This window comes from Phoca vitulina, unplaced genomic scaffold, assembly GCF_004348235.1.
Source record: "Phoca vitulina isolate PV1807 unplaced genomic scaffold, GSC_HSeal_1.0 scaffold75, whole genome shotgun sequence".
In the NCBI taxonomy this organism is placed as follows: domain Eukaryota; kingdom Metazoa; phylum Chordata; class Mammalia; order Carnivora; family Phocidae; genus Phoca; species Phoca vitulina.
Window position 1 is genome coordinate 6,126,277 of NW_022589778.1, and position 72,089 is coordinate 6,198,365.

A 72,089-nucleotide genomic window follows, 5' to 3' on the forward strand; every position below is an offset into this window, starting at 1 on the left:
CATTCAACTTAAATACTCTCAGTGGGGAAAAAACTTCCCAGGAATATATAGTACTACATTTTACAGCTCACAAAATTTAAAAAGCAGGCAGCGGTAACAGTAATGGTAGACTCCTACAACAAAAGAATTGATACACAATGTTCTCAGTCTTCACAAGAGCAAAATGGAGATTTAGACTGTGTGTCATGAGACATACGTGGATCCAAAACCTCGACTGTAAACACAGGGGGCAAGTCTGAAGGCACTTTTAAAAGTAGGATCTCTTCTCTCTGACAGCTAAGCCACTCACTGAGAGTTGGTTAGGTACTTAAGAAATCACATTCAGGTCTTTTAAACATATAAATACCCAGGAATATTATGATGAATCAGGCTGGCTACTTAATCTTTGACAGGAAAGAAAAAAAAGAGAATAAAAGGAAACATTTATCAAATATCACCATGTTCCATATGCTTTCATTTACTCATCTTGTTGGTCTTCACAAACACTCCTGCTGTGGGAGTGTTGTCAATCCCAGCTTGACAGGTGGAGAGATCGAGTCTCGATGAGGACAAGTAACTTGCCTAAGGTTGCACGGAGAGTCTGTGCAGAGCTGAGACTCAAACTCCAGTTTTCCTGACCCCCACATCCATGCCATTTCTACCACATGACTCCACCCCATTAGAATTTCTTTAATTACCTGTTTTTCACATTTCGCTTTGCTCTGTTTTCTTACTTTTATTTACCTCCTCTAAATCTTCTCACCCAAACATCACTTCCATTCAATTTATCAACAAAAGTGTAACAAGCGATTCACACTTAAATATATACCAAAATTTCCATTAATAGTACTTTATGCTATTTAAAAAAAATCCCACGTTACAAGATGTTTTCACACAGACTACCACATTTCTCCTTCAGAATAGCAGAAAAGGGAGTAAAAAGGGAATGGAACCAGTAAGCTGATCACTCTACAAAAGTGGGTTTCTATCTTCTTAATAACCCTGCAAGTAGTAAGCAGCATACGTATTTTATAGATGAGGGATTGAGGCTCAGAGTGAAGCAATCAGTAGCCTCAGTGTTCGAATTCTCATTTGTCTTCCTTCGGTACCCTTTTCTCTTCAGCCACATAACCTTGCCTTTAAGCCATGTTTAACTCAAAAGAGACATACAAATGGAGAAAAAAAGAAAACCTATAGCATTTGAAAACATTTTAGATTTTTAAAACTAACCTTAAAAGATGTGTCCTCCCAGGGCGCCTGGGGGGCTCAGTCGGTTAAGCATCTGCCTTCGGCTCAGGTCATGATCTCAGGGTCCTGGGATCCAGCCCCGCATCGGGCTCCCTGCTCAGTGGGGAGCCTGCTTCTCCCTCTCCTCTGCCCTTCCCCACCACTCGTGCTCTCTCTCTCTCTCTCTCTCTCTCTCCTCTTCTCTGTCTCAAATAAATAAAATCTTAAAAAAAAAATAAGATGCCTCCTCTCTCAAAACTTCTCTGATCCTCCCTCTTCGCCCTTCCTGTGTTGACTATTGTGGGCAATACACTTGCTACTCACTGCAGGGTCCACAAAAACAAATAGCATATTGTTCCTGCCCTTGAGGAGCTTACCATCTAGGAAGGAGGGAAGAGATTACCATTGAATTGATTCTAATATCTCAGAGCATACATCCAAATAAATTGAGTGAATTAAAATATTAAATACAAGCTGAAAATATAAACTAGAAAAAATATGACTGACTAATCCTGGAATGAGGAGGGATTTTTATGAGCTTTAAACAATGGAAGAACACACAAAGAAAAAAAGCACAAAAGCCCTGATAGGTTTTTTTTTCATAATATAGATCATATATATTCTTTTGTAAATTCCCTCTCCATAATCTTTGCAATTTTTTTTCTTTTGGAGTGTTCTCTTCTCTGCTGATTTGTAAGAGACCTTGATATTTTCAATGCACTCACATTTTGTATGCCATATATCCTGGAAATATTTTTTCCAAGATAGCCTTTTGCTTTTGAATTTTGGGAATGGATTTTTTTTATTGGATTTTTTTTAGTGCTTATGTTATGTTTAATCTTTTACATTATTCTTTCTTTTTTGCTCTATTTTGCTTTTATTTTATTTAGAAAGATCTTTCTAATCTTGACCTGAAACAATTATTTCCCATATTTTTCAATTATTTTTAGAATTTGTTTTTACATTTAACATTCTAATCAATCTGAAAGTCATTTTGGTATGCTGGAAGGTAACAATCCAACTTAAATATTTTAAAGCAGCTATTCACAACTATTGCATGAAATCTCATTTTCCATTGATTTGACTTGCTATCAGTACTATATGTTTAATTCTTATATATAGTAAAGTTTCTTAGCTTTGTATTTTGTTCCACTGGCAACTTCCTCCCCCTTTCTTTTTTTCCTTTCTCCTCCTCCTCTTTTCCTCTTTCTCCTCCTCCTCTTCTCTTTCTCTTCCTTCTTCCTTTTAAGTGTCTCATACAATTGAAAGTTTTCGAGATATAAATTGATAAAATTAGTCCCAATCTTTAGAATGATTCAGTAAGCACTGGTGACAAGAGAGACAGAAAACTAACAGCACCCTGATTTAGGGTAGAGGCAATGAAATAAAAGGAAGACAAATGTGACGTAGTGTAGAAAGAAATCTGCTTAATGGAGCAATTATCTAGGGGTAGGGTATAAGAGAAAAGAGACAGTCAAAATGCCTCCCACAGACCCCTAATGCAGTTGACGAAGATGGGTGGTAGTATTAATATGAAACAGAGAACCTCAGAAAAAGAAAATGGGTGGGAGGAATGGAGAAAGAATTAGATAAGAATAAGAGAATAAGGGACTGATGATTGGCCCCACCTTAGAATCCTAAATGAATACATTCTTTTTTCTTTAAAGATTTATTTATTTGAGGGAGAAAGAAAGAGAGAGAGAGCATGAGTGAGGGAAGGGACAGAGGGAGAGAATATCCAAGCAGGCTCCCACTGAGCACAGAGCCTGACTCGGGGCTCAATCTCATGACCCTGAGATTGTGACCCTGAGATCACGATCTGAGCAGAAACCAAGAGTCAGACACTTAACTGACTAAGCCACCCAGGAGCCCCCTAAATGAATAAATTCTAACCTGGGCTTATGACTCGGAGACTGATGCCATGTCAACAGGTAAAGTAGCATTTGTGGTACAAGAGAAAAACTTGCTATGTACATGACCTAACTGAACAACCATTAAGTTAGTAAGAAAATAAATATTCCACACACTCAGAAAATCTGTGTCATTTCGCTTCCCTGCCAGAAAAGGGAAAAGATACAAAGAAACAAAGTGCAGTTTACAGAGCATGATATTTCAAATTTTAGTCTTAGTTTTTCCTTCCTCCTATGAAAATACAAAATACTAAGAAACAAACAAAAATGTCGCATCCTGTTTTGAACACCACTGATCTTTTGGAAACCAGTTGCTTCTCTTATTTAATGATTAATTACAATCTCTGCACAAATTATTTCTCTTGAAAAGTTGTTGGACCTGCTAACTCTGTATGGAGAAGGGGCATCTGGAGCGCTCTTTAGATTTAATTCACCCCCACCAGTGTTTCTACTATCCAGGTCTCTTATACACCACAAAATCCAACACTCTTCAGTGATGTCTTTCCTTCATTTAGCTGCAAAGCAAGAGGAAGGATCAAGTGGGATCAGGGGCAATAGAGAGAGATAAAAGTTTGACTAACTGAGGCTTTGGATGAAACTGTTATCTCCATTTGGTGAACCAGATGTTAACATTCCATGCTCATTCAAAGAGAGTTCTTTGATTGGTCTGACAAAGGTTTGGAGGAATGTAATTCATTAGTATTAGGGCTTTGTCATGGTTCAGTAACCACTAAACTCTCCTCGTTGTGTAATCCTGGGTACACCTATGAAATGGTCCCTGATGTATTACAGTAACATTGTTTTGCATTGAGAAGGAAATTCTTCATTTACACCAGCCCCTGGTTGAAAGTATGAGCTTTTAATTTTTTTTTCCTTTCTTCATCTCCATCCTTTGACAGATTTCTCCACTCTTGTATGACATCCTTTCTTCTCTTCTTCCTTATCTATAATCCTCACTCATCCTCATCATATTTTTTTAACTTTCTGTTGGTTTTTCTTTTCTTACGTACTTACTACCTGACTCCTCCTCCAACTTTACCCAAGACATTATGACAGAACGAAAAAATAATAAAGAAAAAATATAGCCTAGGCCCTGGTCCCAGCTCTGTTCCTAATTAACCATGTGACCTTGAACAAAGGCTTTCACTTTTCTGGGGGTATTAATTGAAGTGATGCAACTTGGCCCCTTCCATCTCTAAACCTCTATTATTCTGATTCAAACAATATTAAGACATTATCAAGTCAACAAATGTGCTGTAATTTTTCTTCAGTTGCCGTGAATTAACAAATGAATGAGAGCCGCCAAGTTCAATGTAATCGTTAGCAGCATGTGGCTATATAAATTTAAATTCAAGGTCATGACCATGAAATAACTTTAAAAATTCACTTCCTCAGATGCACTAACCACATTCCAAGTGCTCAAAAGCTACATGGGGCTAGTGATTACCATATTGGACAGTGCAGATGTTATAGAACATTTACACCATCGTAAAAAGTTCTAGCGGACAGCACGGAGTTAAAACAACCTGGTATGTATGAAACGCTGCTGCAAAATACATAGACATAGAAATTATAATAATTGCATTCAAAAAGCTTGCAAATAAATGGGAGGGAAAAAATACAGACTTGCAGTGTTTATAAAAGAAAAAAAAATGTTCATGGCTGCATTAACGAGGATGTCAAAATGTAGTATATGGCCTGGTTTCCTATCAGTCCTTCCTCATTTTCAGGTCCACATTTGTAAAATGAAGAGACTATACTAGAACATCTGTACATTCCCTTTGGGTTTTAAATGACTAAGAGTCTATGATTCTGTTAGATTTATAAGTTTATATGATCATCTTTAGTCTAAGAAGTTGATAAGGAAATGGTAGGATTTAAACTTGGCCTTGAAGGATATATGAGGTTGGAATAAACAGAGAAATGAAGGGGAGGTGTATGTGGAGGATGGTGAATTAAAGACGTGATATACCAAATACATCAGCTCAACCAAGAAGGTCCCCTTAGATTGATGATTTTAAGGAAGATGTAGTGACCGTAAGTCAGGAATAGGGCTTCCTGCTTAGCTTGGGAACTTTAAACTAAAATCCTGTTCAATTCTAAGTACCTTAAATTGTGATGGCATAAATTGGAGTAGATGGATGCAGTGAGAGTTGAGGGCATATGAAAAGAAAGGAGGCAGAAATTATTTGTTAGTTTATGGTATTCAAACCAATAAAAAGTTAGCTTGTATCCTCCTTTCCCAATTGGAGTGGGGTGCAGGGAACCATGGAAAAATGCAATTGGAACAATCTCAAGGACAAGAAATGTAAGAGGATCATTAAGGTCTCTCTGTCCTGTTGAGGAATATTGTATAAAGATAACAATACAGTGATTTGGCTATCTGGAATTCTTGCCACTTCCTCAAATAAACCTAAACTCCTTAGACTAGATTGGTTCAGAATCTCCTCGTGAAGCAAAGTTCTGGTCTCAAGGATGAAAACATGATTAAGTCATTCCAGAGAACAAAATAACGTACTTTCCCAAGAACAAGGAATGTGTCCCTGCCTAGTTAGAAGGATGTTCTTTCAACATGTCTACCTTCCTGGTGGGAATGAGTTTCAGAAGTCTGTAATCTCATCAAAGGAAGCCAAGTGGCAGAGACTCTCTCCATGGGGGGAGCTAATCAGCAAACCTTCCTTTCTTTTCTTCCAGGCCCTATTCATTGTTTTCCTGAGGACTAGTTTCCAAGCTATTGAAGTTTTACTTGATCCCTCTCAACCTTCAATCAGATTTGAGGAAGTGATGATTTCCCCCTTGATTCTTTCTTTAAGCTCAACCTTTTGAACTAAAGAGTTCAGTCAGGTCTTTGCACAATACTTGGACAGCTTAGCATTTGACACTTTGTGGTCTTTGACACTGGCCTGAAATGAGTTTGGATGCAGGGGCTCCCAAAATGGTTACCTTCATTAAGCAAATTTCCCTCAGGTCTTGGCAAATGGTTCTGGATATAAGGTAAGTTGGTGCCTTCAGGATGTATCAGGAATCTTGAAGACCGAGACTATACCCCAGTGAAATGACTCAAAGCTGAAACTCTCCAATTTCAAAAGAAAGGGGGCACTGTGGCAAAATGTAGCAGCTTTGTTAGAAAGGCAACTGAATCCATAGACTTTATTTTTTAATTTAATTTTATATGTTATGTTAATCACCATACATTACAATATTAGTTTTTGATGTAGTGTTCCATGATTCATTGTTTGCGTATAACACCCAGTGCTCCATGCAGTATGTGCCCTCTTTAATACCCATCACCAGGCTAACCCATCTCCCCACCCCTCCCCTCTAGAACCCTCAGTTTGTTTTTCAGAGTCCATCGTCTCTCATGGTTCATCTCCCCTTCTGATTTCCCCCCCTTCATTTTTCCCTTCCTACTATCTTCTTTTTTTTTTTAACATATAATGTATTATTTGCTTCAGAGGTACAGATCTGTGATTCATCAGTCTTACACAATTCACAGCGCTCACCATAGCACATACCCTCCCCAATGTCTATCACCCAGCCACCCCATCCCTCCCACCCCCCACCATAGGCTTTTATGACACAAATTCACAGGGAACTCCTTTTTTCCCCCTCTTATACAACAAAATGTGGCAATCCTGACTTCTTTTTTCTTATCTTTCCTTTGCCTACCTAACCAGAGTGATAAAGGAATGATTTTCTTCATAGAGAATGGGAGAGTGATGGCTTCTCAACTAAACACAGATGCATACTTAGTAGATAAGTCATAGTCTTACAAACCTACTCCAATGACTACTAGGCTTTCTCTCCCCTTTCACATGTTTGTTGGAGAACCAGACTGAATGTCATCTTAGGAGTCTAGAGATGAGTTGTTGGAAGCATGCAGGGAGGAAAAGAGGAATACTAGAGCATACTCTTTTGAGTTAACACACTCAGCTTTTTAATATTACTTTGATAAACTAGTACTTGCATGATAGCCATTTTGGTGATAAGTTCCAGTCAACAGTTGACCAGCCACTACCTTCTCTACACGGTGAGAAGACGATTGCCCACGAGGCTGGTGGTACACGCTCTGTTCCCTGCTGTACGCAGAATGTGGAATTGTATTGTTCCTGACATGTATTTCCCTGCTACCTGCTGTAATATTAGTTATATTACGACACAGTTAGCCAAGACAGACCAGACATTGTGTGGCTTCAAAGGTCTTCTTATTTTGCTTTTCCAACTCCCACTTAGGGGAGGCAGTAGCTGAAACCTGAGAAGAGAGAAATGCTTCTAAGTTGGTAAGAAGCCTAAGGGACCGCCTACTTAATTATCATCTTTATAACCAGCACTGAGAGACTGTAACACTAGCCCCATCACACAATGTCAGCAGTAGTCAGATGAAAGAAGTTCCTTTCCCTTCTTGTAGATTCCCTAGCGCTAGAAAGGTATCCTGTTTTGTGTACATTTTCTAAGAGATGTATTTAAGACATATTTAAATACTTTTATTTGCAAGCACCAGAAAACAGCTGCTCAGCTTCAAATTATAGATCTTGGAGGGTGCCAGGGAAAGAAAGAGAGAGCCGCGTAATGATTCTCAAAAACAGTTGAATTTATCTCTTGGCAACTTTTCACAACACCTTCAGCAAACAGGGCACCCATGCGTGAAAGAGAAATAATCAGGCACATGCCCTTAAGTGACAGGCTGTAGCTTATATGAAGAAAGGCTGCCTTTTTATTCTCCCTACTCCTTGTCACCCACCAATTCCCCACCCCCAATGCCATCCGAGAAATCCATCAGTATACAAATTCAAACAAATCTCACTCCCTCCGGAAACTCTGTTTGCACACCTCAGGATGAAGTTTGCCTCCTGGTGAATCTTCTGAAGATTCACTTTAGATGCATTAGGGGCTTGTGGTGCAATAACACCCTGTCATTTTCTTTCTTATTCAAACAAAAGATGTGGTCTTCTAAGAGTCTTTGCTAACACTGTCTGGGAGTAGCCAATACTACCTTTGGGATTTGAAAATCTCTTGAAGCTTGTCCATGTCAGGCAGACATTGTATATGAGGTCTCTTGTAAAGAATCAGTAGTTAGGCTAGCACTCTCTGAGCTTCAGATGGTGGCCTCACTTCCTAGATAACATCCAGTTTCAGGCTGGACAAGTAGCTCACCAATCCTATAGTTTCTGAATTTAATATGCTATCCCAAAATATGACTATAGGAGTTCATGACATGACACCCCAAAATAGGCTGCTTTGATAATTGATTATTTTGAGCTGTAGGCACTTAAAAGACAGCAAATGCAGGAAAGAACTTTTCCTGAATATCCTTATCTGCCTAAAGATAGATACTCCAAAAGGAAATCAGCTATCATTAAACCCTTACTCAGGAGTTCCATCAACCAAGAAAGATAGACCTTTGTCACAGGAGGGGAGACTAGAAGTTGATGCCACACCCAGACAAACTTTGCCATAAACCTCCTATCTCTTCTTCTGACGGCTTATTCACCTTTCCTAAAAAACATTTACTCTCCCCCAAAAGGCCTATATCACCCCTTCTCTCCCAATGTACTACCCCATAAAGGCATGTTTATCTCATTATTCCTAATAAAACAGTGCTATCTGACATTTATTAAGGCCCTAATGAGTATGTCATTTTCTTAATATGTACTAGCCCTATACCTCAAAACTATACTTATATAATGTGTGAATGGGCTCGGAGAGCTCACATGACTTGCCTGTAATAAGTCACGGAATACAACCTTAGGTCCAGCAGAGGCAACAATGTTTAAGAGGCTGTATATACTTATATCTCACAAACTTAGTGGCTACAAAAAGTGATTCCATTATTTAAAATAATAAAGTTAGGAATGGAAGTATTTTTGAGTGGAAAAAATTATGAGTATCATTTAGCTATGCTTATTTTAAGATGATGGTTAGACAATTTAATAGAAATGTCTATCAGAGACCCTGACGAGAGGTCAATAGGACATCTTTGGGACACATCTTGGATGAAGCTGAAATTTTAAGATGTTACTCATTTTTTTAAAGATTTTATTTATTTATTTGACAGAGACAGAGATAGCGAGAGCAGGAACACAAGCAGGGGGAGTGGGAGAGGCTTTCCGCCAAGTAGGGAGCCCGATGTGGGGCTTGATCCCAGAACACTGGGATCGTGACCTGAGCCGAGGCAGACGTTTAACGACTGAGCCACCCAGGCGCCCTGTGGATGTTACTCATTTTTAATGGGCAATATCTACTGGATAATAAAGAAGGCTGAAACAGAGACTTGGAGAAGGTCTAACGTTAGGGAAATGTTAAGGAAGGAAAATATCATTTCTTGAGTGCCTACCATCTGCCATACAAACATGCCCATTCTAGCTCAGTCGTTATCAAAAAGGGATGATTCTGTCCCCCACCCTCACCCCCCAGGAGATATTTGTCAATGTCTGAACACATTTTTGTCACAACTACGCTGGTGATCCTGGAATCTGTGAAGAGGCCTGGGATGCTACTAACTGTCCTACAATGCACAGGACAGCCCTCAACAACAAAAATTATCTGGCCCAAAATGTCAGTAGTGCTAAGGTTGAGAACTCTTGCCTCGAGCTGTAGGGGAAAAAAAGAGAGCAAGAGAGAAAGAGAAACATCCATCTGGCATTTTGGGGACAAGTTGTCATAAGAAGGAAGAACCTTTTGGGGAGAATCATTTCAGGTTAAGCAAGCAACATTTTCTACTAAAGCGTTATGTTTTCTGTTACAGAGTATACCAAGTGCCTTCCCTAAGAAGTTATAAAGAAAAATGAAAAGTGCCAAATAAAAATAATTTGCGTAGGAAGAATTAGGTTTGTTGGGTCTGGTGGGATGGCAGGTAACAGAGAAAGAGAGTGAAAGCAAGAAAAAAATGGCTTTGAGGTTAAAAGATTCAGGCTGATGGTGTTCTTTTCTCGAATTCAACCCACACTTAGTGAACTTTGCAGCAGACAAGACATATTTCCACTGATAAGTTAATTATGTCCCCACCCCCAAATTCATATGTCAGAATTCTAACCCCCCACTAGCTCAGAATCTGCCCTTGTTCAGAGAATAGAGCTTTTACAGTCAAGTTAAAATGAGGTCATTAGAATGGGCCCTAATCCAATAGGACTGGTGTCCTCATAAAAAGGGGAAACTTGCACACAGAGATACGCACGGGGGAAGACAGTATAAAGAGACACAGGAAGAAGACAGCCATCTACAAGTCAATGAGAAAGGCTTGGAACAGATCCCTCCCTCCCAGCCCTCGGAAGGAACCAATCCTGTCAACGCCTTGATTTCAGACTTCTAGCCTTCAGAACTGTGAGACAATAAATCTCTCCTGTTTTAAACCCCCAGTTCATGGTGCTTGGTTAGAGCAGTGATATCAAACTAGCAAACTCATACAGATTTGTAGAACACAGCAGCTTTTGACTCTGATGGTAAACCTCTTCGACGGGACACCTGAAGGTAACTGGTTTCTTTCACACTAGACCTGGATAAAGACGCTAAGCATGCATGTTAAGCAGAGATAGGCAAAGACACTTCTATGTCCTATGAAGAGTGTGAGAAATCGTATGACATAAGTAAGTTACTGTTTTCCATGGTTTCCTATGGTCAGGAATTTAGCAGTTTAGTAAAAGCAGAGTCTGAGCATCCAAATTTAAATCCACAAGTGAGTTTAAAAATACTAGTGAACTTCCCTGAGTTTCAACAACTCCTGTATCATAGAAATAGTAGCTGTGAAGTCCGTGGCTTAGTTCTTGGCACACAACGCCTACTGTAAAACGTAGGTATAATTATTATATTAAACATCTAGCACGGTGGGGGAGTATGTGGTATGAGCCTAACAAATGACATTTATCCTAACTAACTTTAGTTTTTGAAATGTATCGAGTACGTTTGCCAGACCTGTGTTAGCACCTCACAAGTCTACATTGTCTCATGTAGTCAGTATAATTCTACGAGATGGAGCCCCTAATTATTAGTCATATTATTAGTTACATTATCTCAAAATACATATGGAAAAACTGAGGCTTAGAAAGCTAAGTAATTTCGTCAAGGCCATATAGCTAATAAGTAGCTGAACCAGACCAGGAACCCAGACTTACCTGACCCCTTATCCCATATTTTAACCACAATTACCATGTATGCTCCTCTTCCTGATCAAGGAAATTGCTTCCTTATCAAGGAAAGGAAAGGGGACAATCATTCTGTAACTGTACTTGGAACTGTAACAAGTACAGGTTATCAGGAACTATGGTGTTTATCTAAGCAAATATGATGTGTGACATGGCCTTGCCAAGCCCTACCTCTTACTTGCTGAGATCTAAAACAGGTGATCTGGTATTTAAGCTTTGGGAAAAAAACTTACAATTAGTTTTAGTACAACATGGGAATTGTGTCTCATGACATTTCCCAAACAACCAGACTAGTCACTTGTTGGGTTTGGGTGGGGGTGGGAGGCGAGCATCATGAGCTGAGAGAGAAAGGTCTCCTCCTGACACCCCCTCACCTTCTGGTGCAAGGGCACAGCTGGTGTGTTGGCCTGTGTTCCAGGCAATATGCTTTTCCTGACCTTAGGCTTTGGTCCATATGGCATTACCTCCCCAAGTAGAAAAGGAAAGCTGTTTTGTTTTATTGAAAATTAGGTTCATATATACATAGTGTTGACAAAGGCATTATAGGAGTAAGAACCATTTGTTAACTTGTAACTTAGCAAGATGCCCCTTTGGAGAAGGGAGAGGGCTTCGAGGAGCCAAGAAAGCGCCTGCTTGCTGTTTGTTCAAAACTAATCCCCCAAAATCCACTGCCTGAAACCAGACAAAAGACAAATTACATGGCTGTTGAGGAGTTTATTTTTCCAGATGGCCAACCTGAAGCTATAGTTCACTGACAAATTAAGTCTCCTAATACAGAGAAATCCCCCCCCCAATCATGAGCTTAATAAAAAGCACAAAGTGTGCTTCTCAAACAAATTATTTAGAAATGTGGAAGGTGTTGGAGAAGAGTATACAAAAGGGGAGCCTTGCCACATATTGAGTTTCATCTTTTATGTTTGGTCAGTTGGTAAGAAAACAAAGCTGTGAAAACTACTTTCCAATTGTCCCAGTGACTCCTGTTTATATTGGTTTAATTCTTCAAAGACAGCCACTTGCCTTACCACCACACTAAGGTCAAGCTGTTTCTGTTTCTGGGTTCCCAGTGAGCTGATGTTCCTCCTTTAATATTTCTCTATGGCAAGGAAATATCAATGCCTATGTAGATATATGATACTAGGACATATAAGTAATGTAGGAGATCTATGTATTTACACGTATATATCTCCTAGATGTGTATGTGTGTGTGTAGAGTGTGTATAGATGTATGCATACATCTCTCTCCCAGATAGATAGATAGATAGATGATAGATAGATGATAGAGAGAGAGATAGATAGATAGATAGATGATAGATGATAGAGAGATAGATAGATGATAGAGAGATAGATAGATAGATAGATAGATAGATAGATAGATAGATGATAGAGAGATAGAGAGAGAGATAGATGATAGATAAGATAGATAGATATGTAGATACATGCTAGGGCTTTGATTGCATGAGGGCAAATAGAGAGTAAGCTGGAAGAAAGAAAGAAAAATCAATCTATCCTATTGCTTTTCAAGTTTAGTTAAAATCACTGGTTCCATCAACTCGATTTTTCAAATCAGAGCTATATTGAGCAGCAGAGAGTAGAGGGATGGGGGAAAATGGTTAGGAATTAAAAGTCCAGTTGTCTTCATGATAATAATATTGATTGTGATAGTGGTAGCTCTCATTTAATTAAATAAATACTATTGTGTATCAGGGAGTAAGCGAGGCACTTTGCATATATTTGTGCCATTTAACCTCACTGAAACAGTATGATATTGTAATTTCCATTTCGTAGATGAGAAAACAGGTTTAGAAGGTTGTTGTTCTGCTAGTAACTGGTGGTGGAATCAGCATTCAAAACCTATCAGTCCTACTCCAGGGATCTTATGCTTAACTGCTATACTCTCATTTGCTTACTCATTCATGTATTCAACAAATATTTACTGAATACCTGCTCTGTGCCACACATCATCTAAATATTGGGCATTAGGGAAAAAAGACACTCTCCATTCACTGAGCTTTCCATCTACTGGGGGAGACATCATAAAAAATAAGTGCAATGTGGTGAGGTATGTTCTAGAAAGTTGTTGTCAAAGGGTGCCAAAGGCCCAAAATAAAGTGATCCCTGCCGACCCTTTGGAAGGGGAGATGGGGAGAGCTCAGAGACAGAAAACTAACACCCCAAATACCTATCTTTCCTCTGCCTCAAAATCAAGAGAAATATTCTAAATAGGATTTGTCTGGGAAAAAAAAAAACAACTTATTTTCATGTTTGCCCCTTCCTAAGATTCCATTTCTAAACCCCACAAAATAGCCTTATTTAAGAGGTAGGAAAATCTACCTATCTCCAAAATTTCTCTTGTCTCTGTTCCAAATCCACAACCTCTCTTTACCTTGTAGGCCCTCATTCTCTATTTTTTAATACTTTCCTAAAGGATGTTCTGTTCTTCAACTTAGTCTCTGTGCAGCCCAGCCTCCATCCTGTTACCAAGGGGAATTTGCTAATATGAAAAACTGACCATCCCATGTCCCTGCTAAATATCCTCTGTGTGACCGTTACTAGAATGTGCAGTTTGGTTCTCCAACTTCAGCTCTCTCCATGCTCCACCTTCATGACCGTAGCAGCTATTTTTTCAGTGATGACTGGCTGCAGACTGTTGATACAGCCCATTTCTAATAACCCCCAGAAACCTTGCGGTGTAGGAGAGTGTATCCTCATTTGCAAATGGCGGAAGAGTAAATCAGAGCAACTGAGTGACTCACTCAAGCTCATGACAGTAGGTGGCAGAATGACAACCAAGCACTGTCTTCCCCACTAGACAGTGGGCATTTTAAAACAAACAAACAAACAAACAAAAAAACTGCGTCTCTTTTATCTGTGTTTTACTGTTAGCATAATGCCAGATCCTGAATGGATGGATGAATGAATAAATGGCCCCCTGTTTCCGGTTCTGCTGCATATAAAATTTAGTTTTCAATTCCACCTTCCTTGCATCTTATTCTCAGGCTGACTGCATTTCACAGACTTCCTCAAACAACTTATTACAAAATGAAATGAGCTTTTGGTTCCTTCCCTCCCTGGGTTCCGAGTAGGGATTCCCAATCCACTGAGACTCCTCTTACCCACAGGTAGAAAGCCAAAGTATACGTGATCCTTCCAGACCTTTATCATTTACTGTTGGCAAAGTGCTGTCAAATCTCTGAGATGTTTATGTTGTGTGGAGCCAGACTGCCTCAATCCATATCCCTGCGCTATCATTAAGTTGCATGACTTTTGTGTATACATGGCTAAATGTGTAGATTCTTGGTTGGAATATATAAGACAAATTAGAAAAGAAAGCTGTTGCAACTGTCCTGGTAAAATACATAGTAGTGCCCACCTTCAAAGGTTTTTAGAAGAAGAGATGAGTTAATGTATGTAGAATGCTCAGAGCAGTAACACAACAGAGTAAGCATTCTGTGTTTGTGATAACTAATATCATTTCATTTTATCCTTACGCCCAGGCTGCAGTAGGTGGTAAATATTATTTTAATTTTACTGGCAGGGACATAAAGGAAAGATTAATCACGTTCCAAAGGTCACTGAATTCTAATAACTAGAAACCCACTTCCATGAGGCTTTTGACCACATGGTACATGGGAATAATAAGGGTACATCAAATAATGAAAGTATCTCTCTCCTGTTGGCATGGTGAAGACACCCCAAATGGGAACACCCTGATAGAGTCCACAGTTAGGTCTTTGTACCAGAGTTTTGCCTATAGCATTTCCATTTTATTCATAGAGTCTCAGGCCCTGAGGATCAAATGAATAAGAGTTTTTGGAAAAGTAGTTTATTTTATAAATAGTTGCTATTAATCACAAAACAAATTATGAATAGGTAGACAGAGGTCACTATATCTATATCAGTCCTCCTCCCTGACAAGTCCTATTTACTAGTGCTTTATATGCACTGGCTTATTTAATCCTATTTTGCAGATGAAAAAACTGAGAGACTATGGCTCAGTATGAGTGGAAACAGGATTCAAACTCAGAGTTATAAGACTTGCAAGTCTGTTCCCTAAACAATTTTCTACCAAATATATAATCATACAAAAAAAAGCTCAGAGCTCATGTCTGAGTACAGAGAACTGAAAAGCATTTATACTTCTTTTAATTTAGAGATTCTATAAAGCGACAGAACTCTTTTCATGTCCTGTTTGATCAACCTGCTGATACTCATGCTGCAATAGATTTTTTTTATTATTATGTTATGTTAGTCACCATACATTACATCATTAGTTTTTGATGTAGTGTTCCATGATTCTTGTTTGCGTATAATACCCAGTGCTCCATTCAGTATGTGCCCTTTTTAATACCCATCACCGGGCTAACCCATCCCCCCACCCCCGTCCCCTCTAGAACCCTCAGTTTGTTTCTCAGAGTCCATCGTCTCTCATGGTTCGTCTCCCCCTCCGATTTCCCCCCCTTCATTTTTCCCTTCCTGCTATCTTCTTCTTCTTTTTTTTTTTTTTAACATATAATGTATTATTTGTTTCAGAGGTACAGCAATAGATTTTTTCAGGTGCCTAATATAAGGCTACCAGCTTATGCTAACTCCCAAGTTAATAAGAATGTTCAAAGCTAATCAGAACATCATTTGAACGGAAGAATATGATCCAATGTGATTTTGCCATTACACCATAAAAGACATTCTCTCTGTTGATGAGAGAAACTGCCAACATAAACTGAATGATATACGTGGTCAAAATTATGGAAGACTGAGGTGATTTTTTCACCTATTAATATATCCTGAAAATCAATTTTTTTCAGCAATAATTATGGAGATGTTGGGCATTCCCTAAAGATTGAAGGCCTTCCAGAAGCTATAGACATACAAAGGACCATCCACCCCAGTTCCTCAGTTATCTTTCAAAAATAAATGCTCACTTCCAGAGTCATTTTGCCCTGATAGATTATCCTTAGGGGATAAGGAGGATAAAAGTTCTCCCGAACAACACATGAAGATTCTTTTGAATGGTAGGCAAAGATGCAATGTATGTCCAGAAATATCAATGTATAGTTCTGCAAACTAACCTTCATTATCAGACTCATCGCTTCAGAGTTTGAAGGTGTCTCTGAAGACCAATTATCCAATATTTATCCCTTTCCTCCTACTCACTCTATCCACCACAAATAAACCATGAATCCATCTTCTGTACGATATTCTTTACATGAGGCTTTCCACCCTCTGCAGTCCCACTGCAGTAACTACATTTGATACTTGAAGGCACTATGTGAGTAAGAACTGGTATTTCATCTTGAGACTTTTGAATAAGAAATAGGAACTCAAATGTACCCCAAGAGATTCTATTGGCAGTAAGGTGCACACATTTAATAGACAGACAAGTATTCTCTCAAACCAACACTGTGCCTTTTCTTTTCTCTGTTTCTTATCCTCCCATCCAAATCTAGCTATCAATCATGGTTCTCTCTTAACTGCCGAGAAGCTTTTAATGATTATCCCAAACCTAGTATATGCCCTTTCTGAGTTTTTACATTTGAAGTCCAATATTGCACAAAAATATATAATGTTCCTTAGGTTAAAAAACTGTCTGTTTATTAAAATCTTATCTTTTTCTTTTATTCTGCCCTAGTAACCTTCAGTATGTGAGTAGCATCATACGGGGCAGAGAGAATCGTCATTAAATGCCTAAGGCTGAAAATTGTGATTTGATGGCAAAAGATGATTCAGTAACTTCACCTAAAAACTTTCATAGAGCTCAAAATTCCCACACATTAACCATTTCTTTGGCATTTCTCATTAAGGCTATTTTGAGACCAAACATTTCCATGATGAAGTAGAGAACCACATACTATGCTCACATCATTAAGTCTTCAGTAGGGGTGCATTTGTCAGGCCCACTAGTCAATGATCAACAAAGCCCTAGGTAACCGAAATCCAGAACAATTCTGGTTATTTCACATGCATTAACTCACTTAATCTCCACCAAAATACTATGAGATGAGTTCAATAATTAAATATTTTATAGTAAACTAAGACACAAAGATGTTAGTGACTTGAACAGATTTACACAGCTTGTAAATAAGGGCGCAGGATTTGGTTGCAGGTAGTTCGATCCTAAAACCCATGTTTTTAGCTACTACCTCTTACTGCCAAATAAGTTTGGAGGGGGAAAAAAAAAAAAAAGAGGTATCAAAGTCCTGGCCTCTTGAGTTCTTCACCAAGAAGAAGAGACTTGAGTAATACCATGAGTGGTTGGAAGGCAGCATAAAATCCCTATGTGGATAACCAGCAAGGCCTGCTGTTCACTTTATAACTTTATCTGGTAGTGAACAATTCTGATCAGTTTTCATTCACCCATTCATCCAACCAACAAATGCTTACTGAGCATTCACCATGTCTCAGGTGCTATTTTGATAATAGGACATAAAAATGAATGAAATCTGGTTCTATCTCTCAAGGAGCTCATTCTTATGATGTAGCAAACATTAAAAGAAAATAAAGCTTATAAAAAAATTATATGCCTTAAATCCAGATCAGTAGATTGGTTCTTTTGTCTGAAGGAATCAGAAAGACAATCTGTATGAAGGTAATGTTTTACAGAACTTTGAAGGATGAATCCGAATTCCCTAAATGAAGGAGAAAATGTCAAGGCAGGGAAAATAAAAGGCAAATCTGAGGCCTACAGATAAGAAATTACAAAGTATCTTCAGAAAAATACAATGAAGTGTAAGGTCCACAGAAGGGCATGGTGGTTGATGATCACAAGGAGGCAGGCTCAGTCCCAACTCAGGAGCTTGGTGTCCAATCAGATTTGGAACTGATTCTATGTGCAATGGACAGTCATCAAGGTTGATAACCAAGGAAATACATTTTGTATTTCAGAAAGGCTATCCTAGAAGCAGTGTTGACTTAGGATGGGGTTGAATAAAGTTGAGAGAGGAAGGCTGGTGAAAAGGCCATTGGGACAAGACACTGAACTATGTCAGGGTAAGTGGGAGCAGAAGAGACCAGAAGCTGATATGAGACACTTTGAATTAAAAAAAAAAAAGAAACAGTCAACAAAGCCAAAAGAAAACTGACAGAATGGGAGAAGATATTTGCAAATGACATATCAGTTAAAGGGCTAGTATTCAAAATCTATAAAGAACTGATCAAACTTAACACCCAAAGAACAAATGATCCAATCAAGAAATGGGCAGAAGACATGAACAGACATTTTCCCAAAGAAGACATCCAAATGGCCAACAGACACATGAAAAAGTGCTTAGCATTGCCTGGCATCAGGGAAATCCAAATCAAAACCTCAATGAGATACCACCTCACACTAGTCAGAATGGCTACAATTAACAAGTCAGGAAATGACAGATGTTGGCGGGGATGCGGAGAAAGGAGGGTTCCTCCTACACTGTTGGTGGGAATGCAAGCTGGTGCAGCCACTCTGGAAAACAGTATGGAGTTCCTCAAAAAGTTGAAAATAGAGCTACCATATGACCCAGCAATTGCACTACTGGGTATTTACCCCAAAGATACAAATGTAGGGATCCAAAGCGGTACATGCACCCCAGTGTTTATAGCAGCAATGTCCACAATAGCCAAACTATGGAAAGAGCCAAGATGTCCATCAACAGATGAATGGATAAAGAAGATGTGGTATATATATACAATAGAATATTATGCAGCCACCAAAAGGAATGAAATCTTGCCATTTGCAACAATGTGGATGGAACTGGAGGGTATTATGCTGAGTGAAATAAGTCAATCAGAGAAAGACATGTATCATATGATCTTGCTGATATGAGGAATTCTTAATCTCAGGAAACAAACTGAGGGTTGCTGGAGTGGTGGGGGGTGGGAGGGATGGGGTGGCTGGGTGATAGACATTGGGGAGGGTATGTGCTATGGTGAGCTGTGAATTGTGTAAGACTGTTGAATCACAGACCTGTACCTCTGAAACAAACAATACATTATATGTTAAAAAAAAAGAAGAAGAAGATAGCAGGAAGGGAAAAATGAAGGGGGGGATATCGCAGGGAGAGACAAAACATGAGAGACTCTGAGAAACAAACTGAGGGTGCTAGAGGGGAGGGGGTAGGGGGATGGGTTAGCCCGGTGATGGGTATTAAAGAGGGCACGTTCTGCATGGAGCACTGGGTGTTGTGCACAAACAAAGAATCATGGAACACTACATCAAAAACTAATGATGTAATGTATGGTGATTAACATAACATAATAAAAAAAATAAATTAGAGTCAGATGGCAAACCAGGAGTAGTGGTCTGGGGGTAGGAAGTAGTCTGATATAATTCTTAGATTTCTAGAACTTATGACCAGGTGAATGATAGACACTGCCACGTGAAGCACAGTTTGAGCAAGCCAGGAAGGAGAACATGAGTCATAACTGTATTCAATTATTATGATAGCTTTGTCTGTTATTCCAGATATAGATGCAAACTGCAATCTCCATTGTTTTTTAAAGAAAACAAACTATTTAATTTTAGGTCTGCTAAATCTAGCAATGTCACAATAATGTATTTTCAAGTTTTAAACATGATAATGATTTATTTTTTATTTAATGTTGCATAAATTCTTTTCATTTAATTATTTATCTTTCCCAGCTTTATTGAGGTATACTTAACAAATAAAATTATATATATTTAAGATGTACAATGCAAAGTTTTGCTATATGTAAACACTGTGAAATGATTATAACAATCAGCTAATTAACATGCCTATGACTTCACTTAGTTATGAATTTCTTTTGTGTGTGGCAAGAGCACTTAGGATTAACTCTCTTAGGGGAACACTCCCAAACTCATTTTACAAGGCCAGCATTGCCCTGATACCAAAGTCAGATAAAGAAAAGAAAACTACAGGCCAGTATCCCTGATGAATAGATGTAAAAGCTCTCAACAAAATACTAGCAAATTGAATTCAATAGCATATTAAAAGATCATACACTATGTTCGAGTGAGTTTGACCTTTGGGATGTAATTCATTCACAAATCAATAAATGTGACACATCACATTATTGGAATGAAAGATAAAAATCATCTGATCATCTCAATAGATGCAAAAAAAGCATTTGACAAAATAACAGCATCCTTTCATGATAAAAACTCAACAGAGCATGGAGGGAACATACCTTAACATAGGGGAAAAGCACCTTGACATTGGTCTTGGCAATAATTTTTTTGGATAAACACCAAATGCACAAAAGACAACAAAAGCAAAAATAAACAAGTGGGACTACATTGAACTAAAAAGCTTCTGCATGGCAAAAAACAAACAAAATGAAAAGGCAACCTATAGCAATCCTAAGGAATGGGAAAAAATATTTGCAAATCATATATCTGATAAGTGGTTAATATACAAAATATATAAGGAATTCATACAATTCAATATCTAACTTCTTAAAATTGAAATTCAGATCATTGACCGTAAGAAGTATGTTGACTTATTTAATAACAAAGTCACATGTGACTACAACTATGTAGCCTTCTAGAAACACCAAGTTGTTCAGAATAGGGTCCAACTATAGCATAAATGAACCACATCTAAGAGACTGGATCAATTCTATCTTCCCAAGTATGTATGTATACTTGCATAAATTATACATACTAGGACAACTATTGAAATCTTACCCAACTCTCTTCAAGCAAACCTGCTATACAACATTTCAGCTATCTACATATAAAAATTGTTTTGACAACTTTAATAATATATTTTATATTAATATGTATTAATATATATTAACATTTAAAACAACTCATTGAAGGAAAAGTCTTTTTTTTTAAGTTTTAAAATTTTAAATTATTTATTTTAATGGTTATGTTAATATTCTATCCCCATTATTCCTGGTGTTTATTTAATGTTAAGATGCCAAATCTTTGCCATCAGTGGTAAAGACAAACTGAATATCATAATCATGTCAATAGAGAAAGCAACCTCTTTTTTGAGGAAAAAAAAAGTCTACACTTCCAAGCTAAGATCTCTAACATTTGTGAGAAATTATTCCTTTAACCAATCATGCTCAACAGAGTTGGCTCAGGGATCCATGAAATCACTGACCATCATACCATTCTCCATAAAGCTTAAAAATACATTGTCTCAAAAATGAAACCTTGGAACTTCACTTCCAAGAATTTGGAAACATGGCTTTTTCTCTCAGACAACTATGAGGGAATAAGTAAATGACTGAAGAACATCAAAAGGAGGAATGAAAAACAGTAAAAATTTTACCAACAGTAAAAATAATTCTAAAAAACAAGCTTAAGTAAATGCTTATGGTTCTTTTGTCTTGCTTCTAAAGATGTAACACTTTTGGAATCTTCTTGGGATTTTCACTCTTCTTTTCTCTCACAAAACAAAAACAAACACAAATAAGCCACCTATAATCTATGCTTTAATTTGGAGGGAGATCAAGAGTATAGAATGGATAATTATTTTACAAAGATATTTCCCTGTGAAAGGAAACATTCTGATGTATTTATTCAAATTGAAGTGTTTTCTGAAAACAGCATTATTATCTCCTGGTGTAAATATCTTATGATGCTTTTAATTACATGTAACTCAGTCACATTCATGATCCTTTGACAGGGGGCCAACACTAGCACTTGGTTTTTCAAAGAACAATGTGTGCTCTGATAATCTTTATACTGAATTGTTCATCTGATAGAAAATGAAAATATATACCTGTATCTTTTTGTGAGTTTCCTGTTGCTTTTTCTGATCTGGAGAAACTATCCTGAGTTAACCAATAAATTGGCAATTTTCTAGCTCAGAAATACTCCCCTGGGGTGATTTGCGTTAAATTAGCATTGCTGGTAAATGCTTTCAAGAAGACTATACAATTATGGCCAAATGAACACATTCCTCATACAATTTCAGGATTAATATTAGTCTCCTAACAACCTAGAAACCAAGATCATAATGACTGACTGCCAGTTCCTTCCATTGTCCAGGTAACTGGCCCTCAGTATATGACCAATTTGAAACCTGGGAATCTTGGGAGCAAGCATCAGGTCTGCTGTTGGGAAATTGAATTCAAGTGCAGCCCTGCTCCCTGAACACTCATATTCTTCTTTCCTCTTTGTGCTATTTGTTCGTCTCTATTGTCCAGAGCTATCGTTTGTGCACACATTCTGTGTTAGATTTTCTACCCGATTGAGCTTGAAAAACCAAAGCTTAAGTACTAAATGTTTCCCTAAGGCCTGAATGGACTTAAAAGGACATAGGTGCAAAAAGAAAAGAAAGGAAAATAGGGGGAGAAAACACGGCTTGTTAAGTTGTTGCAATAATCTCATGCTGAGAATAAAGACCTTCAGAGTTAAGAGAATGAAAAACACTCTTCTAAATAGATTGCTTGCTTTTGTTGCACAGGTGGTAAGGCCTGGAAATATAAGATTCGGGGAACAGCAGGGCAGCCTGCTAGCATTTCATTAAGCTTAGAGAATAGTAGAATTGTGGCGTGGTTTCTTCCCACTTTACAAGGGACACAGGCTTCTTGACAACTTGGACTTCAGAGTGTTAGTTTGCTGGTATGTCTTCTACCAGGAAGTACTCTGGGGAAAGAGTACCTCTCCCCACATTTTGCAGAGATTTACACCCTCTTCCTTTATTAAAATAAAGCCTTTCCCATGGAGCATGGATTTGTGGTTATCATTGTTTTCGATTTTCCATCATTTCATTACTCTCATGCCTTTAATATAAAGTCAGTACCATCTGCTAGGTAACACAACTTTAGAGAACATGCTACCTCTGAACACTGCCACTTAAAGTTACACAAGGGTAACTGCCATGATGTTGGGCAATCCCCTTGACTTAGAAACTAAATCACCCCTCTCAATAAATGAATAGTAACTGACAAGCTTCTTCACGGCAAAGAAAACAATCGAGAGAACGAAAATGCATCCCATGGAATGGGAGAAAATATTTGCAAACCATATATCTGACAAGGAGTTAATTTCTAAAATATATAAGGAACGTCCACAACTCTATAGCAAAAAAACCTCCAAAACCAAACAACAACGACAACAAAATGCTTAAAAAATGGACAAAGGATTTGAATAGACATTTCTCTGTAGAAGACTTACAAATGACCAACAAGTATATAAAAAGATGCTCAACACCATTAATTATCAGGGAAGTACAAATCAAAGCTACAATGAGATATTTGCTGTATATAGTTGTTGTTGCTACATAGCTTTCTTTTTTTTTTTTTTTAAGATTTTACTTATTTTATTTATCAGAGAGAGCACAAGCAGGGAGAGTTGCAGGCAGAGGGAGAAGCAGGCTCCCCGCTGAGCAAGGAGCCCAAGGCAGGACTCGATCCCAGGACACTGGGATCATGACCTGAGCTGAAGGCAGACACTTAACCGACTGAGCCACCCAGGCATCCCAGCTACATAGCTTTCTAAGTTTGGGTCAGGGAAATGAGTCTACGTAACACCATCTTTTGAGAACTATGCCAAGTCTCTTCCAGGCCTTCCCCTTAGGAGGGCAAAGATCCACTACCTCTGGCTTCCATTGGCTCTATACATAGTAAAGCTAGCTCTCAGTGGTTGCAGTATAGGACCTAGAGGTACAGACAAAAGTTGTTCACATCTTTCTGGGGAGCTTGTCGGTAGACTTTCCTATGGATCACAGGGGATCAAGTGTAAATTATGTCTTCCCAATGGCCCCACAAAGAGATATGCAAGTAAAAACTAAAAGAGATCTTGAGTTGCCTTCATTATTAATATTCAAAGTAAACATTCAAATTTCTAATAGTTTATGACCCAAGAATTACGGTAGTTTAGAGAAAGCCCTTAACCAACTTAAGTGATGACATTCTTTCCCAAATTTACAGCTAGGTACATTTTACTTACCCTGCTGTGCTAGGATAGTAGGTATTAGATGAATTAGTGACTTCATAGCCAAGTAAATGACACTGATAACTAGAGATGAAAGGAGCTATTTAAGAAAGATGGCTCTTCTAGAAGGGCTAGACCACACATATTCTATATGAAGAAACAGAATCTATTTTCTAATCTTTTTGAATGCTTTTATAGTTTTATAATTAAAAAATAGAAAGCTTCTGGGGCGCCTGGGTGGCTCCGTTGGTTAAGCGTCCGAATCTTGGTTTCGACTCAAGTCATGATCTCAGGGTTGTCAGATCAAGCCCCGCACGTGTTGGGCTTGGAGCCTGCTTAAGATGATCTCTTTCTCTCTCCCTCTGCCCCTCCACACCCCCGCTTGCACACTCACTTGCTCTCTTAAAAAAAAAAAAAAAAAAGGAGAGACAAAGAGAAAGAAAAAGAGAAGGCTTCTGTATTTGTAACCAGTGAGCCCCACCTTCTGTAAAACTGCTACAAATGTATGTTGTTGGTAAATAAAAGACAAATCGTACGCCTACCTTCTCATTTGTGTATCCTTGAACAAAACATATGGATCATAAAAATCAGTTTGGGAAATAATGTTTCCCAACTTGCTTTGTGATGCAGATCTGAGAATATTTGCTCATTCTGATTTGTAAGATCAAGAAGGCATTTACTCTACCTCTATTGCCTTTCCGTTTCTTTTGGTCTTGTTATCCTTTCGCTTGGTTCTGTCCTCCAGAGTCTGCCTTCAGTTTTCTTCTTTTCTCAAAAAATAGTGGGTTTTTTTTTTATCTCATGTGTTCCTCTAGTTTCAACTAGTGCTTCAAGCTTTATAACTACAAATTTAGATGTTTCACACCTAACCTCCCTTTTAAGTTCTTTATTCATATAACCACTTGCTGATCAAACTTCTTAGCCTAATAATGCCAGCTGTATCTCAAATCAAGCATGTCCTAAAAAATTAAACCCACCATCTTCTCTCTCTTTCCCCAAATGTGATTCTCTTTTTGTGTTCTATAGTCTCTCCCACTCTTCAAGCTAGAAACTTGAAGGCCACCCTGATTCATTATCTCTTAATTATACATCCATTTAGGAACCAGTTTCTTCTAAATCTGTAACTGAAAATTCACTGAAATGCAGCTCTTTTTCTAGTACTCTACTCCCACTTATGTCTGAGTTTATCAACTTTCTCGTAAACTATCACAAGAGTTTCTGCCCAGTTATGCTGTTTGCAATGCCATTTGCTTCTAGTCAGGCTTTCACAGAGCTACCCAACTGATCTCCCTAAACACAGAAATGATCAGGCCAGTTCTGGGGGCAGAAGATTGTAAAACCCAAAAGCACAGTATAAAAGGCTCTCTGCTATCTGCTTCAATGCCCCCCTTCTACCATCATCCCCCCATGCCCCCGATTGTCACCTTATATTCCTTTGTCGCAACTGGTTTATCTACGTTACCAAATCGTGCATTTAGTATGCCATTGCTGGTGGTAGGTTATCTGTAGATGTGGCGGATTAAGAAGGGATACAAAATTTCTGGGAGTCTACTTTCCCTCTCCTTGAACTTTGGCAGGCAGCAAAAGTGATGCTGTGCCAATCTCTAGGCTCAGGACTTAAGAGACTTCCGCTTCCTGTCTCTTGGAACACAGGCTTTTGAAACGCAGCGGCCATGCTGTGAGAAAGCCCAAGCAGTTGTGTTGAAAGGACTTCAGCTGGCAGCCCTGATTGGTCTACCAACCAACAAATGGCCAACAAATGGCCAAGCCACCCAGCTGAAGACACACTCAATAGAAATAAGCTGTCCCTGTCAAGCCCTGCTCAAATTTCAGAGTCATGAGCAAAATCAACCATTATTGTTGTTCCAAGCTGAGTTTGGGGGTGTTTTGTTATGTGACAATACCCAAAACAGTATGAAATACCTTTCCATCTTTTTCTGCCTGATTAATTTCTTCTCATTCCTAAAGATACACCTCAAAGGTTATCTCATTTAAGAGTATAAAGACTTCCCCAATCTGCTGAGGCAAAATCAATTACTTTCTTCTGTTCTTCTCCAGCATCTGGTAGTGATTAACGTTCGCCTCCCAAAAAGTATTGTAAATTCCTTCTGAGTAGGATCTGTGGGTATTGATCTTTGTAACCTAGTGACTACAACAATTGAGTTACTTGAACATTCAATGTGGTAATTCCCATACTGTACTAATGCCTACTTTTGGTTTTATTTTAGTTCAACAACCACTTGTTGAGCACTGCATGCCTGGCAATATGTTATTTGATAATAATATGTAATTTGCATTGTGAATAGGCTGTAGATTCCTGCCCTCAAGAAGCAGGTCTATCACGAGTTATCCCAAATCACCTTCACTGTGCTAGATGGCACAGATTTCTGGGATTCAGCCAAGTGCCTGCCTAAGGGCTCAAATAGTTTCAGAGATCTTCTTGGTGGAAAATATTGGTCCTTTCTGCTGGCCTCCATGATTTCCAGGAAGGACAGACGGTGACTGGCCAAATATCTGCCAAAAAAATAACAACAACAAAACTCTAATTGGATGCTTAAAGGTTTCACAAGAAAATTAAAAGTCTGTGTCCTAAATGTCTAGCCTCTAAATTCTTCAATCAACAACACAGAGTATTTAAGACCCAAGACTCTTATCTCAGAAATGAGCCACGAAGAGCCTATGACCCAAGATATGCCAAAGGCTCATTTCATACATGTGAGATTTGAGAAAGACAGTGCAATGGACATGTTCTCAAATTCTCTCTGGTCTGGGTTAAGTGAGCGGTCCTGAAAGCACTGCCCAAGGGATAGCATGCATCGATTAAGATTTAATATTATGCCCCCCTGTTTATGAAAGAAAAAGAAAAATACAATGATTTGAATAAAGTTACACTTTTATAAAATCATTATGCATCATTTTATTTATATAGACTGTTAGCCCTTTTGGGTACAGGGACTTTGTCTTATTGGTCTATAAACTTCAATACCTAGCAGGGTCTGATCATATAGTAGGTGCTCAATAAAAGAAGAAAATCTGTTAACTACTTCGGACTAGTAACTATATAAGGAGCAATAATTTTACCTTCAGTTCAATGTCAGTAAAAATGTTATCCCTGTTCAGAAAATTGTGTGTTTCCTCTTATCTGACAAATATCACCACAAATGCCAACAGTTTTCACTTGTCTTAGCTGTCAGGAAACTCTAGGCTAAATTTTGTGTGCTGCCATAACTTTTGCCAGGGTAGCAAAAGCACAGAATTATGAGGAAATAGCAGTGTATTCTTATTCATTTATCAAAGCATGCACAGGCAAACGCTGTTAGCCTGACTCTAGTCGTCAAATGTACTTTCACCATTATTTTCACCTAAAATAATCTATACTTCCCAGTGACATTCTTGCCCCTCCCTTTTCCATAAACTCAGACCAATGAGATTTTATCATATGTATATTCCAACTTAATCTGGCCTTAGGAATAGAATCCAGAATAGAGCGAAGAGCTCTAAAAGCCAATGTGTTAAATATTTCTAGGAAGAAAGTGTTAATTGCAAATGTCCAAATCTTTTTTGAGGACCAGATGGACTATATGAACAAGTTGTATAGCTTACCTATGTCCCACATGACAGGGACATGGGATGGGTTGTAACAGAGTGGCTTCCTCAAAACAATTTAAAAACTTGACACCAGGAGTTTCTTGTGTGGTACTCGCATGCTGTTTTTCCTAGGAGAAAGAACAGTTCCAACAGAAGCAAGTAAGATCATGGTCTCCAAGAGGCAGACAGATGGTGGTGCTGGTCTTCACAACATTAATCTCACAAAAGCATAAGGCTCAAAATAATTCTGATGTTAGCAGCTGTATATAATTCAGGACTTGTGGCGGCTCGCCGATAAGGAATGATAATCTCTTCTCCCTTATAAAAGGGATAAATCTGAGTTTGTTTGCGCAGACTAAGGTTACAGAGAAGGCCTGAAGTATAGAGGGCTCATAAGCTTATTTGGTTACAGATATGATCTTTAACTTTCCCTAGCCCGAGAAGCCAAAAATAAACATTTCATAACTTTTCATGTGTGGTTAGCAAATATAGCTGGCCCATGGTCGTGTCCCCACAGCCCGGAGACCTGGACAGAGCCAGCTGAGCTAGATGCCTGGGGCCGCCTGCTTAGAGCCTTCCCCTGTAGTTTCAAAAGAACAGGGTCTTTTTATCCGCTTAGCTCAGTTGCTATAAACACTTGCTGTATGTTAAATGACTTCTCAGGTCCATCCAATCCGATTTGCACATCATTAGTCTGTGTAGGATGAAATGGATGCCTTTGGATATTTAGTTTTGTTAAATACTGAGCCCTTTGTGAGTGAAAAGCCCTTCATATAAAATATTACATCAGGCTTGGCTAACATTCCTGCTTCATGAATCACTGGTACCTCCAAGTTGTCCTTGAAATTTCAAATTCACTGTAGATGCTTCTAGACACGGACAGTACTTCTTTCTTTGTTTATTTATGTTTTGATTTGGATGCCAACGCTGCTGTGAAAGAGCAAAATTTAGCATCAGAGCAAATGCCCTTCATGTACATCAAAAGGGAAAAGAAAAGCAGCATTACAGACCCGAGAGGAAAACACTAGTCTAAATGCCAGAAAAATCCATCATAGATCCGTGCTTTACCCTGACTTACCGCATATTATTCAGAGACCATCACTCACCTTTTCTATTTCTCATCGGTGATGGCCCTATTAATACCTGCTACCAGCCTCTACTTTTTTACAGGCATTCAAGTACGAGCTAAAAACAAAAAAACAAACAAATAAGCAAAAAGCTTAGTATTTCACAGGTCCTTGTAAATTTTTCACTTTGATTTTGACAGAGCGCACGCAATAATTGCTTATAATTACAAACAGGACAGCCGATCGCTTTTTAAAACTACATTCTAATTAGCGCAACCAGCGGTCAGCGCTTGGAAAGCTGCTACGAGGCTATTAGCACAATGAGGTCACCTTGTCCGTGATGTGGCTGCTCTGCGATCTACCTTCGCTGAGATGTCGCGGAGGAAATGAATTGCCACCGCAGCAGCTACACAACAGCTAAGAAGCTCGACAGGGCAGACGGCGTCACTGTCATTTCTTGGGAATACCCCGATATCATTTTTCTCACCGAGTGTTCCGGCTGCTATTACATGCCGGTCATCAGGTCAGACACATCCAGAATGCTCCCCACATTCCAGTTCCTATCGTTCTGCCCGTGGCGTTGCTGGAGGCAACGTGTACCTGAGAAATTTCAGATGCTGTAGATGCTAGCGCAGGATGGTTCTGTTTTGCACCGGTAACATTTCCACAACCCTTAGGTCAGAATTTTTTTTTTTTAATGAGGTGAGTTTTTGTTAACATGAAAGAAAAGGGAGGTTCTTTGATATTTATTGAATGTATCTTATGGTAGGAGATTAAGATTCGTGTGTGTCTCATTTAAAACTCCCAAACAGCCCTGTAAAAGAGGGTTTCATCACCTTGGCCTTACAAATACAGAAACAGAATCTCACGGGGGCCTTGTTAATTTCTTTCTCCCAGAAAATATTTTCAAGAACTTGCTGAAAATGTGACAAGAGTGGGTGAATCACCTTTCGATTGAAAATTACCAAAACTGTGGCGGACTATGTTTTAATCCAGAGTGTTGTTGAGAAACAAGAAATGGGAGACATTCCTACATGATAGAAAGTCAATGGGATTGTGTCTCAGAAAATCAAAACCAGAGGGAAGCACGGTTTTTTCAAAACACATAGAGGTGAGAACTGCTACAGAGCTAGGCGTGGTTGGAAGATCTTCAGAGCCAGAATCAATAGATGTAGGACGTCACATTTGGCCCTGAATAAAGCAGCAGGTGAGTGCCCAGAAGGGAGCTAGGGGTAAACCCCGCAGCATGTTCCACAGCTTGCCCACAATCTGGAAGCAACCTAAATAGAAATATCATCCATAGACAAGGAAAGGGGAAATTCCAAATATCACAATGACTGTATAACTAAGAATCCCTACACTCAACACTGAAGAGACCATAATTCTCCATCAAATAATTATAAATTCAATATGATCTCAGTCAAATTCATAATAGGACTTCTATGGAACTAGACAAGGCTATCTGGGAGGGACAACGGGGATGACTTGCCATAACAAACATCAAAACCTACTGTGAAGCTATGAGGATGCAAGCAGTTTATTGGCACAGGAATAGAATAGACAAGTAGATGAAGGGAACAAATCAGAGAGTCCAGAAGAGGCAAATGTGCGTGTGTGCACATGCGCATTTGTGTGTGTATTAATATGTGAGAGAAAATGGAAATTTAAATTAGCAGGAAAAAGTTGGATTATTTAAAAGGTGCAACTAGCCCTTTAAGATTATATTAGATCCCTACTGAACACCATACATAAAATAAATTACCAAATGATTAAAGTGCAAATGTAAGTAACATTTAAAAAAAATTTAAATAGAATAATGGTTTTTTAATCTTGAGTAATGAGAAAGGGCCTCCCACAAACTAAAGAAAATAATTAACAGATAAATTATATAAAAATCTTCACATTTCTTTTTGGCAAAGATCATAATAACAATAGCAATAATAAAAGACAATACTGAAAGAAAATATTTGCAAAAAAGTTTAAGAAACAAGTAGTAATGACCATTGTACAGAGAGATCTCCCACATAACTAGGAAAAGGGGCAACGATCTTATAAGAAATTAGATAAAAGGGGTGCCTGGGTGGCTCAGTCAGTTGAGCGACTGACTCTTGATTTCAGCTCTGGTCATGATCTCCTGGGTTGTGGGGCTGAAGCCCCACGTTGGGCTCCATGCTCAGTGGGGAGTCTGCTTGAAGATACTCTCTCACCCTCTCCCTTGGCCCCTCCCCTCTCTCAAATAAATAAGTAAATCTTAAAAAAATTAGACAAAAGATACAAGGAAAGAATTCACAGAAAGAAAAACTGCCTACTACATATATATGAAATTATGCTAAACCTTAGTAGCAATCAGGGGAATTGAAACTGAAACAATATGACTATAGTTTTTACTCCTCAGGTTATATAAACTTTTGAAGCTTGATAGTATTTATTTTGGGGAGGATATTAAAGAACAGGTACTTTCATAACCCACTGGTGAGAATTTGAAGTCACTAACCATTTTCAGAGGGTATTTTTGTCAATATCTATCAAAACTTAACATTTCTGTAAGCCACATGCACGAATTTTACTTCTATATATTTAGCTTATAGCATTCATATTTGTTCAATGATTCATGTGTAAGAAAGTTCATTGTTGTATTCTTCTAAAGCAAATAAACCAAATCAATCAAATTGCTGTCAGGATAATTAAATAAGTCATGGCATGTCAGTTTTAGGGAATACATTGCACTTATGAATAATGTTGTATATCTATATAGAATGACACTAAAGAGTCACAAAGACAAACTCTTAAAACGATAATCCATCTCATAATGTGTAAATGTTTGTGGTAAGATCTCGTTAAATTTTTTAAAAATGTATGTACGTGAGGGGTTCCTGGGTGGCTCAGTCAGTTAAGCAACCAACTCTTGATTTCGGCTCGGGTCCTGAGATCTAGCCCCACGGGGTGCTTCACACTGAGTGTGGAACCTGCTTAAGATTCTCTCTCTCCCTCTCTCCATCGGTGCACTCTCTCTCTCTAAAAACAAGAAACAAATAAACAAAACATGTACATGTGTATATAATGTATAAAAAGGAGTGTGTGTATAAATGCCAGAGAGAGTGGACTATTTTGAATTAAGTTTTCGGTAGTAGTAAATGGCTGGATTTGAGAAGGGAAATATCTCTTATAAGGCATGCAGCAAAATTTTAAGTATCATCTCTCTGTGTATGATTATAAATTAAGGTACACAAACTTTGTCCTACAGGCCTAAATTTGCCTTTGAATATCAGCTAATAAAAATTCTCAAATTTTATAGGTTTAACCTAGCAAAAAAAATTTTCTCCCTATTCCTCATGGAAATTTCATAAAAAGAAATTGCAACATTTTTTTCAAGATTTTATTTATTTTTGAGAGACAGAAAGAGAGAGCTGGGGAAGAGCAGAGGGAAAGGGACAAGCAGACTCCACACTGAGCATGGAGCCCAATGAGGGGCTTGATCTCAGGACCCTGAGATCATGACCTGAGCCAAAATCAAGAGTCAGACACTTAACCAACTGAGCCACCCAGGCGCCCCAGAAATTACATTTTTACACCTAGGTGATGAATAATTTTGTTTAAAACCTAACATCTGCAGTTCGACTAGTAATTCAGTTATGTGGAATCACTTTTTTATTGTCTACTTTCAAACCAAGAGAGCAAAATATTTAAATTAAAAAGAAAACATTGGTGTAGAAGGAAAAAAAGACTCTAAAAACAACTATGGAAATGTCTCTTTTTCAGTTTAACCACAGCTTTTTACTAGACCTTAAATCATTTTAGCACTCATTCCATGGGTAAAATTTCTAATTTTGCTTCAATTACTTGGATATTTGAGACCAAGTGAATTTGAAGTATGAATAACAAAAATAATTACTGCAGACTTTCTATCTTGGCTGAGAAAACCATCATGTTCATATTTGGCAAGATTTCCTAACATAATCTCATATATAGCTAGCTGATGCATTTGACACTTTTCTGTAGAGATAATCTATTCACCGGTGTTATAAAATAATATTAAAGATGGGGGAGTCTTACAGTTTTCTTTAAAAAATTAAAGCTGGAGGGGTGCTTGGGTGGCTCAGTTGGTTAAGCATCTGCCTTCAGCTCAGGTCATGATCCCAGGGTCCTGGGATCAAGTCCCTCATGGGGCTTCCTGCTCAGCAGGGAGTCTGCTTCTCCCTCTCCCCCTGCCGCTCCTCCTGCCTATACTCTCTCACTCTTTCTCTCTCTCTGTCAAATAAATAAATAATCTTAAAAAAAAATTTAAAGACGGAGTAATCTCTTTATTTTGTTGTAAGTCTTCAGAACTAAAAATAGTTTAAAATAAGCTCTTCTATGGTTTCCGTATCAGCACTCAGTTGCTAAATAATAACTGGGAGCAAAACAGCAGAGAATGTCCTTCTCTTCCATTATAAAATCTCTTCAAGAGAAAGATTGTTTTTCTTTAATTCTAACCAGAAGCCATAAAGTCCTCTTTTTGTTTGTGAGTATTAGCTTTAAGGATCTCCACAATGCTCATATAATGTCTGGAATTAGGAGACATATGGGAGCTTAAATAGAATTTGTCAAATTATTTCTCTTCTTACATTTAGATTTTTGAGCTCCTTGTGAAGGATAAAATTCATTTCAACATTACTCACTGAATATTGGTCTTCGGAAGCTGCAATGAATGGGCCAGAGGCAAGAACAGGTTTGTGTGTGGAAGGTAGAAGTGGGAAGATTGTTTTGGTTAAATTAAGCTACACTTTGGAGTTTGGAATGAGGTTAACTGATCTTTGCAAGGATATGGACAGAGTTCACTGCGTTCATACTACATAGTTCAGACTTATCAGTCTGAAATTTTCATGGTTATTTTGCAAGAATATATTTTTTACAGGTGATTTTTTTTTAATGGTCTGGTAATGGTATTCAATGATAATGTAGACTGAAAGGCACAAATTATTTTCCTTTATAGGTCTCTCACTCCTACTAGACTGAATTCCAAGAGAATAGGGATAAGGTTTTGGAATTTTCTGAATCCTCAGGTCCTAGTAAACTGACTGCTAAATAAAGGGCTGGGAAAATTAATACATTATTGCATCAATCAATCAGTCAATTAGAAAGTGATTTAATATACCCCTTCCAAATTCTGAGCAATTAGCCTGGCTTTATACAAATTGGTAGATAAGCCAACACTTATTAAGATTCTACCATTTATGTAGTCATGCCCTTAACTATATTTTGGGGAATATTCCTAAAGTATGAAAAATAGTGCATATTCTCAAGAAGCTACAATCTAGTCAAGTGAAACGGGAGGATCACACTATGAAACAACAATAAAGAGCCAGCACACGAAAGTGTGTATGGGACCAGGATCAAGAAGGCACAGGGCACAGCTGCCTAAAGGCCCAGCATAGATAACCCACCCACAGGTGTATGAGCTAAGCAAATGCTATTGTTGTATGTCATTGAGATTTGGGGATACTTATCATACATTAATGGCTAATCTAAATACTTTCAATAGCCAATCCCCCATAACATTCTGAAGTTTACTTTCAAAATTCCCTTACAGTCCCAATCTAACCCACTTTCATCTCGCACCTGACCCATGGGCCACCACCGTGTTGGCCTCCCTGCCTCCATTTTCCGCTCCCTCATTTTTTGCCATACTACATCCAGAATGATCTTTTAAAATACAAATTTGAATATAATTCTGTTTAAAAGTCTTTGGATATCTTCTCATTGAACGTAGGATAAAGCCCCCAATTTTTAAAAAGCCTACGGGGCCCTATGTAGTATATTCCCTGCCTTGTGTCCAGCCTCCTCACAGGCCTCTCTTGCTCACTCCCAAGTCACACTGGCTTTTTTTTTTTTTTTTTTAAGAATATACCACATGCCTTCCTTTTTTGAATCTTTGCCCAGATTACTCCTCAGAATGCAATGCTTTTCTCTAAACCTTACTTCTTTTATCCTGATTCATTTCTACTTATCTTTCACATTTGGCTGAAATGCCACATAACAAGCCGTTTCTGACCCTACAGTCTATGATAAGAACTCCTTATTATGTGCTCCCACAGCATCTTGTGTTTTTCCTTCACGTTACTTGTCATAATTAGTCATTATGTAGCTACTAGTGCAACGTGGACTAATAATATCAGTCTTCTCCACCAGACCAGGGCGGCAGGGATCATGTGTCTCTTGCTTACTACTGTATATTCATTATCTCCAGTACATTCTGGCCCACAGTAGGTGATCAGTAAATATTGGCTTAATTAGTTCTGAGATCTAATGGGCTTTTCCAGATTCTTTTCCATACCATGAAGCACATCAAAACTATCTGAAACATTAAAAAAAAATTCTTGCCTCTAGTCCTTGTTACTTTGAAATTAGAACAAATATCTTGATAGAGGAAGATTCGTACTAATGTCATATTGCAGCACTTTTCTGCCCTCTTTCTACCCATAGTCCACAAGAGAGTGTTGGACAAATAATATCTCACTTCCCTGAAACAAGAAATCTAAAATTCATAAATATTTCAAACTTTAATCTAGATCCATAAATATTTCAAACTTTAATCCACAACAGAGCATGGCATTAGATAGATAGATGATAGATAGATCAATAGATAGATAGATAGATAGATAGATAGATAGATAGATAGATAATAGATAGATAGATAGATAGATAGGATAAACTGATACATCAAAAGATTGATAGATCAAAAGAGAGAGAAATAGAGTCAGACAGAAAACAGCTAGGTAACCAGTGTAAGGTAACCAGTATATCTAAGCTTGGTTCACTCATACATCTGTGGGTCCACTGGAAGTCAGTTGATCTGGGCTGGGTGTGGCTGAGACATCACGCCAGTTCACTTAAAGCCCAGCCTAGAGCTGGCATACCGTTACTCCTTCCTTATTCTATTAACCAAAGCATGTCACATGGATGAACCTAAGTCAAGGGCCAGAGAAATATGTTCTCTAACAGGAAGAACCATAGTCGTACAAAGTGCTTATATACAGGGAAGAGTAAAGGTCAAGGTTTGGGACAAATACGCAATGTACTACAAGAAATAGGAAATGTAAATATTAAAGCAGGGTATATGTATACTACCAATTAGATAGGGTTTTTATGGAATTTGTAAAGAATTTATTCTCTACGTCATCCTGTTTTCTGTTGTTTTTCAAATACCATGTATGACAGCTTATATCGTCTTTTCGTTTTATACTTACGTATGAAGAAATTTATATTGTGCTGTCTTATTCTAGTCTTCAACTACAAATGGGATAGCCATTTTTGTCAATTTGTGTTTTTTTTAAGATTTATTTATTTATTTATTTTGAGAGAAAGAGAGAGAGCATGCGCATGAGTGGGGGGAGGGGCAGAGGTAGAAGGACAGAGAAAATCCACACGCAGACTCCCCACCGAGGGCAGAGCCTGTTGCAGAGCTCGATCCCAGGACCCTGAGATCATCACCTGAGCTGAAAGCAAGAGTTGGCCACTTAACGGACTGAGCCACCCAGGTGCCCCTCAATTTGTGTTTTAAATCATAGAAATAAAACTGATCCCAATATTACTCCCCTTCAACTTCATGTCATTATAATTTACTACATATTTTAAATATATATATAATTATATATAATTTACTATATGTATTTAAAGATTAGCTGTAAATATCAATCGTCTTCTTAAGGAGAAAAGAGTTTTTGTTCTCATGATGATGAGACTCAATTTCTTTGACAGTATGATTGGGTCTGTAAGATGAGGAAGGCTCAGAGCCACTGAACTCAATGCCCTCACAAAACTCTGCAAAGCTCTTTGGTGTTCAATTTCTAATAGGTTCCCAAATCACAATGATCCACATGTTTTATGATTTCCAAATCAACGTAATATTAGCCAACCAAACTATATCTGCATGACTGGACTGGGTAAAAATAGTCTTTCTTAACTGTTTTCAGTTTCAATAACCAGCTTTGGAATTTATTTATTCTGTTTCCAGCACAGATTACTATATGCTCAATAAAAAACAAGGAAATCTTAGCAACCTGCTATAATCATTTGCAGTAGGAGACACCCTAGATTGAGCCACAAAATTTTATAAATTGGACAATACATGATATGTTTAAAAGACAAATGAATAGAGGAGAGACCAAAGGAAGCAAACGTATAGAATACTTAAGGATTTTAACCTGAGAGAATGTCAATTAAAGTTCAGGGGAAAGTAAATGGCTATAATTAATACCTGTTAACTGCTTTTGGCCTTCAGGCTCACCCTGTCCAATGATGCATAATAATCAGAAAGCATTTCATTATCAGCTGGTGACAAAGGATTAAATGTGTGTGAAAGTTTGCAAACTGTAAAGTTATGAAACAAGGTAGCTTTTTATTTCCATTATTAGTATCAAAAGATGTGCCAAGTGAACAGGCCATTGAAACCTCACCAATAAATATTTAGTGACTAATAAACTTTGAATACTATGTATATACATCATAGGTAGAATACATGTTGATTGCTCTTCCCACTAGCCATAAAAGCCTAAGTCAAATTTAAGATTTGACTGAGTTATCTCTCTAATTTTGTCAAATTAAATTTATTTATTTTCAAGTATAAATTCCTAACAAAATTAATATGAAGAGAGGCTATACTTTTCCTACATATTTACATAGGTTTAAGGGGAAGGAAAACTTCAAAGTCATCCCATGTATTGATCATGATTCTTCTCATTTACAAATTTAAAAACTAAATGAAACAATTCATGGTCAGAGAGTTTCAAGCATTACCTACTGCCATGCAACCAGTAAATATTGAATGTGGGATTTGAATGAAAGGTCAATCAGATTCCTTAGTCCAATATGCCACTCCAATGTAAAGCATTGTATTAGAGATTTAACTTCATTACATACAGATAGATATATGTGTATGTATATTCAAAATTACTACTCACTAAAATTAAAATTCCTGGGCTCCTGGGCGACTCAGTCGGTTAAGCATCTGCCTTCGGCTCAGGTCATGGTCCCAGGGTCTGGGCATCAAGCTCCGCATCGGGCTCCCTACTCAGCAGGAAGCCTGCTTCTCACTCTCCCACTCCCCCTGCTTGTGTTCCCTCTCTTGCTGTCTCTTTCTGTCAAAAAATAAATTTAAAAAATTAAAAAAAAATAAAATTAAAACTCCATATTGATTATAATACAAATGTTTACTCTAAGAGTTTGGAGGCTTCTGAAAGATGTAGGAAAGATATGAAGCCGTGAGACTTTCCATCTCCAGAGTTGATCCATTAAAGAGTAGATCAATAATTGGTTGCAATAGTTGGATTTGTTTATCGAGATGTTTTCCCAGGTGACTTGACAACCAAAGCACACCATTCCATACTCAGCATTTCAACATGATTTACTGACTTGCTTGAGCAGAGTGCTCATGATGGGAATTGCTTCATTTAATCATACAAGTACCTTCTGTGAATCAGGCATTTTGCTAGAAGTGAAGGATACAAGATTGAACAAGTCATACTACCTGCCTTTAAAATGTTTAGATCCTAATGGGAAGATATGTCTGTATATTAATAACAACAAACAAAATTGAGAGGATAAAGAAGAAAGGGGTGAAATTATTACATGCCAAGGTTTTCATCATAATTCAAGACATCACTAAATAGGATTTTAGTCTTGATATTTATAATTACAGAACATATATTTGATTAAGTAGCCTATACTTTTGAGACTCCCTCACAATGAAAATATACTGTTTATAACACTAGGAAAACAAAAAATAACTGCAAATTTAAAGGAATTGAAAGAAAAACAAAAGTCAAATGATTACTCTTACACTTTTTTACTTTATCCAAGTGATAACAATCTGCGAGAACCTTTATATGTTCTTACATTTTCCTTTTTGTTTCCATATTACCAAATACTACATGAATTAAGCTTAAAGAACTCAGGACATCATGTGGTATTTGTCTATTTTTCTTCTTCCCCATGCCACGACCCATCCGTAAGAGTAACTTCTATACAAAATATAGAAAAATAAGGCAACATCGTGATCAAGTTAAACATCACTTTAAAATTCTGTTACATATTCTTACGAAAACAAGGTTGTATCAAAAAAAAAAAAAAGGTGTTAAAAAGCAAGCTTACAGCGTACAAAAGCTTAAGAGAAGAGATTACCTAGCTTTTAAGCAGGTAAGGCAGTGAAACAGAAAGATGAGAACGCATGGTGGAGGAGGGTAACTTTTATCCATGGTGGTGTGACCACTCTGCAGAACATACACCTGAAGATTCTAGGTCTCAGTTTGAAAACCAATTATAGTGAGTTAGGAAATGACACTTCGTGTTCTGGGAATTGGGAATCCCTACCTCCAGCAATGTCACTGCCTGACTTGTGACAAGGAAGCCTTAATGCATTTTGTATCATAACTCTTCCTCTGGGTTTTACTTTCATTTGTTTAGAATGTTAAATACAGTGTCATGAGCAAATCAGTTGTCTCCATCTAGTCATCACAGACTAATTTGTCTGTCTGAAAGCTCTCTTATTTTATAAGGGAAGAAACTGCTGTTTAAAAAACAGAAGCCCCGGGCGCCTGGGTGGCTCAGTCATTAAGCGGCTGCCTTCAGCTCAGGTCATGATCCCAGGGTTCTGGGATCGAGCCCCGCATCGGGCTCCCTGCTTGGCGGGAAGCCTGCTTCTCCCTCTCCCGCTCCCCCTGCTTGTGTTCCCTCTCTCGCTGTGTCTCTCTCTGTCAAACAAATAAAATCTTTAAAAAAACAAAAAACAAAAAACAGAAGCCCCAGCTCTGAGGCTTAGTTTTTACCTCGGCAAAGTTAAGACGTTGAATTACACGACCTGAGTCTCTCTGATTTCCAAATCCCGTAATTCTACCATCTGGTCACCTCAGGCTATAGAGTTCAGTGAAATACTTACTGTATTTCAGTATTTATGAATATGAAAAAAGTATTTATGAATAAATTAAAATAAAAGCACCTTAACACTTAGATTTTTCGCTAGTCTAAGCTAACTTTTTTAAATGAGCAATACAAAGATTTCCCATTCTTCTCTTCTTCCACAAAACAAGGCATATCTCAAATAAATATACGGTTTGTTCAGTAAACTTATTTAAATTGTGGCTGTCAAAATATCTGAACTTTAGGACTGAAGAAAGAACTTGAGCTTTTGCAGAGACTATAGAAAAGTAATAACTATAAACACTGTATCTATATCTGCAGGTAATGAACTTGATTAAATCACAGTTACTTTTGTAACAAATATGCCAAAACATGGCAACTCTCCATCAAATTATATTGTGCTCTATTATATTGGTGTCAGACATGTTTTAACTTGAATTTCAGAAGTATTTACACAGTAATTCATTTAAATTGCTATACCTAGAGATTTTATTACATTCATGATCATCTACTGTGCACAGAAAATGTAACTACTATTTTCCTTAAAGTAACATGTTAAATGCCAGGAAAATGTGACTCTATACCCCACCTCCACTACCTTGCTGACACCCACATTAACTCAAATCACCCAAATCATACGTTGTAGTCCAAGTGTCAAAGGGATGCCAAGTTGTGCAGTTGAGACTTATTACTTTGATGATCCCATATTAGACTCTGAAAATCGAAACTAATTAGAGCACAATCTGAGTGCGAATTATAAGGGGGGGAAATAAGATACTAGGGTTGGAAGGAGGTAGAAGGGGGAAAATAAAATTTTATATATTGAGACCAAGTTAGACTTTATGTCCAGAGTTCTTGGAGTCTATAGCCTGACTGTACAAACTTAGAATGCTTCATCAAGAATGAGCTAAAATGTAAGAACAAGATTAGAAACCTCGACTCAGACTCCTTTGTGCTCCAAGGACGTGTAGAATTAGTAGATGCAAGGAAAGCAAAATTCTGGTGATGGTTTCACTGGTGTATGCTTATCTCCAAATTCATCAAATTGTGTGCATAAAATGTTCATTTTTCTGTGTATCAATGATACCTCAAAAAACCTGTTTAAAAAAAAGAAACTTTGAAAGATGGATTTACTTTATGGTATTCACATCGGAAAAATCTGGAAATAATAGAAATAGACAACATAACATTTTTTTCTTCCTGTTTGTCTAGGATCCATCACCATGGTTCTCTCTTGGTTTTGCAGGAGGATCAAAGAATTGCAAGGAGCAAAATAAGAAGGAATGTGTCCTTCATGGTTCAATAAGATAAACAATATTATAAATTAATATTTGTATAGCACTTTACATTTTACAAACTACTTTTGAAGGTCGGGCAATTGGGGATTAAACAGTCAAAAACAAACACACTCTGAGCTGAGAAATGTTTAATAATTTTTTTATTGAAGTAGTATGACATCCAATTTTTCCCCCAATGGAAGATTAAAAAAAAAATTACCAGGTTGGTTCCTAAACAAAAAGTTTATTATTCTTGCTGAAAGGAGTAAGATATGTGGACTTTCCTATTACCGAAGTAGGACAGCCAACATAAACAAGAAAATTAGGAGAAAGAATGTCATTTGTTGTTAAAAAGCATAGTCAGTTATTATGTAGAACTTAATGGAAAAACCACACCTTCATCAAAACTAAATGATAAAGACTTGAACTTTGGACAATAACATGAGCAGAATCTAAGAATAATCTGCAAAAAGCATTATGACCCAATGAAGCAAGGAGGCATCCCATTCCAGTGAAATAGAAAACAGGAAAGAATTCTTAGCATGTGGGAGAAGATGAGCCCAAATCAAAAGAAAAGCACTGCTTTAGTCTCCATCCCTGAACTCCCTTACCAACTTTTTCACCTTCTTTTTTTTTTTTTTTTAAAGATTTTATTTATTTATTTGACAGAGAGAGAGATAGCGAGAGCAGGAACACAAGCAGGGGGAGTGGGAGAGGGAGAAGCAGGCTTCCCGCTGACCAGGGAGCCCAATGCGGGGCTCGATCCCAGGACCCCGGGATCATGACCTGAGCCGAAGGCAGACGCTTAACGACGGAGCCACCCAGGCGCCCCTTTCACCTTCTTTTTAAAAAAGAACTAGAAAAATGCCAAACTCTACTATTCTACTTCATAGTGGAATAATGTATCTATGTCTAGGCTAGCTGTGTCATTATATAAACCTTCCTGTTAGGCAGTATGGCTTTCTCTTTTGATGTTCTGAGACCAATTTCAGTGTGTGTGTGTGTGTGTGTGTGTGTGTGTGTGTGTGTGTTGGGGGTAGGAGGGAGCTCCTACACCAACAACAAGCAATTCTCTTGACACCATTGGGGTGTCCTATGACTCAACTCAATTCTGACACTATCTCCCCAGAGACAACATCAAATCAGACAAGTTAAGTCTTCAGTCCTACAAGACTCACTCCTCCCAGCACTTCAGATTCCAATCACAAACCAGGCTATCACTTCTACTTCTGATCCACCAGCTAAAGACTGGGGGTTCCACAACCCCCTCCTTGGACTTTAGATGCCAGTCACAAGCCCAGGTTTGTGCCTGTGCTTTTGATCGACTGGATGTCAATCAAAGGTCCCCGTGATCCCCTGCTTGGGTTTGACTACTTTGCTAGGGCAGCTCACAGAACTCAGGAAACCCATTTACTCATGAGACCACTGGTTTGTTATAAAAGGATATAATTCAGTAACTGCCAGATGAAGTAGATGCATAGAACAAGATAGGGAAAGGGCTTGGTGCTTCCATACCTTCTCTGAGTATGCCATTCTCTCCAAATCCCCACGTGTTCACCAACCCAGAAGCTCTCCAAACCCTCTCCTTTTGTTTTTTGTTTTTGTTTTATGGAGGCTTCATTACAAAGATATTATTGTTAACTCTTTGGCCATTGGTGATTGATTCAACCTCCAGCCCTCTCCCCTCCCTGGAGGTCAGGGGGCGGGACTGAAAGTTTCAACCTTCTAATCACATGGTTGGTTCTCCTGGCAACCAGCCCCCATCCTTAGGTCTCATTAAATAACATCTCATCAAATAACAAAAGACACCTTTATTACTCTTGCATTTAGGAAATTCCAAGGGTTTTAGGAGCTCTGTGCCAGAAAGGGGGAGGAAGACCAAATATATATATTTTTATGAATCATAAAATCACACTTCCCTTAATCTCAATTTACCCTTTTGTTATCTTCAGAGAATTCTGACTTAAAGAAGTCCTTCAACTATTTTTACAGATGGATGTGAACTGTGTGGACATTGGGAGATTCTTAATAGTTAAAATTTGGTGTCCTAAATAAATAAAGCAACATTAATCAAGTTTAATTCTCTCTGAATACTTTAAATTATCACAAATATAATCACATTTGGTATTCACAAAATTCATGTGGAATCAATGGGGCAGATATTACTAATTCTACTTTATAACAATGCTGTTAAAGGAACTTATTCAAGCTCATACAGTTTATAAGTGTAGGGAGAAAAAAATTTCCTTTTATCCTTTTAGGTTCTTCAGCTGGTCTAATAATTAAATTGACATAAAAGAGATTAATAGGAGAAAAACAAAGTTAATTTCATACATATAGGAGCCCCATAAAAATATGAGATCCAAGAACAAGTCAGGAAATTGAGGCTTATATGCCATCCGGAGCTAAGGAATGGGATAGGGGCCTGGGGCTTCAAAGGGGCAGAGGGTAATTCACAGGACAGTAAGAAGAGCAGGTGTTTGGTAATTAGATATTTGCCCTGCCATAAGATAGCTCATTTAGATAAAATTATTTCTGGTAATAGCTCTCTCTCCGAGCCACGTCCCCTACATAAATTCTTTTAGGTAGTTAAGGGAGAGGTAAAAGTTTTTCTTGAGTCTACTTGGTCTTGATTGCCTTTTGCTCAAAATAATCCATATGCTAAAGTGGCATATTTTGGGGTCATATATTCTGTTTTCCTTCATAATCATCATAACCTATTTGATACTAGCTGGTCATAAATCTAAAACTAGTTCTAAGCATAGAACTCTTTGCTCTAGCCAAAGTCACACTGAAAGCCTAAAAATATTTCAGGTAAAAACAATTTAAAGGCTCTTCACCCTTCTATTTAATTTAAAACCCCATTGTTCTAAATGCCAAGTCAAATTCTAGTGTTTTTTTTTTTTTAACTGCAATAATTAAATTTTCTGATTTGTATTTCATTTCAGATAATATTTTTCATAAAAATAAAACTAACCCTTGGAACAATCAGTGCAATTTGTGTATTCAAATGACAAAATTTGTCCACTGATTTTCCTAGATGACATATCAGAAAAGGCTTACATTAGAGAAATAACAATACATACCCACTAAAATGGCTAAAATTTCAACAACTGAAAATTCCAAGTGTTGACAAGAAGATGGAATACCTACACTGTTTGTGAAAATCACTTTGGGAAAATGGGCAGCAACAACTAAAGCTGAACAAAGCAATGCATTCCTTGCTGGGTATCCAACAGAATCACATACATATAAATACCAAAAGCCATGTACACAGCTTTACTCATGACAGCACCAAGCTGGAAATAATCTAAATATTCAAGGTTGGCCCACAAGGCCAACTCCAGCCTGTTCCCTACTTTGTAAATTATTGGAACACAACCACATCCATTCATTTACCCATTGTCTATGGCTGCTTTCATGATACAATGTCAGAGTTGAATAGTTCTAAAAAATCATATGATCCACCAAGCCTAAAGTACTATCTGACCATTTACAGAAGAAGTCTACTAACTCCTGATCTACAGCATACTAGCTTAAATTTTCTGAGGGGTATATTCATACAGTGGAATACTCTTTAGCACTGAAAACAAATGAACTGCAACTATGTGCAACAATATTGATAAACCTCACACACATAATGTTAAGAAAGAAAGAAGCAAATAATTTATACTATACAATTGATTCCACTTATGTAAATTTCAGAAGTTAGCAAAACTTAGCTTTGGTGACCTTGGATAACACTGGGAAAAGGAAGGTATTTGTGATTGGAGGGGTTATAAAGGGGCTTCTGGATGATGGAAATGTTCTGATTTGAGCGGTATTAGAAACATTTTCTAATAATTCATTGAGCTATTCTTTTATATTTTGTGCACTTTCCTAATCTCTATTATAAGTATAAAATCTTAAATATAAATTTTACAAAAATGTAACCAGATGAAGAAAAACAAATTTAACAGGCTTCTTTTCATGGAAGAAGAACATTGCTCAGCTACTTGGGGTAGGGGATCAGACTCCCCCGCCAAAGGGATGTGATAGGAAGAATAATGAACCCCCACACACACCCATGATGTCCACATCCTAAAAACCTGGAACCTGAAAATATGTTAGCTTCAAGGAGAAAAGGGACTTTGCAGAGGTGATTAAGATAAAGAATCACAAAAGATATAATCACACAAGTCTTTAAAAGTAGAATATTTTGCCCAGCTATAAACACTAATAAATGCTATAAAGAAGGTGAAAGAAAAGGTTATATGCTAGATTTACTGGGGAAGAGAAGAAAGCTTAATTCAGCTAGGATAGCCAAGAAAGACCAATCTTGGAAATACAGAGTGAGCAAAATGTTGAGAAAAAAAAGCAGCCAGCTCAGAGATCTGGGATGAAATGTTCCAAGCACAGGGAAGAGCTGCAGCAAAGACTCAGATGAAGACAAGATCTGAGGTTTCTCAAGTCAGAAAGATTAACGTGGCCATTGTGAACGATGGGAAGTGAGGACCCAGATCTGGGTGAGATCTTTTAGGCGATGGTAAGGATGGAATTTTATTCTAAATGGACTGAGATAACGTTCTCCAGTTTACATTTAGAAATTTACGTTCTGACTAGTGTAAAGAAGATAGATTAGAACAGGGGAGGAAGTGTGAGGGGAGATGGAAGGAAAAGATATCAACTGGTTGCAAAGATCCAGGTGAGGACTGAGGGCAGCTTGGACTAGAGTTTTAGCAACAGAGATCATAAGAAGTGGCAGGATTGGGGATATTTCTTGGAGGTGCAACCAAGAGGATCGGCTAAGAGATTAAGTATAGATGATACAGGAAGGAGAAGAATCATGGATATCTCCTAGGATTTCGACCTGAGTAATAGAATGAATGATGATGATGCCCTTGTTGGAGCTTATCTGCAGACAAATATCAAATATATTGATGATTCAGTTTTGGTCCTATATGTTTTATGTGGTCCTTGCAGAAAGGTTCCTGTTGTAATCCAAAATTTCATTTTGCATTATCAGTCTTATGTTCCTTAATAAACTTTAGTCTCCTGATTAATGGGTTCCCTTTGTAAGCCGCTACCCAAACTAGTAATGCCTATCAACACCACGCTAAACAATGGAAAATACCTCAGTGGCTGTGCAGTAAGCTGACTACCACCTCAACAAAAGCCAAAAAGTCAAGCTGACATACGAACCACATTCAAGTTTCAGGAGGCCATGTTTAAAAAAAATGCCACTGAGGTGAATTACTGAACAATGTTCCCATAAAGACTGAACGGATTCCAAATGAGCTGACCCTGCCCGGACTTGCTGAATAATTAATTGCTCACATCCTAAATCACATGGAAGGTAAAAGTTGTTGCCAACTGGACTTGAGACATCCTTGAAGACAGATACTATTAACTGTGCAAGTCTCTGGATCATCAAGAGCTTAGCTCACGTTGTTTCCTTCTAAAATATTCCTTCATCCTTCCCCCTTCCCCTGACAGGATGAAATGCCCCTTTCTTATGTGATCCCATAACACCCTCATCAAAACATTTAATGCACTACCTATTTACTATCTACTCTCAGCATTTCTATCCTGTTGGAAAAACTATCCCTGCACCACGGAACAGTAACTCAAACAGCTTCCCTGAAAAAACCCTCAAACTATCCAAGTCAGCCCTTTTATTCTCACTTCATGCCAATCAAACAATCTTCTGATGAAATGTGACTTCCCTTTAAGTTTTTCCTATTAGAAAATAATTCTCTGATCATGTTGATTTGAAAATGCAAGTTACATTTCTCATTGTCTTTTTAATTCACATATCAATCACTACAAGATGGATTCACTTTGAAAGGGTTATCCAGTCCAGTTTCTGATTTTGCAGACAGCGAATACCCCCTGCATAGTCCCTTTGGGAAGTAGCCAGTTGGCCTCTGCTGGTAACAACTTGACTCCATCACATCTCATTCAATTTAAACTTCAACCCTATGAATTGGCATTTCGTGGTTTGTTTCATTACTGATTTACTAATGGATAGTAAAATATTTTCTTGTTAATCGTTGGTTAAAAACAATCATTATTTTCCTTTAATTGTCTGTGTTTAAAAGATTCACTGCCTTAGCAATTTTATTATGCACTAAACCAAAAACGTGTACAGAGAAATAATTTTCAATTTTATTGTAAGATTTAAGGATAACAACTATTTTATGTATATCAATTCCACTTACATGAAGCTCTTCTGGAAAACTAGCACTACACAAAACAATTAATGCTTATAATACATTGACTGAATTTGTAATTGTACCTACTTTTCCATTGTAATATAATATTTACAATAAGGTACTGGGAGCCAAAAAACTCGTATCTTCCATTGTCTGTGTTGCTTCACAAGCAGGGAGGTTAGTGCTTTTTAGACATCTCTCCTCTGATCACATTTTGTAGCCCTGAGAAGCGTGCCACATCGTAAAATGAATAACATCAAAACCGAGGACTTCACTGCCCTCATTCCATGCTGCCTTCTACCCATCCTAGCGCTCTATCGTACACGCGCACACACACACACACACACACACACACACACACACCCCTCCTGATCATCTTTACAAAAGTATTCCAGGCAATCAGCATGTTTCTAAATTTGTATGCGTATACTCCTTGTTCCCTAAATGTTTAACTGAAACAGGCTGTGATTACCAGTGCCAGAATTCCTGGTTGCCTCACAAAGCTGCCTGGGCTAAGTGGAGTTGGGCATCCTTTCTACTGGATCCTCATCTCTCAGTGCTCTTTTCCAGGAAGAGAATATTTGGAATGGATGTAAAGCCAGAAAGATTCATCTAAAATGATAGCAGTGGTTCTTTTTCCTTTAAGGAGCCGGTTAAAAGGGATTCTGGCCAGAATTTTCTCAAGAACTTTCAAACACACTGAAGAAACTTTAGTTTGCAGTTTCCAAAGATTTTTTTCTTGAAGGAGTTCATTTCTCATGATCCATTTTCTGCATCACACCTCACCTTCCAAACTACTGTCTATTTTGAATGAGACACTGGAAAGCTAACCAGCAATGCCTTAGAAGAGCATGAGCTCCCTCTCGTGGGGCTTAGAAATCACTTCTGAAACTTGAAGCTCCAGCCACTCAAAAAAGTTGGTGAATTTCTAAAGTCCTGGCCTCCAAGAGAAGGCGTGACACCTTGTCGCACCCTCACCAATTCATCAATCCCCATTTCAAGCTATGCTTAGTGGCTTGGGGGATTTCTCTCAATGCTTCGAATCCATCCTAGAACCATTATTATGCATTACAAAATTTTAACTTTCATAAAGGGTTTATTTATATTGATTCTTGAGATCGGTAATTCGGTTGTGACCAAACAAAGTACAGTCACATAACATGATTTCATGTGAACCACGTCATAACTGAAAATGTGGTAGTAAAACTCTCAGTTTCAGATGTGGAGTCAGTGGGGGACAAACGTGAACCTGCATCTTCTGGCACCAAATCTAACATTCCTTCCATCCTGCTCAACCCCTGCCCTTCCAACTTTACAATCTTGCCGTTCCTTCTCCCAAGGGGATTCTTCCTCAAGCTTCAAAGTCTCAGATCATTGTCTCAATGCTTCCTTCTTCAAAACTTTCAGGCCAAATGTATAATTGCAAAATTAAAACAAATCATCTGGCTTGGAAGCCAGATGTTTCTAACCCGAAAAATGTGTATCAGTTAACACAAATATCTTTCTCCACAGTGACAATATTTTTTTTTTAATTTTTTTTTATTGTTATGTTAATCCCCATACATTACATCATTAGTTTTAGATATAGTGTTCCATGATTCATTGTTTGTGCATAACACCCAGTGCTCCATGCAGAACGTGCCCTCCTCAATACCCATCACCAGGCTAACCCATCCTCCCAACCCCCTCCCCTCTAGAACCCCCAGTTTGTTTTTCAGAGTCCATCGTCTCTCATGGTTCTTCTCCCCCTCCGATTTCCCCCCCTTCATTCTTCCCCTCCTGCTACATTCTTCTTCTTTTTTTCTTTCTTAACATATATTGCATTATTTGTTTCAGAGGTACAGATCTGAGATTCAACAGTCCTGCACAATTCACAGCGCCCTCCAGAACACATACCCTCCCCAGTGTCCATCACCCAGTCACCCCATCCCTCCCACCCCACCCCCCACTCCAGCAACCCTCAGTTTGTTTCCTGAGATTAAGAATTCCTCATATCAGTGAGGTCATATGATACATGTCTTTCTCTGTTTGACTTATTTCGCTCAGCATAATACCCTCCAGTTCCATCCACGTCGTTGCAAATGGCAAGATCTTATTCCTTTTGATGGCTGCATAATATTCCATTGTATATATATACCACATCTTCTTTATCCATTCATCTGTTGATGGACATCTTGGCTCTTTCCACAGTTTGGCTATTGTGGACATTGCTGCTATAAACATCGGGGTGCACGTAGCCTTTCGGGTCCCTACTTTTGTATCTTTGGGGTAAATACCCAGTAGTGCAATTGCTGGATCATATGGTAGCTCTATTTTCAACTTTTTGAGGAACCTCCATACTGTTTTCCAGAGTGGCTGCACCAGCTTGCATTCCCACCAACAGTGTAGGAGGGTTCCCCTTTCTCCGCATCCCCACCAATATCTGTCGTTTCCTGACTTGTTAATTTTAGCCATTCTGACTGGTGTGAGGTGGTATCTCATTGAGGTTTTGATTTGGATTTCCCTGATGCCGAGCGATATTGAACACTTTTTCATGTGTCTGTTGGCCATTTGGATGTCTTCTTTGGAGAAATGTCTGTTCATGTCTTCTGCCCATTTCTTGATTGGATTCTTTGTTCTTTTGGTGTTGAGTTTGATGAGTTCTTTATAGATTTTGGATACTAGCCCTTTATCTGATATGTCATTTGCAAATATCTTCTCCCATTCTGTCAGTTGTCTTTTGGTTTTGTTGACTGTTTCCTTTGCTTTGCAAAAGCTTTTTATCTTGATGAAGTCCCAATAGTTCATTTTTGCCCTTGCTTCCCTTGCCTTTGGCGATGTTTCTAGGAAGAAGTTGCTGCGGCTGAGGTCGAAGAGGTTGCTGCCTGTGTTCTCCTTTAGGATTTTGATGGACTCCTGTCTCACATTGAGGTCTTTCAACCATTTGGAGTCTATTTTTGTGTGTGGTGTAAGGAAATGGTCCAGTTTCATTCTTCTGCATGTGGCTGTCCAATTTTCCCAACACCATTTGTTGAAGAGACTGTCTTTTTTCCATTGGACATTCTTTCCTGCTTTGTCGAAGATTAGTTGACCATAGAGTTGAGGGTCCATTTCTGGGCTCTCTATTCTGTTCCATTGATCTATGTGTCTGTTTTTGTGCCAGTACCATACTGTCTTGATGATGACAGCTTTGTAGTAGAGCTGGAAGTCTGGAATTGTGATGCCGCCGGCTTTGCTTTTCTTTTTCAACATTCCTCTGGCTATGCGGGGTCTTTTCTGGTTCCATACAAATTTTAGGATTATTTGTTCCATTTCTTTGAAAAAAGTGGATGGTATTTTGATGGGGATTGCATTGAATGTGTAGATTGCTCTAGGTAGGATTGACATCTTCACAATATTTGTTCTTCCAATCCATGAGCATGGAACGTTTTTCCATTTCTTTGTGTCTTCCTCAATTTCTTTCATGAGTATTTTATAGTTTTTTGAGTACAGATCCTTTGCCTCTTTGGTTAGATTTATTCCTAGGTATCTTATGGTTTTGGGTGCAATTGTAAATGGGATCGACTCCTTAATTTCTCTTTCTTCTGACTTGTTGTTGGTGTATAGGAATGCCACTGACTTCTGTGCATTGATTTTATATCCTGCCACTTGACTGAATTCCTGTATGAGTTCTAGCAGTTTTGGGGTGGAGTCTTTGGGATTTTCCACATAAAGTATCATATCATCTGCAAAGAGTGAGAGTTTGACTTCTTCTTTGCCAATTTGGATGCCTTTGATTTCTTTTTGTTGTCTGATTGCTGTGGCTAGGACTTCCAATACTATGTTGAATAGCAGTGGTGATAGTGGACATCCCTGCCGCGTTCCTGACCTTAGGGGGAAAGCTCTCAGTTTTTCCCCATTGAGAATGATATTCGCTGTAGGTTTTTCATAGATGGCTTTTATGATATTGAGGTATGTACCCTCTATCCCTATACTCTGAAGAGTTTTGATCAAGAAAGGATGCTGTACTTTGTCAAATGCTTTTTCTGCATCTATTGAGAGGATCATGTGATTCTTGTTTTTTCTTTTGTTAATGTATTGTATCACGTTGATTGATTTGCGGATGTTGAACCAACCTTGCAGCCCAGGGATAAATCCGACTTGGTCGTGGTGAATAATCCTTTTAATGTACTGTTGGATCCTATTGGCTAGTATTTTGGTGAGAATTTTTGCATCCATGTTCATCAGGGATATTGGTCTGTAATTCTCCTTTTTAATGGGGTCTTTGTCTGGTTTTGGGATCAAGGTAATGCTGGCCTCATAAAATGAGTTTGGAAGTTTTCCTTCCATTTCTATTTTTTGGAACAGTTTCAGAAGGATAGGTATTAATTCTTCTTGAAATGTTTGGTAGAATTCCCCTGGGAAGCCATCTGGCCCTGGGCTTTTGTGTTTTGGGAGATTTTTGATGACTGCTTCTATTTCCTTAGTGGTTATAGGTCTGTTCAGGTGTTCTATTTCTTCCTGGTTCAGTTTTGGTAGTTGATACATCTCTAGGAATGCATCCATTACTTCCAGGTTATCTAATTTGTTGGCATAGAGTTGCTCATAATATGTTCTTATAATTGTTTGTATTTCTTTGGCGTTGGTTGTGATTTCTCCTCTTTCATTCATGATTTTGTTGATTTGGGTCATTTCTCTTTTCTTTTTGATAAGTCTGGCCAGGGGCTTATCAATCTTGTTAATTCTTTCAAAGAACCAGCTCCTAGTTTCGTTGATCTGTTCTACTGTTCTTTTGGTTTCTATTTCATTGATTTCTGCTCTGATCTTTATTATTTCTCTTCTCCTGCTGGGTTTAGGCTTTATTTGCTGTTCTTTCTCCAGCTCCTTTAGGTGTAGGGTTAGGTTGTGTACTTGAGACCTTTCTTGTTTCTTGAGAAAGGCTTGTATTGCTATATACTTTCCTCTTAGGACTGCCTTTGCTGTATCCCAAAGATTTTGAATAGTTGTGTTTTCATTTTCATTGGTTTCCATGAATTTTTTTAATTCTTCTTTAATTTCCTGGTTGACCCATTCATTCTTCAGTAGGATGCTCTTTAGCCTCCATGTATTTGAGTTCTTTCTGACTTTCCTCTTGTGATTGAGTTCTAGTTTCAAAGCATTGTGGTCTGAAAATAGGCAGGGGATGATCCCAATCTTCTGGTACCGGTTGAGACCTGATTTATGACCTAGGATGTGATCTATTCTGGAGAATGTTCCATGGGCACTAGAGAAGAATGTGTATTCCGTTGCTTTGGGATGGAATGTTCTGAATATGTCTGTGAAGTCCATTTGGTCCAGTGTGTCATTTAACGTCTTTATTTCCTTGTTGATCTTTTGCTTAGACGATCTGTCCATTTCAGTGAGGGGGGTGTTAAAGTCCCCCACTATTATTGTATTGTTGTTGATGTGTTTCTTTGCTTTTGTTATTAATTGCCTTATATAATTGGCTGCTCCCATGTTAGGGGCATAGATATTTACAATTGTTAGATCTTCTTGTTGGATAGACCCTTTAAGTATGATATAGTGTCCTTCCTCATCTCTTATTACAGTCTTTGGTTTAAAATCTAATTTGTCTGATATAAGGATTGCCACCCCAGCTTTCTTTTGGTGTCCATTAGCATGGTAAATGGTTTTCCACCCCCTCACTTTCAATCTGGGGGTGTCTTTGGGTCTAAAATGAGTCTCTTGCAGACAGCATATCGATGGGTCTTGTTTTTTAATCCAATCTGATAGCCTGTGTCTTTTGATTGGGGCATTTAGCCCATTTACATTCAGGGTAACTATTGAAAGATAGGAGTTCAGTGCCATTGTATTGCCTGTAAAGTGACTGTTACTGTATATTGTTTGTGTTCCTTTCTGGTCTATGTTGCTTTTAGGCTCTCTCTTTGCTTAGAGGACCCCTTTCAATATTTGTTGTAGGGCTGGTTTCGTGTTTGCAAATTCCTTTAGTTTTTGTTTGTCCTGGAAGCTTTTTATCTCTCCTTCAATTTTCAATGACAGCCTAGCTGGATATAGTATTCTTGGCTGCATATTTTTCTCATTTAGTGCTCTGAATATGTCCTGCCAGTCCTTTCTGGCCTGCCAGGTCTCTGTGGATAAGTCTGTTGCCAATCTAATGTTTCTACCATTGTAGGTTACATATCTCTTCTCCCGAGCTGCTTTCAGGATTTTCTCTTTGTCTCTGAGACTCGTAAGTTTTACTATTAGATGTCGGGGTGTTGACCTATTTTTATTGATTTTGAGAGGGGTTCTCTGTGCTTCCTGGATTTTGATGCCTGTTTCCTTCCCCAAATTAGGGAAGTTCTCGCTATAATTTGCTCCATTATACCTTCTGCACTTCTCTCTCTTTCTTCTTCTTCTGGGATCCCAATTATTCTAATGTTGTTTCGTCTTATGGTATCGTTTATCTCTCGAATTCTGCCCTCGTGATCCAGTAGTTGTTTATCTCTCTTTTTCTCAGCTTCTTTATTTTCCATCATTTGGTCTTCTATCTCGCTGATTCTTTCTTCTGCCTCATTTATCCTAGCAGTTAGCGCCCCCATATTTGATTGCACCTCATTAATAGCCTTTTTGATTTCTACTTGGTTCGATTTTAGTTCTTTTACTTCTCCAGAAAGGGTTTCTCTAATAACTTCCATGCTTTTTTCAAGCCCAGCTAGTATCTTTAAAGTGATGATTCTGAACTCTAGATCTGACATCGTACTAATGTCCGTATTGAGTAGGTCCCTGGCAGTCGGTACTACCTCTTGTTCTTTTTGTTGAGGTGATTTTTTCCGTCTTGTCATTTTGTGCAGAGGAGAATAGATTAATGAGAGAACAAAATGCTAGCAGGGTAACAACGTCCCCAGAAAATATACTCTAAACAAATCAGAAAAGACCTGAAGCAGTGGGAAAAGAAAGGGAAAGAGAGAAAAAAGAAAAGGAAAGAAAAAAAGAAAAAAGATAAAGATAAAGATAAAAACAAACAAAAGCAGAACAAAACAAAACAAAACAAAAACAGAATGTGATCAAATATGATCAGGCTGGATTATAGATCAGTGCCACACACTAGATTTTGGGTGTATTTTGGTCTGTTAAAAGAAAGTCCCTCCCAAAATTTTAAAGAAAGAAAAACTTATATATGTACAAAAATAAGGGTTGATATGATGAAGGGATGGAATATGACTGTAAAGATGGAAATTATAAAAAATTTTAAAAAAGGATTTGATAAGTTGTTTGAAAAAAGAAAGAAGAGGATTAAAAAAAAAAGAAAGAAAGAAAGAAAAAAGGGAGAGAATGTGATCAGGCAGGGGAGTAGAAAAAAACCATACACTAGAGATTTAGAGTATATTTTGATCTGTTAGAAGAAACTATCTCAAGATTTTAAGGAGAGAACAACTTATATATATATGCCAAAAATACGGGTAACTACTATGAAGGGATAGAATATGACTTTAAAAATGAAAAATAAAAATGTTTTTTTTTTTAAAAAAGGGATTGATAAGATGTTGGTTGAAAAAGGGAAAAAGAAAAATTCAAAAAAAAAGAAAAAAGGAAAAAAGAAAAAAAGACAGTTAAAAAAAATAATTAACTTTGAAAGACTAAAGAATCATGGTAAAAAAGCCATGAATTCTATGTGCAGTGTTCCCCTAGCGCTGGAGTTCTGCCGTTCTCATTGATCGGTAAACTTGGTCTTGGCTGGCTGTTCTTGCTGATCTTCTGGGGGAGGGGCCTGTTGCCGTGGTTCCCAAATGTCTTTGCCGGAGGCAAAATTGCCCCGCCCTTGCCGGTCCGGGCTAAGTAATCTGCTCGGGTTTGCTCTCCGGAGCTTTTGTTCCCTGCAAGCTCTCCGTACAGCTTTGGAGGCGGAGAGTGAAAATGGCGGCCTCCCAGTCTCCGTCCCGGAGGAGCCGAGAACTCAGGGCCCCGCTCCTCAGCGAGCCCCCAGAGAAAAGCAGTCAGTCACTCCCGTCTCCCCGGTCTCCGGCCACACTCCTCGCTCACCCGGCCTGTGACCGCGCCTTTCTATCTGGCACCCGACCCCGGGTGGAGTCTCCAAACCCAGCAGATCCCCGCGGTGCGCTCCCGCACCTCTCCTCCCGGGGGAAGAAGGTGAGTCTCCCCGGATCTGCCGCTTGTTGGGTCCCTGCTGGAGGAGCAGTGGCCCGACTGTGCCGCGGATCACGGTTTATAGCAACCCCGAGCTGAGAGCCCGCGCCTGGGCTCCGTCTCTGCAGCCGGCTTCCCTGCTCAGATCCCTGGGAGCTCTGCCGCACTCAGGTACCCCCGGTCTTCCTGTGACCCCGAGGGTCCTGAGACCACACTGTCCTAGGTGGCTTCCACCCCCCACTTAGCCACGGTAGCGACGTCCCTCAGCGGAGCAGACTCTAAAAGTTCCGATTTTGTGCTCCGTGGCTCTATCACTTGCCAGAAGCGGCCGTCGGAGGCCCCTCCCCCGCCGTCTATCCTCCCGAATATCGCCTCGGATTCACTTCTCCGCACGTCCTACCTTCCAAAAAGTGGTCGCTTTTCTGTTCAGAGAGTTGTTGCTCTTCTTTTCTTTGATCTCCTGTTGAGTTTGTAGGTGTTCAGAATGGTTTGATCCCTATCCAGCTGAATTCCTGAGAGGAGACGAAATCCAGGTCTCCTACTCCTCCGCCATCTTGCTCCGCCCCCCACAGTGACAATATTTTTAACAAGAATTTAAGATAACCATGGTAGGCATGGGACTGCATTTGGGGACAAAGTGTTTGAAAACAGAGTCTCTCAAAAATTTGGAACGTAAGGTTTCCACTCCTGTATCCTTTTCATGTCTGGTAATGCAGAAACAACTATTGAATTTGAGGGAAACTATGTCGAAATCTCATTTTTCCAAACCAGGTCACTGACTGAATCTTAATCAAATGATAAATGATACCGTTACATACCAGAAAATGCATTACAAGGCTCATTACAAAGAGATAAGTGACATTTTACTTATCCCCTTATTTACCCAGTCTAGTTCATATCTACTTACAACCAGAAAGCAGTATAGAGTATGAAAACCAACTCTTCCATTTACTGACTGTGTCCTTGAGTGAGTTACTTTTCCTCTCTGAGACTTGGTTTCCTCACATGTAAAATTAAGGTGACAATACAGCTTACCTCATTAGGGTTGTAGGAAGGATTAAATGATTCAATTCATGGAAAGTACTTAGTATCTGGCACAGATCAAGTAGTCCATAAATGTAATTCTTAGTAGTACTGTTAATATTATTAATCTACAAGCTGGATAAGTGTCTTATTTCTTTTTTTTTCAATTTTTTTAATTAACATAGAATGTATTATTTGTTTCAGGGGTACAGGTCTGTGATTCATCAGTTGTGCCCATTTCTTGTTGCTTTTGTCTTATTCCTGGTATCCAAACGTCTTGCCTAGTTTTTTGGGGTTTTTTAAGATTTACTTATTTACTTGAGAGAGAGAGCACAAGCGGGCGGGGCAGAGGGAGAGAGAATCTGAAGCAGACTCCACCTGAGCGAGGATCCCCACACAGGGCTCAATCTCATGACCCCGAGATCACGACCTGAGCCAAAACCAAGAATCAGTCGCTTAACAAACCGCACCACCCAGGCGCCCCACATCTTGCTTAGTTTTGACCTCTCTCTGCTCACATACAGTTGCCCTGGTCTTTTACACTTTGTTCTTGACTTTTGTTACCTTTTATCATCTGCTCTGGCCCTCAGCAGTGATGGCAGATGGTGCCCAGCTGAGCTTTCCTGCTAAGCTGACTTCCACTGCCCTGGTCACTGGCCCGGCCACATCTTCCCTGGTACAGCTAATCCCAACTACACGTGTACCACCTTATGCGGCTGCTCCTAGGTTCTACAGAAAATCAGGACAAGGATGTGGGCACTGACTCTTGAATTCAAGATCTCTGTTTGACTAACCCTTTTCCATACTTTTCAGACATCAGCCATCCAATGTATACGTCAGATCAACAGAAACCCAACAACAAGAGGTATCATTTGGTCATTCATTTTTTCATCCGTTCATTTTTTATCTATTTAGGTACAACTGAAGATGAAAGAGCCTGTTGCAACCAGAGATATTTCTGCATCCGGCCACGTTTATTATAACATTATTCACAAGAGCCAACAGGTGGAAGCAGCCAAATGTCCATCGACAAATGAATGAAGAAAGAAAATGTGGTACATACATAGGATGGATACTGTTCGGCCTTAAAAAAGACAGAAATCCTGTCATATTCGACAACATGGACGAGCCTGGAGACTCTGTGCTAAGTGAAATACGCCAGTAATGAAAAGGTAAATATTATATGACTCCACTAAAGAAGGAATCTAAAGTGGTCAAATTCATAGAAACAGGAAGGAGAACAGTGGTTTCCAGGGGCTGGTAGGGAGAGGGAAAGGAGGAATTGTTGTTCAATGGGTCGAGAGTTTTTCAGATGAACAAGTTCTGGAGATCTGTTAAACAATAATGCGAATATACTTAAGTGACTAAACTGTTTTAAAGTTCTTAACCATTTAAAAAATGGTTCAGGGGCGCCTGGGTGGCTCAGCTGGTTAAGCGTCTGCCTTTTGCTCTGGTCATGATCTCAGGGTCCTGGGATCGAGTCCCGCATCGGGCTCCCTGCTCAGCGGGGAACCTGCTTCTCCCTCTCCCACTCCCCCTGCTTGTGTTCCCTCTCTCACTGTCTCTCTCTGTCAAATAAATAAATAAAATCTTTAAAAATATAAAAATTAAAAATGTTTCAGCTGGTAAATTTGATGTTATGTGTTTTAATTTTTTTAAAAAAATGGCTGCTTGAATCTTCTTCAGCATTCCGTGTGTGTGCATGTGTGTGTGTTTTCTTCTAGCTGAGAGAAGTGAGTAAATCACAGCATCCAATTGCCACAACTACTCCAAACAAAGCAGCCTGTCATGACAACTTTAGTGTGGGTGATGAAGGGGCAAGAAATCCACTCATGGAGATAATCCAGCTGGAAGAAATGAAGGACAGTCCTCTCTTTCTCCCTCCTTAGAGAAGAACTTAATGGGTACCCAGAGTAGACCAAAGGTAGAGCCCCTGGTGCCAAGGTACAAAGATTCTATATATGTATTAGTACATATATGTGATTGCAGGCCTCGTTACTTATGCTAACATGTGAAACTGCTTGGTAAACAATAAAGAGTATTCCTATCCTGTAATATATTCTCCACCAGGGTCCAAGCTGCATTCTTTTCGGTATGCCCAATAGAAAGCTTTAGGCACCCATCACCCAAAAGCCCCTCTCTCTGTCTCTCTTTGTCTCTCTCTCTCTCATTTCTCTCTCTGTCTCTCTTTGTTTCTGTCTGTCTCTCTCTCTCTCTCTCTCTCTCACACACACACACACACACACACACTCCTATCCTGAAGTTTAACATCTCAGGAATCTTGGGGAAAAAGTCTATTTCACCACTGTGATTACATTGCTGATAACTTTATAACTTTGGGACAGTTAATCCCAATAATGCCTTGGCCCATTTTTGTTGATGTTCTTGCTATGTGTGCTAATGCCAGACATGCTTATACTCATTTTCTAAAATGAGACACATCCAATTTGCTCAACTTCTCTGTTTCTTCTTGAGTCAAGACAGTAGGCAGGAATGTAAGTCATTAACAGTATATATCACAAGTTGGAATCTTCGGAAATGCAAAAGTCATTTTGTAAAGTTCTATTAGTTGAATTTGTCTGTCCTTATAAAGCCTCAACTCTAAATACTGATATTTTCTTACTCTCTTTGAGACAAATTCCATTTTAGATCAATAGCCTCATAGCACATGGCAGCTTCATAAATTCTTCCAGCTAAGTAGCAGGGACTCTGCAAAGCACTTTACACATTACCTTTTTCATTCCTCACAGTAAGCCTATGAAAAAGATATTATCATTATTAACCCTAATTTATGAATGATAAAATTAAGATTTAAAGAGATTACATAACTTGCCCAAAGTTACACAGTAAGTAGAAGAGCAAAGATTTTTAACTCCTCTGACCACACACTCTATGCTTAGTCACCGTGGTACCGCCCATAAACCCCGTATCCAAAGCCTTGTAGGAAACCCCAGATTAACCCATTATTCATTCTACCAGAACAACACTATAACCTCCTAGGTGTATTTTAAAATGTCCAATGCATTCATTCATTTGTTCATTCACTCATTCATCCCTTTATTCATTCAATAAGCATTGTTCCAGGTGCTGGGTATAAGGTTACGTACATGCCAAGTCCCTACTCTCATGGAACTTATGGTCTAGTCCTTATTCAAGGGGGCTTCATATCTGCACCCATGAAAAGGCTTCCCGCGGGGAGGGACAGGCTGCTCTCTCCTCCACAGAGAAAGAACCAGAGCAAGACAGAGAGTCCACAGTCCGTGCCATAGAAAAAAGCAATCACTCCTGTGAAGAATAACATTTCCTGTATTTCTATTTGGATCAAGGCTTACAGAGCCAAACTACTGAAGTTACATGAATTTTCACGAATATTCTTAAATATGTCCTATGTTAGGGGCACCTGGGTGGCTCAGATGGTTAAGCGTCTGCCTTCGGCTCAGGTCATGATCTCAGGGTCCTGGGATCGAGTTCCACATCGGCCTGCTTCTCCCTCTGCCTGCCACTCCCCCTGTTTGTACTCTCCCTCTCTCTCTCTCTGGCAAATAAATAAAATCTTAAAAAAAAATGTCCTATGTTATAGTTAGTCATGTATGTGACTGTGCAATTGTGTCCAAACTTTCCCTTTAAAAAACATGTACTCACTCTTCAAATATGTTCTGCAGCTGTGATTAAAATGTTAAAGATCATCATCTTAGGAGGATGGCTGGGATTCTTTTCCCCTAAGTGCTTTACTTTTCATTTGCCCGGCCATGAGCTCAAAGATGCTCCATATCCAGCAAATGGGCCTTCACAACACATGGGACAATTAGAAACAAAGCCAATATCTTGACAAATGGAGATTTATTTTCTCATCACAACAGATTTTTTTTAAAAAGTTATAGTCTCCGCATGGCCACACCAGACATCACCCATAAGCTCACACGTCTTAAGACTTCAATATTGCCAACTGAGCAACTTCCATGCCCCATTAAATGTGCAGACTCGAGTAAATCCTGGATTTACCCTTGTTTTATTTAATAAGGGTTGATTAGCTTTGCAATTAAGCCATGTAGTTCGTAGGCTTTGCTCTGAAAGAGTACCCATCTACTTACTGCCACTTAAAAAGTCTTACTTTCAGTATAATAGCCTTTTCGAGTAGTTTCAATTGGAAAGAACAGACAATATCTCACAGCACCATTTAACACAAACTCAGCCCACAAGTACACCGAGGAACAAGCAACCCTCTCAGTTTGCAGTTAATGAATCAAAGTTTAAGACGACAAATTGGCTCGCTGAGGCAAAATAGTTAATTAACTTTTAGTCAGAAATATTCATCCTGCTCTCCTGGCATAAACAAGTCTCATAAACTCTGTTTACTTACTCAAGTGTTTTTCTCCTCTTCCACATCCCTAGGCATCATTCAGAGCTCTTAATATATCATGTCAAAGTAGCTCCATAATTTTAATCCAATTTTTTATGTTTTCAGCCTCCAAGACCACCCCCCCCCCAAAAAAAATCTCCTCATCATTGATTCAAGTTCTGTAAACACTGGAGTATAAACTGTAAAAAAGAAAAAAAAAGAAAAAAAAGAAAAGAAAGGAAAGAAAAACCTCCAACATTAAACTCTGTAGCCTCCCTCACTTTGGATGCTAATTGAATCAGACTTTGTGTTTCTTAAAGTAAACACATTAATTCCAAATGTTCGGTTAGCTCAGGCTGCTTGGCCTGTCAGGGGACGTAGCAGTAGCTGGTGTGTGCAATTAGCAAAGAGGTTTAATGGCAACCACTCCAGACCCTCTTGCCTCTGGTACTTTACAGATGCAACATTTCCTTAAAACAACATTTTAAATATTAGCTAATAAGAGAACTATGTCAACAGCTTTGATGGATTTATACCTGAACAGCCATGCCATTATATACTCCCTACCCACTCTTCCCAAGTCCCCTTTTGCTAATTTTTTCCCCAATTATTATGTTTCTTCTGGAGAAAACATGCATCCTTTCACTAAGAACGGCATCTATTTGTTACCTTCTGTCACTGGCCCATGTTTTCTAAAGGACGCCTGTCTGCTATATGAATGCTTGCATTTAGCAGCTACTGAAGGGGACGTTGCTTACATTTTGTTCTTTGCAGTGTTGCACAAAGTTTACCTTTTTTTCTAGCTCTGTGCCAGGCTCCTTCGACCTCAAGCCATCATCATTTTATGAGATGATTTTTCCAAAAGAAAATTACAGGTTCATGAATTAAGTAAGTGTTGGGCCAGAAACGGTGCTTATTTTTGGAAGTGACTCATTTGTGTGTGGATGAAAAGTCAGGTTAATGCCTTTCGACACACATTTAGGGACAGACGTAGTGTACCAGAGAAGGAAAACCTCAACTGAAAAAGAAATTGTTTTCCAAAAGTTTATTTGCAAATTGATATATGTCCCCTAAGTGAGTTAAACATAATTTATGCAAGTATTTAACTTACGTAAGTTAAACCTATTTTCCCGTGAAACCAACTCTAACCAAGATTGATATTGTGTAGTTCCACAAACCTGTATTGGACTCCTACGAAGCATCAGGTGAGGTTCTAAGAGCCAGGTGTATTACGATGAGGAAGACAGGGTGCTGTCCTCAAGAATTTACAAGGTAACAAGACAGAATTTATTTTTATGGGAAATCCATTCAAAGCTTTTCTTTGGAAGTCTGAACACATATCATCCTTCGCTCTGCTGGTGGACACCTCATAGCCCTCCATCTGCCACCTGGAGCAGAGACTCTCCTATATATAATTCCAGTGCAGGGTGATAAATGCATAGGGTGTTAGTGAAGCAAAAAGGGTAGTCATCCAAGATGGGGAAGGGTGATGGGAGTACAAATGAATAGGAAGGTTTTTCCTAAAGGAAATGATAGCTCAGTTGAGTTATGAAGGATGGAGAGAATTTACTAAACCAGCGGTCCTCAGAAAGTGGGGGCTTCGGACCAGCAGCATCAACATGCCCCTGGAACTTGTTAGAAATATAAATTATTGGGCCCCACCTCAAAGTGACCGGCTCAGCATCTCTGAGGATGGGAGTCAGCAATCTGAGTTTTAACAATGAGGCAAGTTTTCAGGCAGTAGAGCGGGAGGAGGGGCTGATGATTTTTCTGGGAGTGAATTATGTGAGCGAACCCCGAGAATAGTTGTAGTAGATTTCTGGGCTGCTTTGAGCATTGGTTGTTAGCAGCTCACCGCTGCACTCTTCTAAGAACGGTTCCAGCCTAAGGGAGGTGACTTATGACTTACCTGGGAATGCCTGGGAGACTATGCCCTTTCCGAAAGGGGCCAACAGCCAATGACAGACTGGTATGGTGATATAAAAGGCCAGCACCCTTACCTCAAAACAGAAGAACTCTGTGGTATAATTCGTACTCCAGAGCTCCCTATAGGATCAGCTGAACTCACATCTTTGTCTGGCACATTTCTCTGTCCTACCCTGTTCCCCCACTCTGTCTCAGGTTTCTCCTGCGAGCACTCCCTCAGTAAATCACTAGCACAGAATCCACATATCAGGTTGTTTCTAGGGAACCCAACCCAGGACAGTGGCGCCCAGTCTAAGAATGGTTGGGGAACTGCAGGAGGTCTGCATTGATGGAGCATAAGGTGTACGTCAGAGAGTGATGAGAGAGGGAGCTGGAGGGGTGGGAGGAGCAGGCCTATGAGGTACTGTGGGCAATAATCCATAAAAGCACCACAATTCACACACACACACACACACACACAGATTGAACTTCAATACACATAAAGTATTGACATGGGTGAGGGGGAAGAGAAATCACTCAGAATACCACTTTGGATTACAATGAAAGTATCTTCCCTACTTACAATAAATAATCATTTCCATCCCACCTCTCATCCAGGCACGAGATATGAGGAGACTCCTAGATCCAAGCCACAGAGGTCAGGCGCTGTGTGATCACTTGTAGAAAGAGAGATTCTTGGAGGTCTTGAAGGGAAAGAAGGACGAGCAAAGTGAAGAATTGGGGGTAACGCTCTAAGTGAGGGGAAATTGTAAGGAAATAGACACTGGACGAGGAGAAATGCTAAAGACCAGAAGAATGAGACTCAACAAGGGCCGGTCATGGCTTCACTTTTTCCTTCTCTGTCTTCTTTGGCCTCTTCTTTCCTTGGCTCAGGGGGCTCCTTAGTACAAACTACTTGGGCCACGTTTTGAGTCCAGGGGAGTTCAATGGTCATACCCATTCTTTTCTTCAAAGAGCTACTGCTTTCTTTTCCACCCCATCAATGATTGCTTCGAACCAAAATCTCTTTCCAATTTGCTCCAGCACAGTACGGGAATCCAGCCAACACTCCAAGCTTCTCCCCTCCTCCTGTCACTCAAGTAAGCACACATAACCTCTAGAGCATATCCTAAGGGTTGTTTTTTCCTGGTACCACAACAGAAAAATAGATCATGGAGATGCACTAGATTATTCTTCAGACATTTTGTTTGTGTGCCTTCCCAGCACCCATTGCCTCTTCTCGCAACAATCCTCAGTTTCTTTTGTGGGTTCTCCCTGCCTCTGTTCACAATTCTTTTCACTGGAAAGGGGCTTGCTCACTAGTCTTACAAAGAAGCGGTCTCTTTCCCATTGAACTCTACCCTGAAAACACAAATGCAGCTTCCATTGCTACCAACTGAGCTGCCACAAACAGAGGGCTTCCAGAGACCGCAGAAGGACTCTGAGAATAATGGTAGGACTGGAGGTGGAGTAAAACACTGCTTGATCCCGAAATTTAGCAGTGTCCAAGACCAAGTCTACTCTGGACTTTTCAGTATTGTGAATGACAAACTACACCTTTTTTGCTTTAAACGACTTTGAAAGTTTTTCTATCCTTTTCAACAGAAAGTCCTAATTGATATAAGATGCCTTCTATTTTTCAGAAAGTAAAAATGACTAAATCTAATCTTTCTCCAGGCCTCACTCTTTTGCTGAAGAAGCTTTAAATGTGCTCACCTTTTTCTTTCATTTATACACAGTATCCCAAAAACACATTCCAAGGAAAATTAGTTTGGACTGCTGTGCCATGTAAAACGTAAAAGGAAAAAGATGCTTTGTGGTCACATAAATGTGGAAATTACTTCCTCTCACAAAGTTTGATTGGTTTCTTTACTGCAGGACTTCTCAGAGTCTTTAACATATGATATATGGGCTAAATCTCCAAGAGAGAGTCACCGTATGCCTGATTCCCCCAGTATGTTTGGTTGTGGAAATCTTATTTTCATTGAGTAATTATAGGACAAGATTACATGAAATACATCCCAGAAAGTGGGGATCCAGCTGGAATTTCAGACTCCATTCGAAACTGCCTTGCATTCAGGGGACTTTGTTTCTCCCACCTGGGCCTTCCGATCATTCCATCTGGTGCATCCCAGGAGGGCTCCTCATGAGAACGAGTTTGGAGAACAGGGTGGAAGAAGAGTTATCAATAAGTGCACTTGCCACCATCCAACATAAAACAAGGTTTCCTCACCTTTGGACAGATTGTAGGTCTTCAACGTAATATGGTCATTTCGTCTTTGTTGCTTCATGTTGTATCCATTTGTGGAACTTAAGATGAGTATATAAAAATACACAAAAACTTCTGAAACCCATTAACTTAATTAAAAAAAAGAAGAAACAAACAACCTTTGCCCAGAATATGAAAACTACTGCACCAGTTAATTATCTAGAATACATCTGAGCAGAACAGGTTTTAGAAAGTCACTTACGAGGTTTTGTCTATACTTCCTGAAATGTTTTCGATGAGATTTTAATGTTTTCACAGTCTGACAGGTGCTCCTGAGAATTAAATACTGTTGTCAGCAAGCTACAGTTAACTCTTTTCAATAAATAGGTAATTTGCTTCTTTAGAAAACAGTTGAAAAACATAATAAAATAAAATTTTAAAAAAGAAAACAGTTGAAAGCATTCACTGACATTTGAGTAGAAGGAAAAACTGGGTAATTGGGAGGAGGGGTTCAAATCTGGTGTACCATCTGATCTCAAGCCCTCTGAAGGTAAGAGAGGGACTGGACCCAGAAGGGCAGACCGCTTCAGCACCTCTAGGGAAAGGAATCAACTTGCAAATGAGTCCTTTTTGAGCACCTAACTTAGTGAAAAGAGGTCACAGGATAAAAATCTGATTCCTCTGGGTGGCCTTTTGCATTTGCTTTACAGAAACATCATCTAGAGCCTCTCTCTGAACCTCACACTTCCATGCATTAAGGAATGTGCTTATCATGGATAACATGAAATTCAGACATTTTCTTCCAAGAGCTTCTTGGTCAAGACAATGTCTTCTCTAACAATCCTCTGAGGCAGCCAGCAGTTTGCCAGACCAGATCAGAGGTGGTTCTATTTTACTCCAGCCTTTGGTACTCTCAACTGTGTGTCTGTCCCCTCCACAGCTTCGACACACAAACACACACAATCAAATTCTGGTCAGGAAAACAGAAACCACTGTGACACTTCAAAATATGAGGGTTTTAGTACAGGAAATTAGTTATAACAGGCGATGGACCCCTGACAGATGAAAAAGGGAGCTCTGAAGTAGCCCAGAACAGAAGTAGTTAGCACCCTAGGACTGGGGTGAGAGCCCCTGTGAGCTTGTCCTGGGGCACAATGCTGGTAGCCTAGTCATGACAAATTCCCCTAAGGACAAGGTGACTGACTTTGGGCAGGTTACATAAACTCACTGACATTAATGTCCTTTTCTGGGATAATTACGTCTACTTTGCGAAGTAGGATCAAGTACACAAACGGATCATCTGAATAAAGGCCTAGCACCGATCCTGTCCCATGACAAATGCACAGTAAATATTAGTCGACTCCCTTCTTTTCCTCCCTTATTCCTCATCCTTCCTCATGGAATGACACATTTTGTATCTAGGCATCAGTAAAATACCTGTGAGATCATCGGCAGGAAAATGTTTCTTTTTAGCTGTAGAGGTTTTTCTAGCCCAGCAAGTCACATTCTCAAGAGTTCCAAGGAAGAGATACACAAATTGCTCACAAGGATGAATTCACTGTAAGGATACATGGGGAATAGAAAGGGAGGTCTTAGGAGAACAATTTCTTGCTCAATAATGTGTGGCAGACTTCTTCAGACACGGGGAAAAGCTGCCTAACTTTGCTGGGGACAAGAAATTTTGCTTGAGTGACCTGCCTTTTCTTTGCTTAAATGGCATTTGTATGTCTCCAAAATTGTGAATTTGAGTGGATTCTTTTGCCCTACCAGGTATGAAGCATTGCTACCAAGCAGAGTTCACACCAGGTCATCTCAAAGATTATTGGCTTCCAATTGATTCCAGCTCACGTATCTCCCCCGATGCAATCACTGTGCTAAGGTAGCAAGCTTCAGTCTGGTCTGGGAAAGGCCCTTTCCTTCACCTATCACCTCAAAGCAAAAGGCTAGGTAGGTATTTTCTCACTAACTAGACCTCAGTGACTCCTTCTTTCTATCCTGATATAAGAAAACATTTTCTACTCCTCCCTTTTAATGACCCAGAACTATTGCCCTTGAACAAGGGCTTCGTGAAGCATCTGAGCAGGTGTGTACCAAGAGTCCGGCAAGGTAAATGATTTCTAGAATAGAAGACACTTCATTACAGGGATCTCAGAAGTGGGCAAGAGAGGGGAGGGGAAAACAAATGCCTAGACTTCTACATGGAACAATTAATAATTGTGAATGTGATGTTAACAGACGTAGGGAAAACAGTGACAGGACTTGCTTGTGATAAATTAGTTATAGAAAAGTTGAAGTTTGTGCAGCATCTAAATAGATGTTTCAACATGATAATAGAGAGAATAACTTTAAATCAGAGAATGAATAAGGGAAATTTTTTTGTTTTATTTTTAGTGAAATGATTCCTAAACTTTTTGGTATTGTGGATCACTTTGCACATCTAATGACAGCTATATGCACTCAGGAAAAAAAGAGAAATGTTCCCAAGTATACACAGCTAAAATCATGTACACACTTTTAGAAGACTTCCAGAACTGCCAGGTCAAGTTCTACCATCCCATTCCACCTAGTGGAATTCCACAAAACAGAGACGTCAGAGCACTGAATGCGTGCTGCTTTACCACTTAGTATTTCCTCCTCTTGAACTTCATCTTCCTCACCCCAAACAAGCTACAGTTCTGTGTGTGTCAAATACAACAGTACCCCCTTATCCACCGTGTCAACCGCGGCCCAGAAGCAGATGATCCTCCTTCTGACATATCGTCAGTAGTAGCTCAAAGCTACCTCACAGGGGCGCCTGGGTGGCTCAATCATTATGCATCTGACTTCTGCTCAGGTCATGATCTCAGGGTCCTGGGTTGGAGCCCTGCATCAGGCTCCCCACTGAGCAAGGGAGCTCCTCCCTGCTCTTTGGGAAGCCTGCTTCTCCCTCTGCCCCTCCCCACCACTTGTGCGCTCTCTCTCTCTCCTGATGAGTGTCAAATAAATAAATAAAATCTTTTTTTTTTTTAATTTTTTTTTTTTAAGATTTTTTTTTTATTTATTTGCGAGAGAGAGAACGAGAGACAGAGAGCATGAGAGGGAGTGAGAGGGAGGAGGGTCAGAGGGAGAAGCAGACTCCCTGCCGAGCAGGGAGCCCGATGTGGGACTCGATCCCGGGACTCCAGGATCATGACCTGAGCCGAAGGCAGTCGCTTAACCAACTGAGCCACCCAGGCGCCCCAAATAAATAAATAAAATCTTAAAAAAAAGAAAGAGCTACTTCACAATGCCTGCATCACTCATCTCACCTCATCTCATCGCCTAGGCATTTTATTACTCACATCATCACAAGAAGAAAGGGGAGTACAGTACAAGATATTTTGAGAGAAAGAGAACACATTCACAAAACTTTTATTACAGTATATTGTTATAATTGTTTCATTTTATTAAGAGTTATTGTCATTAATCTCTCACTGTGTCTAATTTGTAAGTTAAACTTTATCACGAGTATGCATGTATAGAAAAAACATAGTATATATACGGTTCAGTACTATCCACAGTCTCAGGCATCCACTGGGGATCTTGGAACATATCCACTGTGGATAAGGGGGGACTACTGTAGTTTTTTGCCTACCAATGCTTTTGAGAGATAATGAAAAACAAAGCAGGGCAATTCAATGATAAGAGTTTCTAACCACTGCCAGCAAGAAAACGACCCAAGATGTTCATTTTCTCAATTACCGTAATGCTCATTTTCTTGTTGGATGCGCGAGTGCTCCTGAGCAAACCTTGGGGCTAATTATATATATCCCAGCATATACAGCGCGCCCCAAGCCCAAAGGCAGCAGCTAGCAATTATATTTCACTGATTAATGTGCAATCGTAAATTTACAGGCTTGACAGTCCAAAGAGGCTCCCTGCTATGTGAGATAATGAATAGGAAATTTTCAGAATAATTAGCCAAGTCAGACCTCGCAAGTCTACCTGGGAGCTGAAAGTCATGAAAGAAACAAAAAATGCCCGTCCTTCAACAGAATTAGAGATTGAAAAATGGGGTGTGGAGAAGGCACAGCATAGTCAAAATATTCCTTTTACCATTTTGGCTTCATTTAGCTCACTGGCCATAGTCTCTGTGTTGGACACCGTGGGACGCCTCTCAGAAGCCCCTTCAGGGTACCAGGACTCATTCCTATTACTCCAGCCACTTGAAGTACTGCTATCTTCCCAGTCAACCCTCTCCCCAAGTCAGGCTCTCTGCCCTGGGAGGGAAGGAGGCAGCCCACATTAATGACTGGTCAATACCAGATTAAAAAGGCCCCTCTCGGAACAAGACAGGAATTGGAAGGGCCACCCCATCTTGAAAACTCCCTAAGGTGTGGACTGGAGCCTTGGTTGAGACTGCAATGCAGACCAGCTTCTCCCTCTGCCCATCCTTGGTTCTTTCCCTGAGGAAACTCCCGAGTAACCTTCCCCTACACTAACTGCTATGTGAACCCGCGTCCCAGAGAATCCAACATGCAGCAGTGTCAAATCACACATCGGTGTCAGGATGGCTACAGAAAAACGTCCTTGACGCAAGGAAAAGTCAGTCTAACAAATATTTTTGATGTGCCCACCATGTGCCAGGCAAGTCTGAAACTATACCAAAATAAGTTTTTCCTGAGATTTTCCCTTGAGAATTTTTAAAATTACTGTTTGCTTATTTGTTTTGTTTGGTCTTGTGAATCAAAAATACAGACACTAAATTCTAAGGTGATTCTTAGAGTAAAATGATCTTCTTTGGCATTCTCTCACAGTCTAAAGTGAAAAAGTAACACAGACTTTTCAAAAATGCCCCCAGAGGGGGCACCTGGCTGGCTTGATCAGTGGAGTACGTGACTCTTGATCCAAGGCCCACATCGGGCATGGAGATTATTTTTAAGAAGTAAGTAAAAATAAATAAAAATTTAAAATGCCCCCAAAAGAAACTGTTTATGATAAAAATCCATAACATTTCTATGTTCCATTTGAACTACGTAGTTATGCACAGAGTTTAACTGTATATTCATATAGATCGGAGGAAGCATAAAAGGATTTTATAGGCCACCTATGAAGGTGATATCTGATATAAACATCATTATATTCTGTCAATACAATAAAAGACACCACGATCTCTCTTATCTATGAAGACCAAGAGTGGTGAACTGCAGGGATCATTTATGGTAAAGGATAGGCCACTTTTTAAGTGTTATATAAATACAGTTCCAAATTATACAGATGGATTCCACCTTAAGTAAATCTGATCTATGAAAACCCAGTTTACACTAGATGGCAGTGGTTTAAAGAACAATATGCTACAGGGTTTTTGAAATATTTCATTAAAAATATGTCCCAAATTTTAAAACATATGTTATTTAACTTTTTATCAGCATAACTTAGAGATCTCTGTTTTCGTACTGGAGATTTCCTATTTGGACCCTATCTTCTGTACACATTATAAATTGTATTCCTGCCTTCATTTTTTTACCTGTGGTATTGTGATCTATAATAAGAAGTAGATATATTTGGTCTTCATCCCCTTTTCTGGCACAGAGCTCCTAAAACTCTGGGAATTTTCTTTTCTTTTTTAAAAGATTTATTTATTTTAGAGAGAGAACACACACACGTGAGCAGGGAGGAGGGGCAAAGGGAGAAGGAGAGAGAGAAACCTCAAACAGACTCCTCACTGAGCCCAGAGCCCAACTTGGGGCTCGATTCCTCAACCCTGAGATCATGATCTGAGCCAAAAATCAAGAGTCAGATGCTTAACTGACTGAGCCACTGAGGCATCCCCAAAAAAGCTGGGAATTTTCTTTTTATTTTATTTATTTTTTTTAATTTTTTTATTGTTATGTTAATCCCCATACATTACATCATTAGTTTTAGATATAGTGTTCCATGATTCATTGTTTGTGCATAACACCCAGTGCTCCATGCAGAACGTGCCCTCCTCAATACCCATCACCAGGCTAACCCATCCTCCCAACCCCCTCCCCTCTAGAACCCTCAGTTTGTTTTTCAGAGTCCATCGTCTCTCATGGTTCTTCTCCCCCTCCAATTTCCCCCCCTTCATTCTTCCCCTCCTGCTACATTCTTCTTCTTTTTTTCTTTCTTAACATATATTGCATTATTTGTTTCAGAGGTACAGATCTGAGATTCAACAGTCCTGCACAATTCACAGCGCTTACCAGAACACATACCCTCCCCAGTGTCCATCACCCAGTCACCCCATCCCTCCCACCCCACCCCCCACTCCAGCAACCCTCAGTTTGTTTCCTGAGATTAAGAATTCCTCATATCAGTGAGGTCATATGATACATGTCTTTCTCTGTTTGACTTATTTCGCTCAGCATAATACCCTCCAGTTCCATCCACGTCGTTGCAAATGGCAAGATCTTATTCCTTTTGATGGCTGCATAATATTCCATTGTATATATATACCACATCTTCTTTATCCATTCATCTGTTGATGGACATCTTGGCTCTTTCCACAGTTTGGCTATTGTGGACATTGCTGCTATAAACATCGGGGTGCACAAAAGCTGGGAATTTTCTAAGTGACGAGAGCAATAAAGGGTTTTTGCTATGTGATGAAGTGACTTTTGGACCCCAACTAAGAATGGGGGCTGGCTGTCAGGAGGAGCAATCATGTAATTAGAGGGTTGGAACTTTTAGTGCCACCTCCTGACCAACGGAGAAGCAGTGGGAGGTTTAATCAACCGCCAGTGGCCAATGAGTTAATCAATCATGTCTATATAATGAAGCTTTCATAAAAACCCAAAAGAACAGGCATTGGAGAGCTCCCAGGTTGGTGAACACATGGAAATTTGCGGAGAATGGTGTGCTTGGAGAGGGTGTGGAAGCTCTGAGCCCTTCCCACATACGTTGCTCTATGCATCTCTTCCATCTGGCTGTTCCTGAATTACATTCTTTTGTAATAAGCTGGTACTCTAGTAAATAAAATGCTTCTCTGAGTTCTGTGAGCTGCTCTAGCAAATTAATTAAACCCAAGGAGGAGGTCATGGGAACCTCTGATTTATAGCCAATCGGTCAGAAATACAGGTAACAACCTGGACTTGCACCTGATCTCTGAATGGGGGGCAGGTAGAATCTTGTAGCACTAAGCCCTCAATCTGTGGACCCTGATTCTATCGCTGGGTAGTGTAGGAATTATTTGGATTCTCCAACAGCCTGCTGGTATCCAAGAATTGTTTGGGGGAGCCCCCCAACACACACACAGGAATTGGGTCCAAGAACTCAAAAGCTTAACCTATACATATTATTCACACTCCTGCCCCTTAGCAGCAGTGTGATTTTACAAGAGCGATTTATCCATCCAAAGCCTCAATTTCCTCTTCTGCAAAATGGAGTTGGAAATAGCTAGCTGAGAACTATGGAGAACTAATGAGAA

The 72,089-nt window shown here is 39.1% G+C and overlaps 1 long non-coding RNA gene across 1 annotated transcript; it reads right to left on the reverse strand.

Annotated features, from left to right (window-relative positions):
• Window positions 1–24,566: 24,566 nt before the first annotated feature.
• Window positions 24,567–30,478, reverse strand: LOC116625239. The gene is made up of 3 exons (XR_004298041.1): window positions 28,517–30,478; window positions 27,705–27,817; window positions 24,567–26,615 (listed from the first exon to the last, which is right to left on the reverse strand). It is a non-coding gene; the product is annotated as an uncharacterized LOC116625239 (long non-coding RNA).
• Window positions 30,479–72,089: the final 41,611 nt, after the last annotated feature.